Source organism: Paramacrobiotus metropolitanus, unplaced genomic scaffold, assembly GCF_019649055.1.
Source record: "Paramacrobiotus metropolitanus isolate TYO unplaced genomic scaffold, Prichtersi_v1.0 Parri_scaffold0000007, whole genome shotgun sequence".
NCBI lineage: Eukaryota > Metazoa > Tardigrada > Eutardigrada > Parachela > Macrobiotidae > Paramacrobiotus > Paramacrobiotus metropolitanus.
In genome coordinates, this window is record NW_026570227.1 from 825467 (window position 1) to 893118 (window position 67652).

At 44.9% G+C, this 67652-nt stretch overlaps 11 protein-coding genes and 1 long non-coding RNA gene across 16 annotated transcripts in view; 9 read left to right on the top strand and 3 right to left on the bottom strand.

Moving 5' to 3' along the window:
* Positions 1–18073: 18073 nt before the first annotated feature.
* LOC129582402 (uncharacterized) lies at positions 18074–19464 on the top strand. Its single transcript, XM_055473913.1, has 3 exons — positions 18074–18511; positions 18720–18847; positions 19123–19464. Exons 1-3 carry the CDS (start codon positions 18196–18198, stop codon positions 19462–19464), a joined length of 786 nt encoding a protein of 261 aa, XP_055329888.1. The 5' UTR covers positions 18074–18195.
* A 1764-nt stretch (positions 19465–21228) lies between these two features.
* Positions 21229–22251, bottom strand: LOC129582353 (putative uncharacterized protein DDB_G0286901). Its single transcript, XM_055473867.1, has 2 exons — positions 22137–22251; positions 21229–22058 (listed from the first exon to the last, which is right to left on the bottom strand). The coding sequence occupies exons 1-2, from the start codon at positions 22192–22194 to the stop codon at positions 21364–21366; spliced, it is 753 nt and encodes a 250-aa protein (XP_055329842.1). The 5' UTR covers positions 22195–22251; the 3' UTR covers positions 21229–21363.
* Positions 22252–23224: 973 nt separating this feature from the next.
* Positions 23225–24096, top strand: LOC129582403 (homeobox protein 6-like). Its single transcript, XM_055473914.1, has 2 exons — positions 23225–23352; positions 23426–24096. Exons 1-2 carry the CDS (start codon positions 23298–23300, stop codon positions 24094–24096), a joined length of 726 nt encoding a protein of 241 aa, XP_055329889.1. The 5' UTR covers positions 23225–23297.
* A 1262-nt stretch (positions 24097–25358) lies between these two features.
* Positions 25359–26663, top strand: LOC129582404 (leukocyte elastase inhibitor-like). Its single transcript, XM_055473916.1, has 2 exons — positions 25359–26322; positions 26473–26663. Exons 1-2 carry the CDS (start codon positions 25359–25361, stop codon positions 26661–26663), a joined length of 1155 nt encoding a protein of 384 aa, XP_055329891.1.
* Positions 26664–32491: 5828 nt separating this feature from the next.
* Positions 32492–33802, top strand: LOC129582484 (uncharacterized). Of its 2 annotated transcripts, none has more exons than XR_008689626.1 (3): positions 32492–32542; positions 33307–33589; positions 33669–33802. It is a non-coding gene; the product is annotated as an uncharacterized LOC129582484 (long non-coding RNA). The 2 variants fall into 2 exon arrangements; XR_008689627.1 differs by lacking the exon at positions 32492–32542 and adding an exon at positions 33050–33150.
* A 1676-nt stretch (positions 33803–35478) lies between these two features.
* LOC129582357 (homeobox protein 6-like) lies at positions 35479–36441 on the bottom strand. The gene is made up of 2 exons (XM_055473871.1): positions 36308–36441; positions 35479–36243 (listed from the first exon to the last, which is right to left on the bottom strand). The coding sequence occupies exons 1-2, from the start codon at positions 36375–36377 to the stop codon at positions 35558–35560; spliced, it is 756 nt and encodes a 251-aa protein (XP_055329846.1). The 5' UTR covers positions 36378–36441; the 3' UTR covers positions 35479–35557.
* An 850-nt stretch (positions 36442–37291) lies between these two features.
* Positions 37292–40270, top strand: LOC129582296 (prolyl 4-hydroxylase subunit alpha-3-like). The gene is made up of 5 exons (XM_055473792.1): positions 37292–38494; positions 38579–38743; positions 38858–39283; positions 39348–39589; positions 39715–40270. The coding sequence occupies exons 3-5, from the start codon at positions 38960–38962 to the stop codon at positions 40208–40210; spliced, it is 1062 nt and encodes a 353-aa protein (XP_055329767.1). The 5' UTR covers positions 37292–38494; positions 38579–38743; positions 38858–38959; the 3' UTR covers positions 40211–40270.
* Positions 40271–40841: 571 nt separating this feature from the next.
* LOC129582405 (uncharacterized) lies at positions 40842–42564 on the top strand. The gene is made up of 3 exons (XM_055473917.1): positions 40842–41852; positions 42098–42256; positions 42388–42564. The coding sequence occupies exons 1-3, from the start codon at positions 40842–40844 to the stop codon at positions 42562–42564; spliced, it is 1347 nt and encodes a 448-aa protein (XP_055329892.1).
* A 610-nt stretch (positions 42565–43174) lies between these two features.
* On the top strand, positions 43175–43860 carry LOC129582317 (uncharacterized). Its single transcript, XM_055473824.1, has one exon. It carries the CDS (start codon positions 43283–43285, stop codon positions 43823–43825), a length of 543 nt encoding a protein of 180 aa, XP_055329799.1. The 5' UTR covers positions 43175–43282; the 3' UTR covers positions 43826–43860.
* A 1275-nt stretch (positions 43861–45135) lies between these two features.
* On the top strand, positions 45136–47393 carry LOC129582314 (uncharacterized). The gene is made up of 3 exons (XM_055473820.1): positions 45136–45519; positions 46258–46563; positions 46973–47393. Exons 1-3 carry the CDS (start codon positions 45257–45259, stop codon positions 47100–47102), a joined length of 699 nt encoding a protein of 232 aa, XP_055329795.1. The 5' UTR covers positions 45136–45256; the 3' UTR covers positions 47103–47393.
* A 1240-nt stretch (positions 47394–48633) lies between these two features.
* On the bottom strand, positions 48634–55362 carry LOC129582313 (sterile alpha motif domain-containing protein 1-like). Of its 4 annotated transcripts, XM_055473817.1 has the most exons (11): positions 54885–55085; positions 53913–54179; positions 52581–52909; positions 51537–51793; positions 51237–51293; positions 50662–51004; positions 50396–50591; positions 49760–49861; positions 49592–49688; positions 49278–49520; positions 48634–48971 (listed from the first exon to the last, which is right to left on the bottom strand). In XM_055473817.1, the coding sequence occupies exons 3-11, from the start codon at positions 52855–52857 to the stop codon at positions 48945–48947; spliced, it is 1599 nt and encodes a 532-aa protein (XP_055329792.1). In that variant the 5' UTR covers positions 52858–52909; positions 53913–54179; positions 54885–55085; the 3' UTR covers positions 48634–48944. The 4 variants fall into 4 exon arrangements, with proteins under 4 accessions (XP_055329792.1, XP_055329793.1, XP_055329794.1 ...); XM_055473818.1 differs by lacking the exons at positions 53913–54179; positions 54885–55085 and adding an exon at positions 55304–55362; XM_055473819.1 differs by lacking the exons at positions 53913–54179; positions 54885–55085 and adding an exon at positions 55268–55334.
* Positions 55363–65422: 10060 nt separating this feature from the next.
* Positions 65423–67652, top strand: part of LOC129582253 (uncharacterized) — a 3545-nt gene continuing 1315 nt past the window's right edge. The window contains exons 1-4 of the mRNA XM_055473731.1: positions 65423–65560; positions 65869–66007; positions 66066–66532; positions 67543–67652. The exon at positions 67543–67652 is cut by the window's right edge and continues 496 nt beyond it. Of these exons, the coding sequence (XP_055329706.1) occupies positions 65510–65560; positions 65869–66007; positions 66066–66532; positions 67543–67652 (767 nt within the window). The 5' untranslated portion in view covers positions 65423–65509. The remainder of the gene's footprint in view (positions 65561–65868; positions 66008–66065; positions 66533–67542) is intronic.

A 67652-nucleotide genomic window follows, 5' to 3' on the forward strand; every position in this document is an offset into this window, starting at 1 on the left:
GCGGTTAGAAGAGAATGACGCACGCCATCAACTCGAGAGGGTTAAACGAAGTCGCCAAGGGAAAGGTCGTGGCCAGCGCGAAGTTGACCCGGCAAAGGTCATGGAAGTCGAACCCATGGAGCCAGTCGATCGAATATCTGACCGTAATCAACCCGAAAGCGCTAAGAAACGCCCGCCAAGAGACGGCGAGGGCGATTCAAATGAAATGGAATAGTGCTGATCGTTAGGATCACACTATTAAAAGGACGTCTACGGCACTTGTCGGTACGTCACAAAGATAAAGAATGGTGTTGTATAAAGGGCGTGAAATGTGACATGCTTAACATTAATTGTATTCGTGTATTGTTGTTTGCAGCGTTTATAGCACAGAATCAGAATGGTTAAAAAAAACCATGTGGAGTATTATTGGGGTTGAAATTGATTCGGTCTATAAAGCCGGCCCCAAGGGAGTTGATACGGCAGTTAGCCGGCTCTCCTCTTTAAGCGATTCAGTGTTATAAATGCACAAGAGAAACTACGGTAATCAAGCCGGATCTCTTGAAGACGAAGGTGGGCCACAAGCGGCGAAAAAGAGAAAGACAATAGGTGGAATATTGATGAGGTTAACTTAATGCGGCAACCAGCCGGCCTCATTAGAGTTACGGTAAACTATGCCGGCACTCTTTTTAAGCGATTCAGTGTTAAAATTAAACGAGAAAAACTACGGTAACCAAGCCGGATTTCTCGTAACAACGTAAGCCACAAGCGGCAAACAAGAGCAAAAGATTAAATGTGGAAATTTCATGGGGTAAACTCAATGCGGTAAATAGCCGGCCCCATCAGAGATGCTACGGTAAACTTGCCGGCACTCTGGCCGCTCGAGGCATGTTGAAGTTGGATGTGAGACGGAAAGGCCAAATCAAGTCTTTACCAGGGAGGCAAGCAAAGAAGTGCTTGAAAGCTGCAGAAAATTGGCTCAGTTCCTCCATGGCCTTTAATGGAAGTCTGAACAGAAACTGGATGACCTTTGGGATCATCAATTGCCCAACAGAGTCACCGTATCGGGATTCAAGTCGCATGACCTTTTGGGACCATTAACCCAAACGAGTCGCACATCTCAACGGATCATCTTAACAAAGGATGACCTTTACCAGGTAGGAAGCAAATCATGCTTGTCTTCATTGACGTCCCTCCATGACCTTTATGGATCTCATTTTGAAGTCGTACAATTGATACGCACCATATTCCAAAGATTGAAGCAGTATTCCTAAGTCGTACTTGATACGCACCTGATTCTCAAGCGGATTGTGATGAAAAGTCGCTTTATGGATGCGCAGGACTGCTCAAAAGAACGGAATGGGCCAATGTGCGGAAAACGGTGGATAGGACCTGTGACCCTTACGAGTCAGAAATGGAGGATCCTAGTCTACATTTGATTAATACTTTTGTTGATCTGTTCACTGTTGATCTGTTCCTAATGATTTGATAGTATTTTTATAATTGGATCTCTTTATTCACATTGTGTTAAATGGAATTGTGCCTTTATGGAATTGATGTGATAAAATGGAATAAGAGAATTTGATGTTTTTGAGCACGCACAGACACCGGCGACCGTCGTTTTCATGGATTCGGGAGTGTGTCCAGCCTCACAGGAGCTCGGCATCCCCCCAGAGGCATGTGAGCGGGGGTTCACTAGCGTTCACGTCCGCAACGCTACGCCACTGGATTACGTGTCTGTGTTGTGTCTCGCCTCTGATTGGCTTATGTTTTGTTAGTGGGCGCGGCATAGCACGTGCTGCACAGTGTTACACAGTGTGGAATTGGCTCTACGTTTTACGATCGAGCTGTGCCGATCAGTAGGTTGATTTCTGTTGTGCAGACTTTCAATATTATTAAAGTCAGCGATTACGGTGCGACGTTTTGTGTTTCCGCATAGCTCGCAATCCAGATCGTATTGCTCACTCCACGGGATAGATTCCGTTTCTGTCTCCGTCCCTGGACCCATTCTGGATCTAGCATTAGACATGTATTCTAACTGGCTTGCGCTAATAAGTCTATAAGTTCAGAAATGATTCTTACTATTTCCTAGTGATCATACATGCCCAAATCTCAAAACTTCGTTTTTCAAGTGACAACCGTAATTTCTAACTAGTGCGTGCTCAAGCAAAAATAAAGTCCTTTCATTTTGTGGAAATTTTGAACACATAAGTTACACATTTCGAAATCCGCATGTGACCAGTGATAATGCCACTCCTCTTTACGAAGAAAGAAGCTGCCGACCTGATATTTTCAACACGCCGCTTTTGTCACCATAAAAAGAGTACCCTACCCGTAGCTCTTTTACCAGAGTGACATAATCGGAGGGAATGCATGGAAAAGCGCATTTTTAGGTCAGTTTTTGATTTCTCTAAGGATTCTTTAAAAAAGATTGTACCGATTCGGACCTCTTTTGACTATTCAGCGAGCACGAGAGCGGAACATTCTTTCGAATACACTGCAGCGATCACGTGGGCAGCTGAGATCGCAGTCTGTTGTTGTGCCATCCCCTTTTACTGGAAATTTGAGGAAACGAGTGTAGCCAGATTTTGTGGCAAGCAGTTTTTCAAACATTATTTTGTACCAATGTCAGAGTGTTGTGCATAGTGCACAGGATATTGGCACGGACGCCTTACCATCATGGCTCGGCTTGCCATTTTTGCCATCCTGCACACACGCCAAAGCGTGTTTTGCCATTCGAGTGCCAGCAGCGGAATCGACAACATCGATTCCTCTTGAGCTCTCTGATTTCATGCCCTTTTTCCCTTTAGATTTGTTTTGGTTGTCATCTTTCTAGTCTTTATTTCAAGGAAATAAAGTGATCTTTCGAGGAGTTGCGGTTTTGTTGTGTTTTCTCTATGCAGCGTGAGCGCTTCTCCGAGATGGTGGAGATGCCTCAAGATCCCTGTCATTCCCTCTAGTTTTGCACTCGATAACAGCGTTCTCTTGTAAACGCTGTAGCACGGGAGTTTCCTCCTTCTCAGTGGAGACCTCGGTCCACCAGCGATAGCCCACATCAACCAGCAGCAGAAGAATTTCATCAACTGAAGCAAGGAGCGTCGCTGGTTCGGAAGGCACGCGGCCGCCAGCAAAAAGAAGAACCGAGGATCGTGTAAACCAGCGGTAGGTCAACAATCCTGAGCTTATAGGATTATTTCCTATCTCTTTTTTCTGAAATTATCAGACCAATTTCTATTTCATAAGTGAAGCGATCGCTTTTGAAAACGGGGAATAAGACGATCGATCGATCGTTTCGTTATCAATACAGATACTTTTTAACGAAAATGAAGAAGGTTTTAGTTGTTGTAGTGGACGGCAGAGTCGTCAGAGTTATCGTGACCGATATCCAGACAGTCTATCTAGACGATATCCTATTGTAGAAGAAGGAACGATCGTTCCACATTGAGATTGTTCTTCAATTATTCGTGTTATTCCACAGTGGAAGTGTGTTCGTAACGGAGCGATGGCTCAGTGGAGCGGATTTCCCCGATTCAGTCTGAAAAGTCATGTCAAAGAACTAGCTGATTCTTATCAGCGATAGCCGTTCTTTTGTGTAAGTGTAGCTGCAGAACAGCTCAATAGAATTGCGCAGAGCAGGCCATTCATAGCCGCCTAGGCCAATTTTCAAAAATCGCACCAAGTGTAAGCTGCAAAGCAGCAATGGAAAGCCTTTAAAATTAGCCTTGAGTTCGAATACGACTATTACCGTTTGGCATTCATAGGCCTCGATGAAAATAATACTGTAATTAACGGCATAATGCCTGTAAATCGTTCACCAGTAAGAAAACAACCAGCTATTGATCGGTTGAAACAGGGCGTAGAGGACGTGTTAAAATCGGCTAGCAAAGTTTTGAAAGGAATTACCGACGATCCAGCAAAGGCTGGTACGAGTGGCGCGACACAGCCGGACAAAGTCACTCGAAGTAAAACAAATCAGTTGAAGGAGGCAGGTGTGGAAATTACCCACAAAGTCCTCCAAGATAAAACCCGTAAACCGCGTAAAGCGACCGTAATGGATCAAGGAGATAATCTCCTTGATACACCTGTAATGGAACCGCCTGATCAGTTGTTTTTCAGGCCGCTAACTCCAGATAAAGTTCGACCGGTTAATCCCGATAATCGGGAAGAAGTGCAGGCAGCTGTACCGGAACGCTCTGATAGTACCACAGAGTCAACGGCCACGACGGGGTCGTTTTCTCAAGTAAGCGAGAGTGAACTTAACAAGTCCGCAACGACGGACGAAGAAGAGGAACCTGTGACAGTGATACCGACTACTTTGCGTAAAACGCAATCGTATACAGCCAACTTGAATGAATTGTTAAATTCTGCGGCTAAGCCGGCAACAGGTTCCACTATTGTGGAACTGAAACAAGCGACCGAAACAATTTCGGCGAATCAGGTAGTGATGAAAGACTTGCAAAGAAAGCTAGAAGTAGCTGAGGACGAAGTCCAGCACCACAAAAATCAGTACCAGCACGCCCATAGCTCCTTTAAAAATATGGAGAAAATTGTGTTGGGCTTGCGGGCCGTAATAGGCGAAAAGGATGCGGCGATTGCCGAGTTAAAAGCGAAAGTAGATGAAGTTCGTGTCAGAAATTCCGAAATGAATCAGCAATTAGCTGAGAAGGACACCATGCTTGATCAAGTGTGGCAAGAAAATCAGCGATTAAAGACCAACAATTTTAATTGCACGACCGATCTGAAGAACGTGCAATCTATGTTGCACGAAAGCCAAACGGCACACCAATCTCTTATTGGGAAATTTAATTCTTTAGCGAAAGATTACCGAGTATTGTATGACCGGCAAATGAACCCGGAAGCCGTGGAATACGGCGAGCGACCGCTCAGCAGGGCATATGCCGGTAATACTGGAGCAGAATCATCCCGTGTACAGCATACGCCCTCGGCAATGAACGAGAATAACTCTCGGGAAATGCCGAGCGCTGATAAGCAGCAATATCTCCGCAGTATTTTGCGGGAAGAGATCCAACGAGCAGGCATCGTACAAAGCAGGACAGTTAGTCCTGTTAGAAAATCGGACTTGGCCGAAGTGATGCGACAGCCCGTACCGCGTCCCAACTACAATGATAGTAAAGAGGACATAGATAGTTTTATTATCAAATTCGAGCATGCGGCAACCGCAAATCGTTGGGTAACCGATGAAAGAAAGATTACCGAATTGGCGTATTGCCTCAAAGACGATGCCATTATTTGGTATAACGGATTGATAACGTCGACAACACCGCCGACGACCTATAAGGAATGAAAAAAACAGTTAATTGCCCGTTTTGGCGATTCGAAAAGAGCAGTAAATGCCCTCGCTGAATTGGCAAATCGTACCTACAAACCAGGTCAAGAGACTCTGGAAACCTATTATCAGTCAATGATAACACTGCGCGATCGCGCAGGATTTAATGGATCACCGGAACAAGTCGTAAACTTCCTTGTAAAAGGGTTGAAAACCCACGAGAAGTTGCACGATAAAATAGAGATAATGAGACCGCTAACACCAGAACAATTTCTGGAAATAATTCGTTATTTATCGTCAAATAACCCTGAGAAATATGTAATCCCAGTCGGCAACGTCCGGCGTAAACAGGACCGCGATAGCGAGGCAGTGACCGTACGAACTGTACAAGTACAACCGAAGACTTACGCGGCGGCAGCCAAGCAGTAAAAACAGTGGAAAACCGAGTTACGGTAGTCGTAACAATAATAATAATAATATTCGCAGTAATATCAGCAAAGCTGAGAGTAATGACAGTCGAATCAATCAGGATGATAACCGCGCGCCGTCTCGTAAGGAGCAATGGGCAAATAACATTAATAGAATACAGGAAGTGACCGATCGGTCACCGGCCCTGCAGAAAACTCTGCGTGGCAACCGAGTGGTGAAGTATTGCCAGCACTGTGATTTGTGCGGGCATTACTTCCGTGAATGTCAGTTTCGCGATAAACCGCGATGTGAAAACCCAACTTACCTGGCCTACCATGATCCAGAGACTGGAAATCGGCGATATGCCGCCGATTTCTATCAGCGCCGTAGCGGCAGTCAATCAGGAAGTGAGCCTAGTTCGCCGGCAAGGCCGAGGAGTAATTCCCGCCAGAGTGCTGGCCCCGTGGAAGATCGGGTACGCCCGACGCCAGGATCACCGTTACCGGATAATAACCCGTTCTTCGGTGTGGCCGATCAGGAAAACGAGGAAGGGCGGTAAATTCCGGCTTTACCGACCCGATTCCACCCAAACCGCCGGACAAAACCGAAATAGTTACAATCAACGGATTGCGTATCGTTGAACCCGATGAATCATCGGATAGTAGCAATGCTACTATTAACTTCTGCACTGCTGTAATTAATTACAAAGAACCTAGACGCGCACACCCGCTAATGATAAATGCAATTATAAACGGGCGCGAAGCGCCGATAATGATTGACACCGGAGCCGAGACATCCTTGATTTCAAGCGAATTTGCTAATGAAATCCATTCAGCTAAAATACCCTTAGTAAAAGCCTTGCATATCCGCGGAATCGGCGGAGTACGGGGGTTTTTAGTTACTCACTATTGCCGTATAATCGTCAAAATTCGAGATTTCGAAGCTGTACACTCGGTGTATATTAAACCGACTACAGATGAAGTCCAGGTATTACTGGGCCAGGATTTTTTGCAGGACGTGCAGTATAACGTGAAAAATAACAAATTAACCTATCTGGACTACCGTCCAGCGGGAAAACCGCAAGTGCGGATATTTGATGAAATGGCACCTCCTGTAATACAGGCATTACATACCACAGAAATAGTAAATAGCTTCCCGATACCCGTGGCAACGGGAGAATTACAGGTTAATGAACCGATTGAATTAAAGCTAGCGAAAAATGAAATCGTACCAGCTGGGAGCAAAGTCTTCCCGATACCCGTGGCAAAAGCCACAATAAATAATGTAACACAGTTTAAAGAAATTCCCAACCGTAAATCGGTTCTAAAAAAATCGGGAAAAATCCGATTGGCCGCAAAGGCTACGTTTCGCCGCCTTTGGGGCGAATATCGAGTGCTGGTTAAAGAAATCCAGGATTTAATCAAAGCAAAAGAAGAAGGTACAAATGTAATGTACCTGTTCATGGATGAAGAAGTACCTGTACCGGGGATTGATTCTGCAAAGGCAGAAGAAATTGTCCGCAATCTAGCGAGACAATACAAAGCGGAATACTCCGCTCTAGAGGAAAAACAACGTCAGTTAAACGAAATATTTAGGCATTTAAAAATACCGCTGCCGTATGTACTACGGACACCTTTGCGCGTATTAACGCAATTAGAACGGCGTAAATTGCCAGTATTGCCGTACCAGTTGAACGAGTGTAAACCGCTCAACAATTACGTTAATGAAACGGATATAAAAACCGTAGCGAACCATAATCGGTCAGTCAGTTTTGCGCCGATGGCGCGGGTAGTTGAATTTTTAAAAGACGATCCGCCTATCGTAGTGAGTAATACCCTTAATACTGCCGCTACTAATGAAACTAATAATAATTTAATTAATCAAGCTAGCATCGAAGTAGTACCGGATTCTAATAATTTAATTATCGTAAATGCAGAATTGGTAGGGCCCACTGATTCTGCCGAGATCACTAATGAATCTCCGACTTGGGAATTTTCCCAGTCTCCGAACATTAACCCCACTTACCGCGGTACACGCGCTAAGCCTATCAAAGTATTCGCCGGCGAAAAACTACTAATTAATCCGGGTACTAATTGGGCGACAGTAAATGTCCAATTCGATGCGGATGAGCAGTTCGATACCGACAAATTTATATTTCTTCCGAGTCCGCACCTGTATATGGAACGGCAGATAAAACCGATGGAAGGTGTGGTTAAACCACTGAACAATAAGTTTGATATGGTATTTGTTAACTTTTACATCAGCGGCAGTCAATCAAAAAGGCCAATTTATTGGCTATTTAGAACCGTACGAGGAAATCCCTGATACAAATATTCAAGTTAATGCCACAATGTTGGCAGAAATGACACCAGAAGAGCAGGAAACCGTTAAAAAAGCTGTAGATGAGTTGAAAATCAACCCCAACTTAACGGAACAGGAAATTAGGGAAATCAAGGAAATTTTCCTTGAATATCCTGGCTTATTCGCCACAAAAAGTCGCCCATTTGGCGACGTACAAATCGTAAAGCATCAGATCGATACTGGCGATACTGCGCCAATAAAGTCAAAACCACATAGAACTTCATGGCGAGGCCGTGAAATAATTCAGGAACATGTGAACGACATGTTAGCAAAAGGAATAATTCGCAAGTCGAATTCACCGTGGTGTTTTCCTGTTGTGCTAGCGAGTAAAAAGAATCCCGATGGGACTATCGGCACGCGATTTTGCGTGAATTATATAAAATTAAACGACGTTACAAAAAAGAACAACTATCCGCTTCCTAACCCTGATGAACTGTTACAAGCAGTAGCAGATAATAAGTACTACTGTGGGTTTGATTGTAACGCCGGATTTTGGCAAGTGCAAATGCACGAAGATTCGATAGAAAAAACTGCGTTTATTACGCAGGACGGACTCTATGAATTTTTAAGAATGCCGTTCGGCGTCTGTAATGGCCCTGCAACGTTTCAGGAAGCCATGAATAGGACACTATCGGACGTTCATAGCGAAAATATTTTCGCCTACTTAGACGATATTATCGCTGCCGCTAAAGACTTCGAAGACCTTAAACGTAAAATACGTTTAATGTGCGAGTGCCTTTTAAAGGCAGGTTTCACATTGAAACCGAGTAAGTGCCATATTGGCGAGACAGAGCTGCATTTCCTTGGACATATTGTGTCCAAGGACGGGATAAAAACGGATCCCGATAAAATAGCGGCCATTGAGAAATTCCCGAAGCCAGAGACAGAGAAAGATCTGAGGTCATTCCTCGGACTCTGTAATTACTATCGTAAATTCGTTAAGGATTTTGCCGGTAGAACGCGCCGTTTATACGGCCTACTAAAAGGAGAAATCGATGTAAAATCGAATTGGACCGTAGATCACGATAGTGAATTTGCTGATTTGAAATCAGCATTAATTAACGCACCAGTACTGGCGAAATTTGATCCAAGTAAACCAACCGTAATCGAATGCGATGCATCGACGGTAGGAATCGGTGCTATATTGCACCAAGACGGTCACCCAATCATTTATGCGAGCAAATTGCTCACAGACGCTGAAAAGAAATATCCAATTACAGAATTGGAATGTATGCCAGTAGTCTTCGCGTGTCGGAAATTTCGACACTTCATTGAGTACTCACACTTTTCAGTACAGACTGATCATCAAGCTTTAACTAATTTATTGAGATCGGTTTCCCTTAAAGAGGGACTGAATGGCCGTTTAACGCGCTGGGCACTCCAGCTAAGCAGTCATAAAATGACTATATTATACAGACCGGGAAAACAGTGTGATAACGCTGACGCGTTAAGTAGGCACCCGGTAGGACAAGCCACTGAATGCCCAGACGATGACTGGGATGAGTTTAAAGATTCTAAATTCAGTACTCCGACTATTCGTGTAGTAACGATAAGGGATGGAGCAGAACATGAGGAAGAGGAGGACAACTTTAAGTTTTATCGCACCGAACAGGAGAAAGATCCTAATATTGAACGCATAATTCACGCGTTAGAGGAACGCGTAGAAAGCGTCCATTTGCTTAAACGTCCCGGTTATTCCGGTTATGAATTGTGGAATGGTGTACTGTATAAAATATCGGAAAAAGATGGTCGTATTAACCGTCGATTTGTTGTGCCAAAGCACATGCGTGTGGATATTATGCATGCAATGCATGATGCACTGGCTAGCGGTCATCTAGGCCGTGCTAAAACTTATCAGGCGATCGCCTTACGTTATTTCTGGGAGAATATGGTCTCTCAAATTATCAAGTACGTAGATCACTGTTTTGCATGCCAGCACCGCAAGACACTGCGCAAAGCGCCACCCGGCAAACTACAGCAGATCGCTATCGGCGAGCCGTGGTTTAGAATGCAAGTGGATTTGAAAGGGCCATTGCCCAAAACAACACGGGGAAATACCTATATCGCTGTGGCGATAGATGAACTTACGAAATTCGTAATTGCAAAACCAATACCCGACGCAAAGGCGGAAACTGTCGCTAATTTGTTGATTTATGACGTGTTCCTGCCGTATGGAACACCACAAATTCTGAACACCGATAGAGGAACACATTTCCATAATTACTTATTGGAAGCAATAAATAAAAGGCTAAGAATACAGCACCATTTTGGTGCTGCGTATCACCCGATCGGGCGTGGACTTGTCGAAAGACAAATGCAAACAATTGCTGATTCACTCGCGATGTACGCCAGTGACGGCCAGGAACGTAATTGGGACAAAGTCCTACCATTTGTAATTGCCGGAAAAAACCGTGTAGCGAATAAAACGACAAATCTGTCGCCGTATTTTATGCTATACGGTAGAGAGCAGGTTATTCCTGCAGATACGGAAACAAAAACGAACCTCCCGGTAGATCACGCGACAATTCGCGACTATATGGAGGAATTACGCTATAATTTGAGTCGCGCTCAGGATATCGCAGAATTGCATATTCGTAATGAATTTGATAAAAACGCCGAGCGATTCGACAAAGGTCGGTCGGAAGACACCTATAATATAGGTGACATGGTTATGCTGAAAATTGAGAAGAAAAAAGGCGAAACGGAGTCATTCCGTCGGAAATATGAGCTCGAACCGTGGGAAATCATTGGGTTTCCCTACACTAATGCCGTCGAAATTAAACGAATAAATTTCGATAAAACAGAGGAGATACGAGTCGTAAATTGTGAACGGCTAAAGCCGTACAAAACCACCGAAGAAGATCGCAAGAGAGAAACCTTATTGGTTCAGGACTTGTTGGAGAATCATAAATTAAGGGAAACCCCTGCGAACGATGTGGTCCGTACCTCTGCAGATAATTCTGCGAGTAATTCCCCTGTAGCTGATACAGAAGAGTGGGAAACAGTAGATAACGACGACAACGATAATAAGCGCAATACCGCTAATAAACCGGTACCAAGAAAGCGCTTTATGCTAAAGTTGCGCAAAAGCGCTAATGGATATGTTAAAATTCATCGTATAACAGTAGGATCGAAGTACACAAAGTGAAAAACCGTCAAACAGTATTAACTGTTTAAATAAAAATAACGAGCGTTATTTCAACACCGTAATACCGTATCAAAAAATTTCACAATTAAATTGTGTAATTTTTCCATTGCAGATATTTTCGCAATGGACCGCGATCAGCGACCGAACCGACCGGTTGGCAGAGGTAATCCTCGATTCTTCGCCCCACCCGTAGCGGGAAATCAAGCTTATCGCCCGACGCAGCGATTTGCTGCCCCGAATGTCCAGAACGTTCAAAATGCCGGTAATTTGCCCAATGTGGCACCAGAAGTAATTCCAGTGACTATGTCACGTAGCACGCAAACTGATCCAGTAATAGTGGCATCATATGCCGAATATGAGCTACTGTTGCGCAGTAATCGGGAACGCGACTTGGCATCTTACAGACACTCGTTAGCAGCGACAGCTGCCCAACCAGAGGAAATAGCCGCAGTTGATCAACTGCATATTACTCCGCCAGCAGAAAGAGTGGCAAAGGCCATGATAGCGCGTGCAAAGGCACAGAGTGATGCTGCAGAAGCCTCAAAAGAAGTTGAAGAAGTGCCGTACGAATCAATTGTAAAGAAACCTATTAAATCGCCTGCAAAAGCAGGAGTATAAACAGCGTTGAAGGCAAAGCCTAAGCGAAACAGATCACCGAAACCGCCGGCAGACGCCGACGAACGATTAGCAAAGCTGATCGCCGACCACGAGCAGCAAGAGGCCAGAGATAGGCAGCGTTGGGGACAATCCTTCATAATGGAAGGTCCCTTTGCCCCGACGAAAACAGACGCCCCTAATGGGAAAGAACTCCGAGTAGTTACGATACCGCAGCATGTGTATAATACACCACAAGTTTTAACGCAAATACGGCCACAGTTGCAAGTGCAACCGCCCCCGGCGTTTTGGAAGGAGACTGGCTTAAAGCCAGCTGTAATCAGATTCCCTACTCCAATGGGAATGGTACAAGCACCGGTCGAACACCAGCAAATAGCTGGAACTCTTAAACGGGGTCCGAACCCGGTACGAATTAAGGAAGAACTGAGCTACATCATCCCGAAATTAACGGGATCGCGAACGCCGTCGCCAGCCGTTAGTGTTAGTGCGATATCCAGTAAGACGCGCCCTTATCGCGTGCAAAGCACGCCCTCACCAGTAGAGGAGGACAAAAAGCGTAAACTGGAAGAAGACAGAGAGGAGATCACTCGAAGGGTAGTCCAAGTCAGGGAAAAGCTGAGACATCAGCCATCGTCGTCTGATGACGATGAACAACCGCAGCTTGTCATAGACGAGCAATGTAGCGATATTGCCCAAAAAGGTAGCGAAGGAGACCCGATAAGAGTTTCTAGTGAATCCAATGGACGGAATAATTCTCCGGAAATTCCGGAACCAAAGCCTGGCGGACCACCGCCCACACCAAGTCCCCCGCCGCCAGTAAAGACTGGAAAACCGCTTCCATCGGTGTCTAGCGATAAAATCGCTGAAGTCACGAATGTGACTCTGGACATTATTAATAACGTCCGGAAAAAGGACAAGGTGGCGGCGCCAGCTTACCTTTTACAAAAGTACAGGCAGATTATAGCTCCTCGGTACATCGATACCGAGGAATATGCACTTATTGTGCAGGTAGCCTCAGAACGTGGGACGTTGGTAGAAGTTTACGAAAACTGGTCACCAACAATGAAGTACGCGATAACTGCAAGTCGTAAAGGTCGATATGTCGACTTGAGAGTTAATAACATGCAGGAAATGGTAGAAGCAGTGGCAATCGCCATTAGAGACATCCACAACGTTCGTGGATCGACTATTGATGAGATTGTTAGGTATATGTACTTAACAATGCCGTTAGACTCAGTCAATCCTGAGCAGCGTTATTCGGATGTTACTACTGCCGTCAATGAGGCAGTTGCCACAGGAATAATCGTAGACGCGGCCCTGGCCGGGAATAGTGGGCGATATGCCTTAGCGGAAACCAACCGTAAACGGATCACCGAGTTAACCGGCCAACATGTAGAAGAAGTACCGTATTCACCCGCGAAGCGTGTTCCATTCGGGCAAAGGCCCATAGCTTTGGATGAACAAAAAACCTTGTTGGCACAACCCTCGCGTAATGATTTGGCAATCGCCATATATAAAATTGAACAGAGAGGGGAAAACCCCACAGCACAGCGGATAAGTGAGTATTTTGGCACTTATCAACCGTACGCCGTGCAATCTATGATTCGTGCGATGTACGAAGCCTCACAAATAACCCGTCGCTATAATGGCGAAACTTCGCCGTCCTATTATTTTGGTCGTAAAGGACTGTCCTTTCTGCAACGAGTGCAGTTCGAGAAAGTCCCCCAGTGGGATGAAATCGTTATAAAAACGATTGCGGAAATTGGTGATCCATCAGGATCGTCGCCTGACGAAATCATACAGTATATTTCAACTGTATGCCCGGCAATAGCCGACCAAGTAGACGATGCCGTAACTTTAGCGATAAGTCGCTTAATTACTGATCTGAGAATTATCGGATTGAATGACCCACACCGCGGGATGGTTTTATCCGTAGTGTTAGATCACGTTAGCGAGGAAGATAATTAAAAGCAATATCTCCGAGGTGGTGAATGCATATAATATGCAATAAGATAAATGCCGTAGTTGCAGAATAATTTAATTAATTTAAATTATTTGCAGAAGGAATGGAGGAATTACCGTACGCCTATGCGCCAATGCGCTCCTGCAGGCGATGCCAACATAACACTAATAATCGGAAATGTGTGGAATGCACACTGGGGCCGAATTTCCGATCGGAAAATCCGCAGGTTACCGTATCTCGTCTGTATGACGAAGTGCTGCTACGCAGCTTGGATGCCTACCGCACTATCACATTGCCAGAATACTGGACAATAGTCTGCGCCACGCCGTATTATTATCGTGGCGTTTTTGACAGCGCGGTGCAGTTTATCGGCGAGGGCACCGATGAGTGGTCCTATGCGATTCACCCGGAAAATTTCGGGCGATGCACAGTGGATTTGATGAAGCGCGTAACTGCGCCACCGAATCAGGTGAATTTACCTGTAATCAGCAATTGTGGAAATTTTGAGATATTTCCCTTGAATCAAGATATTCAGTACTTGCCGGGCAGGGATAATTCCCATAATTTGCAGAATTATCCGACGAATGTCGGCGGACAGCAAATGCCGTCCCAGCAGCCAGCATATGGCCAATGGCAGCCGCCAGTTATGTTTTCATCACAGCAGCCATACCAGCAGCAAAGTCTGCCATCAATGGGATATCAGCAGCAACAGCCAGTTCGGTATACGAATATGGCATTACAAGTACCGCCGGGTGCTTTGCCACCGGAGCATATTGCTCATTTGCAGCAGAGTCTTCCCAGCGGAAGCTATCAATACGATCCGGAGACCAAAACCATAACACCGTGTCCATGGCCGGCTGGAACAGCACCGAAAGAGCCACAACAACGGCAAGCTAATCCGTTGTTAGCGAATCTTCCGCCACTGACCAGAAAACCGCCAGTGAATCAACAACCGCCTTTAGAGTTGCTGCGAGTGCAGCCTGCGTCTGTAAGTGAACCAGTTTTCGAATCTGAGCCGAACTCAGGCGCTAGTTATTCTAGCAACACTAGCAATGCTAGTGGTAAAACTCGACAGAAAATTACTTATAACTTACCGAATGTGGGGAAAACCCCAGATAACTCGTTTGTGGAAGGCGATATTATGCCCGGTAAGCTGAATGCAGCTGTTAAATTTCAGAGAAAGAAAACGCCGAACTGGAATGTCCGCGCAACGCGCGGTGAACCGGTTAAATATCAACCAGATGCGTCTGTATTATTGATGCCTGAACGACAGACGCATCCACAGTACATCCGCCGTGATATCGACGTTATTCGTCGAGACCTCGATCAATATGTTGATCGTGTCGTGTCAGTAGTTGGCACAGTTAATGCCGATCAGAGAACCGAAATTGGCAAAGCCATAACTGACACGTTGGACTTGTTACATACCATTGGGTATGATCTACGCATTAAGAATTCGATCAATATGTACAAGATCGATTTATTTCGACAAATGGAAGTACGGCGATATGAAACGCCGCGCCGATACGGACTTCGAAGCGCGCTGGATATTTCCCAGCTTAAAGAGAAACTTATCGAAATCACCGTTGTGGACTGGGAATTAATTTCCCAATTTAAAATTTTATTTACTGAAGAGCCGGAGGAATGCCTCCTTCAATTTATACTACCGGACACGGATCCAGCAAAGTTCTGGTTTTTCTGCCGTGCCGCTTGCGCTATGCAGCGTAAGATAGCTCCCATGAAAATTACATGGGATACGATTGCAATCGGATGGGGACTTAAGAAGTATATTCTGGTCATCCTATCCGCGCTTATGGGCAATTGCCATGCTCATCATTATGCCCGGACATACCGGCAAGCTGAGCAGAATCGTCGATTAAAAGGTTACGTTAATCGTATGGGAGAGCCTCTTAATGAGGAACAACAAGCGAAAGTCCTAAATGATATTTTGAGTGTTATGCAAGTCGATGGACTGAAGACCGAATCAATCCGTAATGGACATTACGACGGGATCTATGATCTCGTTAAAAGATTCGCCGAACGTCAGAGTCAGGGAAAGCGCAAAGTCGCTCCAAATTCCCCCGACATTCCGTTAACCAGCAAAACAGTCCAACCTGGACTGAAGAAACCGATAGTGTCGATGGACACGGACGAAACGCCGCAGACAGCAAATGCTACACCAATCGCACCGATTAATGCAGTAATCACTGCACCAGCAGTTGTTCCTGTGAACACAATTACTGCTACTGTACCGACAAGCGGAACGCCGCAAAATGAAGTGACCGCGTCAGTAGAATTACTGACAATTCAGGAAACTCCTGAGACATCGGAGCAAAAAGCTGTGATGGAGACGGACGAGAAGCCGTCGCTGGAGAATAATTTTCTCTTCCCTTCCCGACAAGCTTTGCGGGAAAAACAACGAGAATTGTTGGACGTCAACGATAGGGAAAGGTCCCTTCTCGAATTGGACATCTGTGTAGTTCAAATACCGGAAAATGACAACGAACCGTTGTTTTTCCTCCCTGAGAGCGAAATTGACGCCGATATGTGTGAGGATAGTGGCGAAGTTAAAGCTACGTCCACCGTACTGAGCGATGCTCTTAATGCGCTGAATGCAGAACCACAGGTACAAATGCCGTAAAAGCATTAAATGCTAAAATTAAAATCGCCGTAGTATACAACGTATATATCGATATTTAATCGCCGTAAAAAGCCCGACGAGTGCACCAGATTGAATTTATTTCAATCATCAAAAAAGGAACCGCCGTAGACGCACAAATCAGTGCACAAATCAGTTTCAGAATTGCCGTAGTGCACTAATTGCATTATAACAGATGAATAAAATTGCCGTAGATGCACTAAGTTGCAAAAGATGTCGTGGATCGACGCAGCAATGCGTATAATTGGAGGATAAATCTCCGGAAGGGAAACCTACAAAATTAACAAGGATTAACATGCGGGATTGGATATAACCGGAATGGAAATTTACCGGAATAATTTTACCGGTTTTTGTTACGAGTATAAACTCGTTTTGATTAACCTACGCCGCATTTTGCCGCGTTCTGTTCTCACTAACTGTGATGGAATAAAATGGCACATTTTTTTAATAAGAGTTGCTCATTATGTTGCATTTAAAATGCATCCTTTCATTTTTTCTCATTCCTGCTTTTGAGCCTCAAGGGGCCTCGGCATCCCGTCCCGTGGCATGTCAGAGTGTTGTGCATAGTGCACAGGATATTGGCACGGACGCCTTACCATCATGGCTCGGCTTGCCATTTTTGCCATCCTGCACACACGCCAAAGCGTGTTTTGCCATTCGAGTGCCAGCAGCGGAATCGACAACATCGATTCCTCTTGAGCTCTCTGATTTCATGCCCTTTTTCCCTTTAGATTTGTTTTGGTTGTCATCTTTCTAGTCTTTATTTCAAGGAAATAAAGTGATCTTTCGAGGAGTTGCGGTTTTGTTGTGTTTTCTCTATGCAGCGTGAGCGCTTCTCCGAGATGGTGGAGATGCCTCAAGATCCCTGTCATTCCCTCTAGTTTTGCACTCGATAACAGCGTTCTCTTGTAAACGCTGTAGCACGGGAGTTTCCTCCTTCTCAGTGGAGACCTCGGTCCACCAGCGATAGCCCACATCAACCAGCAGCAGAAGAATTTCATCAACTGAAGCAAGGAGCGTCGCTGGTTCGGAAGGCACGCGGCCGCCAGCAAGGAGAAGAACCGAGGATCGTGTAAACCAGCGGCAACTCGACTCACATAAAGATGAATCGATCTGGCTTAAACAAAATTTATTGATGGCATGTTTCCCGCGCCGATTAGATTTTTATTCAATTCTAATACACTAAATTGTACATTCAATAAAAGAACTTTGCGTAAATACAGCAAAACAATTTTGATTAGCATTACATCCTCCAAGGAAACCAGCATTACAAGGAGGTAGCAGAGCATCTTTTGAGCGACTTATTTTTTTTAGAACTTTATAAGCTTTTGGAGTGCTCTTTTTTCTTAAACTGAGAACAATCGAAGAAATAGAAATTCAGGATCCAAAGAAATTAAGGACTGTAATTTCTTTTCTGATGATTTTGTGCCCATGCGTCAATGCGTCCATGCACCCTCATACCACTTTTTCAAAACATAACTTCGCAGATTAAGTAAGGAAGTATGGATTGCATTGGCACATGGCAGTCCGGTTTATGATTAGAGCACTTCCCATAAAGGGTGCTTAACCAGACACTTACTGCTGCGATGATTGTTTTTTTCTTGTTATACTGGTGCACCAAACACTTCCGCTTCACCGCATGTAACGCATGCAGTATAAAGCTAATGCCGTAAGATGGATAAAACAGATGTACAGTTTATTTTGTTACGTGTCCAGCTGCTGATCGCAGGGCTTTTACGGTACCAGACTTCCACGTGTGCGCACACAAAGAACTGAAGATGCAACGGAGTGTTTATCTCATTTTGCTAATCAGTATCTCCATCACCGGCCAAGCCAACAGCGGCGTTACCGTGGATCCGCAGCAGCAGAACACCAGCCACCAAATGGTCAGCGGCAACACCGGCATCCCTTTTGAATCCATGTACAATTGCTTCCCGGACTTATTCAGGAAAGCCTACGCCGGTCTGGTGCAAAATATTAAGAGGTGTGATAAAAACTGTGATGCCAATGCAACGGAACGGTGCAATAGTATAGCGGACCGATGTGATTGTCTGCCGGGATCAGCTCGCACGTCTGTTACAGGAAAATGTCAAGGTGGACTTACACTATTACTGTAGCCGCCCGCACAAGTTGCTCCATTGGCAGATCCGGCCGCTGCCTTCTCCCTGCACACACTGCGCTGAACAGCGAGCAATGTGAGGCCAAACATCCGTATACCTCACTCTGTGGGGCAACTTGTGCGGGCGGCTACAGTACACAATTAAGTCAAAATCAACATTTAATTTGCAGTGTATATGTTTAGCATCCGTCCAGTATAGCGTTGGACTAGCTGTGGCTGAACTGTGCGGAAAACCGTTGTTATTCCAGTCTCACATGTCAAATTTCTCACATCCAATAATTCAAGAGTTAGCGGTCGTCGTGTGCTATCAAGTAAGTACAGTACGAAGTACAGAGTATTATGGCTGCATATGCACAGTATATAATTTCACATTCTGCTGTTTTGTACAATAACATGCATACTAAGCAATAAGCCAGACCTTGCAATCGCCTTGCAGAATTACTGGTACCAGAAATTAAAAGTGAAGCCGAGAAAAGGGAAATGCCGAAAACAAACTGTAAATTAATAGGCTGCCGCTGCACGAATACTATAACGTACATGGTACTGGAATGATAAGGTGCCATGGGATCATGATGTAACATTACAGATCGAGCAATTACTGAACAAATCCGGCGGCTTATCAGCTGGCCAGTATAGTCCCGGGTCGTGTTACCCCAGCAGCTTTTCCCCTGGAAAGGTGGTGACGAACGTCGGTCTGGCTTTCGTACCTGCTGCACGCGACGATAACGTTTCACCAGCGGAACTGGCCACGGCGCTGGGTACGGCGCTAAATAGCGATCCAGGCGCCGTTAGAGGGGATGCCGGTGGACTCAGAGTGCGTCTGGCTCCGACGGACGGATTGGGGAGAGCTCCGGCCATTTCTCAGCCACCCTCCGTTGGTGGCAAAATACATGCTGATTCTAACAGCGTAGAAAAACGCACTACATAATATATACAAAAATTATCTGCATGGTTTTTGCTAGTATAAAAACTATTTTTTAATTCACAAATAGCCGTTGCTTTCTGCATGGTTGGCCTGTATGAAAATAATTTTGTCGTTTCAAGACAATTTTTTAGAACTGCTATTCGTGGCAGCATTCATATTCAAATCTTGCGTTACGTGTTACTAACCGCAATCGCAATAATCACCAAACCATGTTACTTTGTCCTAGTTAAAATGGAGTGCGTATTGCTGCACTTCTGGACTGCTCAACGCTAAACAAGGGAGCGAATACTGTCAGCGGTTCCACAAAAAGCAATATTATACTGTAGAGTAACCCTGCACTTGACAGCTTTTTTTACAGCTCAGAGAGACGTACGCTGTACGAGCACATTCACCATTTACATCTGCTGCCTGAGACTAGGCAGACAGCACATGTGAGTGCAGTGCAGTCGGCTCTGAGCCAGCTGAACGTTTGCCAGTACTACAGTGCAGTATAGCTCCTGTCGTACAAAAAGGCTGTCAAGTGCAGGGTTACTCTACAGTACTTGTAAAGTGGTGAGCGTTGTACCGAAAACGGTTTCGTTATGGCCATTGTACTGTCCGTTTATACTGTATATAAGCCCCAGTCGCAGTTTTTACTTGAGCAGGTGTGCAACAACAAATTCGATGTCGGGACCGGACGGGATTATAATTTTTTATCTCAGGTCACGAGCTCTGGAGGCCCTCCATGTCGATGTCCTTAACCCCGTGCGTCCTGAAACGTGGTTTTTCACATGAACAATGGACTCTTCTTACAAGGTCGGGAATTTTGTCCGCAAAACGTCGACGATTATCGATATAAAGTTACAGTACGAGCAAGTACGAGTACGATCACTTTTAATCACACACAGAATATTATTGCTGTCGGCTGGTTTTCGGTCAGCATTCAGCGATTAGCAGTACATACATATTAATGCGACCGAATGGTGTTTCCGACAGTACAGTGAAACCTCTCCTTAAATACACTTCTGTTTTACTTTCTATCCTCTATAACATTCAAATTTCAGACTGCAAGAAGCCGGATTGTCTCGTAGACTACAGCGATTCTCTTTATAGCATTCACTTCTTTATAAGAGTTTGTGCATACTCTTTCGGCGGAACCGAATGTTACTCGGTTCCGCCGAAAGAGTATGCACAAATATAATCTGTGTACTAGTGTAAGGAATCTCTGCTTAATATAATCTATATTCTCTTCCTGTTGCATTCAGTTACGTACAATTAACTGGATGCGATTTGATGCATTCAAATCACAAAGTTCACAATTTCGAATAGTAACGAGCAACGTTGACGTTTAAAAGAATTTATCTACAATCGTAACTAGAAGTCAGGAAAGGCTCTGGTTACTTTTGACTATTTATTCAAAAAAACCCGTTAAAAAACGCAATGCACGTAAAAGTTCTCCTTATGAAGTTACACTAATTTTTTACTGTCATGTTAATTTTCATGGTAATAAGAAAATAGTGCGCCGCTCCGACCCCCATATAGGCATATACATCACTGCAACGCGGCAGTTTTTCTTTATACAATACGCCCCGGTATAATATACGGAATCGATGGAACCGTGCCTGTATTTTGTTGAGAAGTTTTTATATTCAGATAGCAAAATAATCCGTCACATCAAATTAGTTCTATGGGATATGTAATCTCACAGCGCGCAAGCAACAAGCTACAGAAATACAGAATATCAGAACTGAATATCAGAACAAAACTGCTGAATATCAGAACAAAACTGCTGAATATCAGAACAAAACTGCTATCTTTTCAGTAACTGCTACTTAAAAAAATGCTGCAGAAATTCATAAATCAAGACTAAGATATCGGGGCTGTCACAAATCACAGTTTAGAAGATACGAGTACCGTATACCACTAAACTCGTCTTCTTAGATTCGCCGGCAAAGCGGATGGCAACACAACAGACTGCAATTTTTGCTGTCCCCGTGATCGCACAAGCGAACTTATCGATGTCTTCCGCTCTCGTGCAGGCTGTACAGAAGGCGTTCTGCTCTTCACCGAAGCCAGCTTTGGTCCACTGCTGACACTCGGTGTATTGCTGGATGCCACAGCGTCAATCGGGCAGGCGCAATAGCAGTTCGAATAGAAACACCCAGGCGGACAAGGCGGAATTACGTCACACGTCATGGGCGTGGTCGTTGTTATCGGATACCTGTTGACATTAGAATTAACGTTGTTGCTAATGCTAACGCCGGTGCCGTTGCCAGTAATTTGAGAGTTGCCGTTGACGGTTAATCCGTTGGAGTTGTCAGAGTTGCTGTGGTCGAGATTGTTGAGTGAGCCGGTGGCGGCGTTGCCGTTGGAATTGGCGTTGCTGTTGCCGCTGACCACCTGGTTGCTGGTGTCCTGCTGCTGCGGATCCACGTTGACGCCGCTGTTGGCTTGGCCGCTTATGGAGATGCCGCTTCCACCGGCGTTGTTCATCGATTGACTGTAAGTCGATGGCAGACCGTTGGTCCACGTCGACTGGCTCTGACTGTTCACTTGCGTGTGCCCCACGCCGGATGCGGCTCCACTCCCGTACACGTAACCGTTGCTTCCGGGTTGACCTATACGAAAAATTAAGGTTTATCGTTAGATGTTACAGTAAAACAGACGTAAAAGGATCCACCTTTTGTTTAGCTTACCGTGGACGAGAGGAGAGTATGCGAGAAGGGCGGCAATCAAGCTAGCGACGAGCGTCATGCTAAACCGTGCAGTAGTCTGGTTAACGGAATAAAAATGGAGCGGTGAAGATGTCTGTTCGCGGCCGGTATGAAGAGTGAACACCCGCATTTGCGCTTGTTCTTATTGTGGGCAGGGTGCGCTTGATGGCGCTGTTAGGCAATCTGGGCTCATTTGTATGCAGACGGAAATGTGTTCGACTTCACGCATAAATCACATACTTGTCAAACTGTCTAATATGTGTAAATGTTCTAGTTCAAATCCATTGCAATTTGCGTCCACTTCCTTGTTTTTCGCTGTAAACAACAATATTTTGTCACAAGAGAAACATGCAGATCGAATTTCTTTATTGTACCGGCTACCGCCAACAACTTTCAGGCTAGAGCGCATCTGCCGGGATCGCAAAATCAAATATTTGGCGTTAACCTTTTTTTCCTGCATCTATATGTGTACTCGATTCATCCAGATATCTGAAAACGTCTGTAATTATACCTGTATCTGTATATTCTTTATCCTACCTGTATATCCCTGTATGTATACCTGTATGTCCCGCTAGATTCACTTTTGTCAACATTCCTATCGGGTACCACTTTCCATTTCCACTTTCTTTGGACGCTCCACGCTTTTTAAATTTCAACCATTAATTTATCTTTGAGAAGCTAGAAATGAATAAACCTTTTGAGTGTACCATTTTTTTTGGGCTGAGAATGATCGAAGAAACGCAGATTCAGAATCCAAAGAAAGCAAAGAACTCTACTTTTTTTCTAATGATCTTGTACCTTTGCGTTCACCATCAAACAGGTTTTTACAAAACCATAACCGCACAGCGAACAGAGGAAGTATGGATTGCATTGGCAGTTCGGTTGCATTTCTAATTAGAGCACTTCTCATTAATGGGTGCTTAATTAGACATTAATTTAACATTGCGATTGTTGTTTTTTAGTTATACGAGTGCACTAAAACTTCCGCTTCGGTGCATGTAATGAATACAGCATTAAGCCAATGTCGTACAATGGATAAAAACCAATGTAAAAGGGGTTATTTTTTTAAACGCCGAGTTACTGGTCGCCGTAATATTAGACGTACAGTAACAGACTTGGAAGTGTCCGCATACCTTCGAAGAAATGCAACGGATTGCCCATCTCCTTTTCCTAATCAGCACAAGCGCCGTTGTTCGAGGTCCGTAGTACGTTTTTCTGTTGACCGCTGTTCCGTTTAAACAGGCATGTTAAAATTTTGCTCACTACCGTAGGTCAACCAGGAAGTAATGGCTACGTGTACGGAAGTGGAGCGGCGTCCGGAGTGGGAAACGCGCAGGTGAACAGTCAGAGCCAGTCGACGTGGAGCAACGGCCTCCCTTCAACGTACAGCCAGTCGATGAACAACGCCGGTGGAAGCGGCATCTCCATCAGTGGCCAGGCCAACAGCGCCGTCAACGTGGATCCACAGCAGCAGGACACCAGCAGCCAGGTGGTCAGCGGCAACAGCAACGCCAACTCCAACGGCAACGCCGCCACCGGCTCACTCAACAACCTCGACCACAGCAACTCTGACAACTCCAACGGGTTGACCGTCATCGGTAATTCGCAGATCACCGGCAACGGCACCGGCGTCAGCGTCAGCAACAACGTTAACTCCAACGTCAACAAATATCCAATAACAACGACCACGCCGTATAGTTGTGACGGTGTTCCTATTGCATGCCCGGCATTTTGCAGTTTTTCTGGATGTGGCTGCATATGCCCGATCTACGCTGAGGGAGCTGCAGCAGCGCCCAACACTAGTTCCAAAGGGTCATCGTTAGTCAAGGTGAAACGCCGCTGCAGCGAATCAGAGAACGCGGAAATACAGTTCCGCGTTCGCGTACAATGCAGCGATCGCAGAGCGTTAATCGTGCAGCTGCGTCTGGGATTGGGAATTTAAGAAAACGCTCATAAATTTTTTAGTCCTTGTCAGTCAGTGGTTCTTTGTGATTGCCAGTGTTGCCACGCTTTCCAGTTAAATTTTGCACTGATTATGCAGTTCTTTGGGATGCGTGAGATTCTTATTTTAATAAATCCTACCTTATTAGGTTTTTTAAGTTCGTACATTCAACTGGATTTTAGGCTTTCGAGAGGTACCAGTTCTCGTGCACAATGTAGGTTCACGTATTATAGTGTTCAATAGATTATGTATTCCGCATGCCATTCTGCGGTCTGTGCTTTTGAAGTTGAGATATCCACTGAAAACAGCGACACAGTAAACATAGCTATTACAGTAGAAGTACAGAGAGCAGATATGTTTTATTAATGCGTTGGAATAGGAGAAAATCATACAAAAATACAAATTTGAGCGGAATTTTACTGGAACACGGAGCAGCACTGTACTGTACCCGCGCGAGTTTAAGGGACAGTAAATTCCCCTGGACCGCCCGCACTAGACGTCGGTTTCTTTGATATCTGTACCCGCGCGAGTTTAAGGGACAGTAAATTCCCCTGGACCGCCCGCACTAGACGTCGGTTTCTTTGACATGGTACAGTAATATCTATCGCCTCTATAAATAGTCCTGCAATGCCTCGATCATATTCTACGTATATTTTGGACCAGATTCTACAATATCTGCATGCGTCTATCTGCATCATTAACACTTCTTTTCGACAAACCACACAATTATTTCGTCACGTTCTATGCCAGGAAATTCCTGACAGGAATGCAGATGACAATGCAAAGAAACGTGCCAGTGGCAGGCTTTGGTTGCGTTGGCTTCTACATAGCATTACCTCGTTTATGCGTCAGTTGGTTCTACTCTTCCACGTTCACGGATACCACATCTATCATTTATAACAGCTAGTTTGTTACGCAGTCACCACCCTGTCCAATTTCAGCTCATAAAATCCGGCTCAAACAAATGCCTATATGTTTCGTAATAAACGGATTTGTATCAGCCGCTCAAAGGAAATCAGACTCATACGATTGAAAATCGGCGTCGTAACCGGCTTTTCTCTCCTTTAGTCTCCAACCAAATTTCCACTAAAAAAAACCTCTCCACAGATGCATTCTGATTGCACATGTAAACGTGTGCGATACGGAGGTCACATGTCGTTTGGCAGTTTTTTGGAGGCTGTCTGACAGATTTCTTCATCATTTATGTAATAATTCTCCTTATGATCTCGTACATTTTTGGCATCATGCGCAGCCCTCCTAGCATGCATACGGAGTACACCAACATGCTAACCCAAAACAGTCTTGAGCTTTATCACGCCGCCACCTCCGTCCACCCAACCGGGAACCTCTTAATTTCTCCGACCTCCATCATGTACGCTGCCATGCTGCTTTACCTCGGCGCCGGCAACACCACGAAATCCAACCTCGACACGGCTCTCCACTTTGACACGGCCTTCCAAGGCAACAAGTCACGGGCGCTAGCGGCCCTCGTCCACACTCTCCATGACCTTTCCCCTGCCCATCCCGGCCGTGAGGTTCTCCGCATGAACAACGGGCTCTTCCTACAAAAAGGCCGTGAATTTCGTCTACAGTACATCGACGACTGCCTGGAACTGCTGGCAAAGGTGGAGACGAAAGATTTCCGTAAACCGAAACAAGCTCTGAACGAGATTAACTCCTGGGTCGCCAATGCCACAGCCGGAAAGATCCCGGAAGCGTTATCCCCGGCAAATATCAAACAAGAAACGATCGCGGTGTTGGTGAATACTCTATACTTTAATTCCCACTGGCTGAAACGCTTCAACCCCAAAGCAACGGTTACCAGAAATTTTACACTGTTGAACGGTGAAGAAGTGGAAATTCCCATGATGAAGATTAGTGGGAATTTCCCGTATGCGGAAGACGACAAAGTGCAGTATCTGGCGCTGGATTATGTTGGCAAAAGTGTGCGAATGATTATTATGCTGCCGAAGAAGAAAGACGGATTGCGGGAACTGGAAAAGAGTATTACGATTGGCGGACTGCAAAAAGCGTTCGGTGTGACCTTGAGGAAGCGGCTGATCCATGTGGCCCTGCCGAGATTCAAATTAGCCAGTGATGTGGACTTGAAAGCGGTGATGCGCCGGATGGGTGTTGCGGAGGCATTTAACGACAAGGCCAATTTCACGGAGATGGTGGAAGGCGACGATGTGCATGTGGGCACTGCCATTCATAAAACGTTCATCGGTGAGTCGAAAAGTTTGCAGTTGTGGTAAAGATTATGCGGCAATTAGATAGTTCTGGTATGGAATACGGTGCTCATACTTGTAATCACAGTTTATTGATAGTTCTAATAATTTATTTTGAATAATCCACGAATCTTATGTTATTGGATAGATGTAGATGAAAAGGGCACGGAAGCGGCAGCGGTGACGGTTTTATCGATGACACGTTCGGCGCGGCCTTTCTTTGTTCCCCGAGTGCGGCAGGTGTTCTTTACGGCCGATCATCCTTTCATGTTCGCCATTCAACATACGGCAAGCCAAGCCATTCTGTTCCTTGGACGCGTAGAACATCTCAAGGGGTGACCTTTCGCCATTATAAGTTTGAAAGCATCTAGATGCTACTCATCATGCTAGTGTCTGTCCTTGGCTGACAGTTAGTGCTTTGCTCGTTTACAAAATGAGCGAAGGTTATTTTTGATAAATAAAGACAATCAAATTTGTTGAATATCCCTCGATTCGTTGACGAAATGCCAATTATGATGCTCGTCATTTGTGCATTATTACCAAATTATTTTCAAGGCTGCTGTGGGTTGCCAGATGAAAATTAAAAAATATCGCGGGCATAAACATGGATGAATTTTGTTTATTTAACAGTCAACACACCAGGCGGGTGCCAAATAGGCAAAGGCTCTTTCTTATATCCCTAAGAAAGTTCTCATTATTTGTACGTCCTTCGAACCAGGACGTTTGATCCTAACTTTTTTCGCTTTATTTTTTAAACTTAATGTCGAAAACGATCAAAAGGATGGTCTTCGAGAAAATGGCTGGGCAAAATTTAGTCGCTTTTCTACCGGCTTCCTTCGAGTGCGGATAACTCGACAACGACAGCAGTAAAAAAAAATCCCAAAATTCGTTCTGTACTAAAAATTATGGGCTACAAACCAAGATTGTGTACAGGAAAACTGAGCTACTGGTCTGTGTTTAGTGATCATTAAATCAATGGGAAGTAGCATGCAACTTCTCCCACGAAAACCAACACTTTTACAATCACTACAACGAACATCACCTGCTGCGCACTGTTACAGCTTCTAGATCGATTTGCGTCACATTTCAATTATTGACGGACCACGTCGATTGGGTTCAATCTTCAAACTGATAATTTCTCCTCGACCTTTTTTTAAAATGCCGTAAGGTCGACCTTTTTTTAAAATGCCTAACGTTATTCGTACGAAACGTGCAGTAGATGAAATTGAGTCTGGTAGCGAAGCCTATTCAAGTGACAGTGAATGTGTCGACACAGACAGTGACATATCTGATGCTGAACCCGAGGAGGCCGACTATCATTCAGATACGGTGTCGGAGGACGAAGACTTTGTTTATTCGTACACCTTCAGAGCGAAAAACAATGTGGAGTGGTCGACCGCGAGTGGTGATACCGGAAAGACAAGAACTGCGGACAAAATGACTGGAGTACCAGGCGTGCGGCCGCATGTGCGAGGAACGGTAGCCAAGCTGGTGGATGCTTTCAATGTTTTTTTCACCAAAGACATGAAAGCCGTAATACTTATCCATACCAATGTGAAGGGGAAACTTATGTTTCCGAAGTCGTGGACGGAACTGGATGCAGTCGAACTAGATGCATTTCTGGGCTTGCTGATTCTGCACGGCGTGAATCATGACAGCAAAAAGCCATTGTGCCAGCTGTGGAACGAAGCGAAGGGTCGACCCATTTACAACGCCACCATGTCTCGAAATCGTTTTAGCGAAATATCTAGTGCACTCCGTTTTGACAACAAGAAGTCGCGATATCTGCGCGAACTTACTGATAAACTGGCACATATTCGGGAGTTGTTTGAATTGTGGGTACCAACGTTGCGAAATTCCTATCTCCCTGGTCCTTATCTAACTATAGACGAGCAGCTTTACTCGTTCCACGGCCACTGTAAATTCAAGCAGTATATTCCGAAGAAACCCTCCAAGTACGGGCTGAAGAATTTTATCCTAGCTGATTCTGCCTCGAAGTACTGCTGCAACATACAAGTGTACACGGGAAAATCTCCGGGCGCACCTCCAGAAAGAAATCAAGGGCGCCGTGTTGTTTTGGATCTTGTGCAGTACCTAGGAGTCGACTCCGGAAGAAATGTGACGATAGACAACTTCTTCACTGATCTCGAATTAGGTAAATTGCTTTTACCTTTGTATAACTGCTTTTAGAAATGCTTGAAATTTTTTATGAATTATCGCATTTGAATTGGGTCGACCCTTGTATCAACATTTACAGGTCTTGAGTTGCTGAAACGAAATATCACTCTAGTCGGAACGATGCGCAAGAATAAGCCAGAGATACCAGCAGCCTTTTTGCCATCCAGAGAACGTGCCGAATTTTCCAGTCTTTTTGGTTTCACAAAGGAAGCCGCACTGGTTTCGTATGTTCCAAAAATTGGCAAAGCAGTTATACTTCTCAGCACCCACCACCGAGATGCTGTGGTTGAAACGACCACTGAGAAGAAACCTGTCATCATCACCACATACAACGAAACGAAAGCTGGAGTCGACTCGCTGGACCAAATGGTTACCATGTACAGCGTGAAGCGTCGCACGCGTCGTTGGCCCGTAATTCTGTTCTATGATATGGTTGACATATCTGCGTTAAATGGATTTGTGGTGTGGATCGAATTAAACCCAGCTTGGAGCCGAGCAAAACACCGTAGACGACTGTTTTTAGAATCGCTAGCCGAAGAGTTGCTAGAAACCCATCTGCGTCGACGCCTGGACTTGAAGCACATCAGCGCCACAGTGCGCGGCACTATCAAAGCATTACTCAAGATTCCAGAGGAAACGGGTCGACCCATGCAGAAAATTCCTGCACCTCCATTTACTGGTCAGAAGCGCTGTAAAGTGTGCGCGAAGGGTACGGATCGAAAGACGACTAAATACTGTGTTTTGTGCAGAGTTCCTGCTTGTGGTGAGCATACTTATAATATTTGTGTTAACTGTGTGAATAAAACAATCGGTGAATAAAATGTCAGTTTATTTCACATTGCGTTCCGGCTAGTTACGGACAATCTTCACAACACAGAAATTTGGTGAAGGGTAATGGAAGGCGGTCCAAACTGCAAACAATCAAGTAAAACGGAGTCGACTCCAGAATCAAGCACGTGTACATACGTCTTTGTGATGTTCTTCTCCAGGAAAAATCGCATTCATACACTGAACGAGTTCCTTTGGATAGACAACCGATTTTGGCAGCGCCACACGTTTGGAATTCTGCAACATAGAAAGAATGAAATTTTTATCGCACTACCTTAGATACGATGGGTCGACCCGCGACAATAAGATGACTCAATGTTGTTTACAGAAAAATGCCGTTTAGTTTGGAAAACATTCTAGTTGGTTTTTTACCTTGATTTTCGTCCATATCTGCCGATAGACTGAGTGCCTGGCACTCTTGCCAGTCAGACGCTCCCGCTGTACACTGTCCACGATATTTCCTAACCACGTTGGCGAATTTAATCTACAATTTAGTAGACACGATGGAGACGACTCCTTAGTTTTCCGCTCAAGTGCTTCACAGTTCTTACCCAACGGAGGAAAAGAGGTTCTCTAATTCTTCATGCATGTCAAAGACAGGTCGGAGTTACGAAAGAACAAGGAGTCAAGCAGCAAGCAGTCCACGCTTTCAGCAACGATAAATGGGTCGACCCAGTCCAAGCAAAAAAAGTCAAATTGAATCTAAGATATCGATCTAAGAAATATTTTGAAAATTGAAAATCATCACACTTTGTTCTAATGACTTAAATTTTAACACACTCCAGCATCGTTCTGTTCGAATGAGTTTTGCTCGATTTGTACCTAGGTGATGTTACACAGTGATTTATGCTAGCTAACTAGATTATCCGTATTTTTGAACCCGGGTAGAAAAGCCGACTCCGCCTCTTGCCTATTCTGTGCCCGCTTGGTGTTGGGACAAACAATTTTTCTTGGTGATTTAACTGTTAATGAAGTAATTAACAATCTGGAAGTCACAATACCACAGCAATAACTCCCATTGAACTAGCTTGAAAGAAGAAAATATCTTCGTCGTCCGTCAAATTGTCGAACACCCGAAGGCAGACATATCATTACCTCTCTGATTCTCCCTACTCATGCAGATGGGTTCCAGCATTGGCCACTTGATTGTAGGTGGTGGGTATTTGTGACTTTTGGTACACTGCTACACCGCGTCTCTCCCGGCAACTCTACTCAGTCTACTGTATACAAAATTTTAACTTACGGTATATATGTATTGATCTGTGGTCTGTTTTCTTGTGCAGTTTGAGTTCAAATATATACGAATACATTTATCAGTTTGGACCATTATAAGTTTAGGCAATCAGTAAACCGCGGCAGATTGAGTGGGAGTGCTTGTTTGATTGCCTTATGGCTTTAGTCAGTCTGTAGTTTGTGCAAGCATTCGTTGAGCAAGCTGTCATACCGCGAATATCTTTTCGGTATTTTTATAATTTTCCCTTGAAGTATTAAAAAGCCACCATGCATCTTTTAAGTTTAACTGCGCTTTTGGCGGCCGGGGCCACCATCGCTGTGTGCAGCCCCTCCCCACCATCGGCAACGGTTTGTCCGTCAGACCTTTCCGGCCTATCGCATTGTGTTAACCCGCTGCTAGCGTACTTGGAGTCCAGTCCAGAAGGTCGCGAAGTGAGTAAACCCGTGTCCGAATTAAACGTCACCGAATCACAGCTGAACAGTCTCTGCAGGTATCAACATGTTGTCGATTATTTTGTCCGAACTAACAGCCGAAATATTATGGCTTACCCAGTGTTTCGGCAACCTTGGTTACAGCCACACCCGTAGCGTGTTCCAGTGCGCCCAGACGGCCGCGACGCCCTGTACCGGCACCAATCCCGAACTGATAGAATTTCTGGCTGGTGTAACACACCTCCTGAATGCCTGTGATCGGCCGGATGCGTACAGCAAGACCCAGGTGGCCCTGCAGTGCTTCCGCACCCTCTTTCCATCCGCCACACGGTTGAACGCGTGTGCGGCACGGGCTCGTCGGCAGTTTTGGGTGTTGCAGGGTCAACCGGTGGATCCGTTGGAACTATCACGTACCGGCATCGTCTTGCGCCGATTGTGCTGGTAAGCGGCATAATCATGATGCTCTCTGAAATGAGAAGTATCAAAACTTTAATTCTACGGCTTTTGCAGTTATACGAAGGCCTATCACGCGTGCATTGGCACGGAAATTACGGATCGGTGTGGATCCGCAGCGCAACAGATGGCCGACAACGTCCGCGATGCAGTCCTAAACACGTTCCGGTGCGGTGGAGAACGTGGGAGGTCATGCGAAGCCTCACTCGCCGATGTTGACCCGACGAAAGACCGCATGCAAATATAACCCAGTGGAATGACTGAATGATGTTGATATTTCGGCGTTGTCGATATACCGATAACGGCATAGCGATATATGGGGTGTTGTCTCTGTGTTGTGTCTGTCGAATGTACAAGCAATGTGGAGCTCCAAATGTATCAGCGTTCTAGAATGTGATACGCAGCGAATTAAAAATGGTAGGAGGCCGCGAAAACCAAATTTTGAATTTCAGCGTATTAAAGCTGCCGCTTTTGCTGATAGGTTTTAAATGTAACCTTTCGATGGGCGACATAATAACCTCCCGTTTCTCACTGCATAATATGTAAACTTTGTTATTCGTTTTGTTGCGTTGCAATCGCCCGGAAATTTCTTTCAATCATGTACGGTAGTTGAATGATCGGCAGTTCCTGCGATCCAAACAACGTAAGCCAATCACCTATAAAAGTCGCTAGTCATGACAGCTAATAATCAATCCAAAAATCAGCAAAAAGTATTTTGATCTGATCAATGGATTACAGAGCTCAAGATACGCTGCCCAGGGTACTGTGGGAATACTGTGGAAAATGCGTCGATTTCTTTGTAATCTGTAAATGGTGCGGCAGTAGCAGTAGTCTCCTTTCCCTAAATACCGGAGTTCAGTGCCCGAATTTTGTTACCCGTTATTCAAGTTCTTTGTACACCATGCTTCCTGTGGGCACCGTTATCGTGTTCCTGACAGTAGTTGTAATTGGTTCAGCCACACCGGTCTGCCACCATACGAGGGTCACTGATTTGACTAACTGTGCCATGCATCTCATCACATACGTAACACTGAACCCGGAAGAATCAAAAGCAGTTCGGACCTCACTGCGTCGCAGCTTAGGAATTTATGCAGGTAATTGACAACTAAGTACCTGGTATACGTATACGTGTTCTGTACTAGAAGATACACAAAAAACAATAATTAAGCAGTTAATACCTGCATTGGCAAACCGAGCCTAGCTACAAACTTTTTGCTGCATCAAGTCGTTTGACGGAGTCATAAAAAATCTCTGCTCTTATGGTTAGGGAATAGAAAATCTTCGAACCTAAACGCCTGGCTGATTAAACAGCATCAGTGTGTATTTGAATGCTTTGCAACCGTTATGCCCATGAGCCAGGATTGGAACTACGGTGAAAAAGACACACTCTGACTGGTTAAACATGGACGATAACATAAAGCCTTCTGCAACGAGATCCAAATATATTTACCATTTCTATAAAAATTGTGCACCTGCAGATTTGCTGCTTTTTAAACTGTTAACGTTCATAGCAGTGCAAACTGTGTAGATAATAAAATAGTGCTGCATAAAATCTGTCACTACGGGGAGCGTCGTGCTATTTAATGAATTGCAGCTGAATTACAAACGCACGAACCGAAAACAGATCCACTTGGGTACTGGTCAGGTTGCTAAGCATACCTACCTGACAAAGTCCCTAATGCCGCAGCGTCTAAGAAAAAAGGTCATGGCTGCTATCTTCGTAAGGGATACTAGTACTAGTACAGTAACAGCAAACTATTCCGTTAGCTATTGGTACAGACGACCACCGTTACACTCAGTCACTTGAATTGACCCTTCCCCATAATGTTTTCAAATTGGTATTCACTTCTTTTCTTAGACTTACTCGTAGCGTGGTCAGCTGCGTGCAGAACGTCACGGCATCCTGCACCGGCATGGACGATTTGCGGGAGGCGATGACCGGCGCGTTAAGCCTGCTCGAGGTATGCGATCGACCCGACTTGGACAGTAACCACCGTGTGCTGATGCAGTGCGAAAAGACGTTAAACCAGACCATCGGTAGCAAATCACGCGCCTGTACTCATCGTGCCGAACGAGAATTTAAGCAGATTCAAGAACCTTTCAGTCCACTGGGACTTCTGGAAGTGTTCGAAGCCGAAAACGTACTCCATAAATTTTGCTGGTAAGCGAATCGGAGTATGCCTTTAACCAAATACGGAAGTATTCGCATCTTTTTTGTAGCATCACAAAATACTATTATGCCTGCAGTGGAACGGAGGTGGCCGATCACTGCGGACCGGAAGCACAGAGGACAGCTGGAGCATTCCGTAGTGCGATTTTGGATGCCTTTAATGTAATGGACCACGTGGTGCGAACTGCCCGGCGTCGTTCCCGTTGACCGCGGAAGACGAACAGTCGACGGCTGACATAGGTAGCGCTCTAACTCAGCGCCTGAAGGACAGTTCCGAAGAAGTTAACTAAATCAAAGGGGAATGCGCCGGAGACACCTTCGTGAAAGAATTGCAATGGGACTACCCATATGGCCAAATACGGTCGATAAGGAACCAAAAAAATAAAAAACTTCAGTCGTACAAATAACAATATGCACAGGCAATTTAACAAAAAATATCGATACATATTCTCACTAATTAAAATGGCGGTTAAGATATTACAGTACTGACCTATCTGTAAGTCAAAGGATAAAAGAATAACTAACAAGTACAACTACAACACATACCTACACTCCCGATATGCTATCCGAGTCCGGCAAGGTGCCCATATTACGCATAACTCGTTCCCGTTTTGAGTGCGAATGGTGACAGCCACTCCCGGATGTATTCATTGGCAATTCATCTGTTCTTAAGTCGTTTTTTTTACCAGTTTATCTATCTGCATCTGATGCAGAAGCTAACCACATAACGATTTGCCGCTGCCGAATTATAAATTTTTTACATAATTTATTCAGTCGAAAAGCTTTAAGTGCCCATATCTGTACATCCAAAAGAGGCAGTGAAGCATTTTAAAATGCACACCACGGAGAAATTTGCAACCATGCTAAAAAGACGGAAAGAACCACGTCGGAAAATAGTAGAGCAATGTTATGAAACTCTGGATAATCTGATTAGACTGGAGCAAATCAGCATCCTGGATCTGTTACGTTTAACTTAAGGATTCCCGATAAAGTAACTGGGTAAACATCAAAACGCTCGGATACGGAGTGTCGCTATAAAAGTTAGGCTAATGATGACGAATGTTTCGGTTGTCTGCTCCGCGAGATCGCTGCACCGCATTCCGCTCCCGGCTTCTTTCCATGGGTTTGCTCTGCCGGCGCAGTGATGCCCTAGATTTGCTGTTCTCAAGGATTACCGGCCCAGGCGCGCAGACAAATTTACAGTTCACCAGAAAACATCCGTTAATGCACAAAGGTAGAAAGGTACAGAACGTACTCGTCGAAGGAGTCGTCGTGGTTATCTGGTACTGGTTCACGTTGGAATTAACATTGTTGCTGATGCTGACTGTCCCTTAAACTCAAGCGGGTACAGTTATCAAAGAAACCGACGTCTAGTGCGGGCGGTCCAGGGGAATTTACTGTCCCTTAAACTCGCGCGGGTACAGATATCAAAGAAACCGACGTCTAGTGCGGGCGGTCCAGGGGAATTTACTGTCCCTTAAACTCGCGCGGGTATACTGTCCCTGTAAACTGTACAGTAAGTTCCGTGTTCAGTAAAATTCCGCTCAAATTTGTATTTTTGTATGATTTTCTCCTATTCCAACGCATTAATAAAACATATCTGCTCTCTGTACTTCTACTGTAATAGCTATGTTTACTGTGTCGCTGTTTTCAGTGGATATCTCAACTTCAAAAGCACAGACCGCAGAATGGCATGCGGAATACATAATCTATTGAACACTATAATACGTGAACCTACATTGTGCACGAGAACTGGTACCTCTCGAAAGCCTAAAATCCAGTTGAATGTACGAACTTAAAAAAACCTAATAAGGTAGGATTTATTAAAATAAGAATCTCACGCATCCCAAAGAACTGCATAATCAGTGCAAAATTTAACTGGAAAGCGTGGCAACACTGGCAATCACAAAGAACCACTGACTGACAAGGACTAAAAAATTTATGAGCGTTTTCTTAAATTCCCAATCCCAGACGCAGCTGCACGATTAACGCTCTGCGATCGCTGCATTGTACGCGAACGCGGAACTGTATTTCCGCGTTCTCTGATTCGCTGCAGCGGCGTTTCACCTTTGACTAACGATGACCCTTTGGAACCAGTGTTGGGCGCTGCTGCAGCTCCCTCAGCGTAGATCGGGCATATGCAGCCACATCCAGAAAAACTGCAAAATGCCGGGCATGCAATAGGAACACCGTCACAACTATACGGCGTGGTCGTTGTTATTGGATATTTGTTGACGTTGGAGTTAACGTTGTTGCTGACGCTGACGCCGGTGCCGTTGCCGGTGATCTGCGAATTACCGATGACGGTCAACCCGTTGGAGTTGTCAGAGTTGCTGTGGTCGAGGTTGTTGAGTGAGCCGGTGGCGGCGTTGCCGTTGGAGTTGGCGTTGCTGTTGCCGCTGACCACCTGGCTGCTGGTGTCCTGCTGCTGTGGATCCACGTTGACGGCGCTGTTGGCCTGGCCACTGATGGAGATGCCGCTTCCACCGGCGTTGTTCATCGACTGGCTGTACGTTGAAGGGAGGCCGTTGCTCCACGTCGACTGGCTCTGACTGTTCACCTGCGCGTTTCCCACTCCGGACGCCGCTCCACTCCCGTACACGTAGCCATTGCTACCGGGATCCCCTGTTAAAAATATGGACGTTTAGCCTTGCTCTGTTTCTGCGGTCGCGTTTTCTAGCGTACAAACCTTGGGAAACACGACATAGCAAGAATACTGCAATCGTGATCGTCAAAATATAACGGTTCCGTGGGGTCATGGTTATGTTTTAGTCTTCGAAGCGCTACGTTTGCAAAGAAAAGTGGAAATCGTTTCGATTATCCGCACGGCATCTGTCTTATAGAATGCCTTCTTTTATTACTATTATGCTGTCATTGGCGGAAGTTGCGAAGTATCAAATTTTGCAGCTATGCAAAACAACATGTCGCCGGTTATGATTTATTTTTCCTTCCTTATTATTCAGTAACGCGCTGAGCTTAAGCCAAAACCACAACAATGACTTCCTTGCTCGTAAAACACAGGGGGGGGGGGCTAGTTTTAATTACCGGCTATAGCAGTATAGCTATACACAACATATTCCCATCGTCTCAGCATTGGCCACACAAATTTCAGCAAATCGCTCATAAATCAAGATATCCATATTAAAGAATACACAGGAGCTGTCCCAAATAATTTCTTCATCGAAATAATCCAGTGTGTTTATAGCTATCCACTAATCGTATCGAATAAGAACTGACCGACACACGAGGAAGTTTATTAACGCTGTACAAACGTAATGCAAAAATGCCGACAAATTTATTCACAGTAAAATATACCGTTCACTGCATTTCCGCCTGCATTCAAAATGAGCTTGTTAAAGCACAGCAGCGCATTAAACATTCAAAAGTATGCATTAACTGTTGATATTCTTTTTTTCGAAAACGGTGTCTCAGTTTCTATTCCTACTGCAATCATGGCATTCTTGCCCTTTGCTATAGTGTTACTCTGCTTGTCTAATTGCATAAAAGGTCAGTATAAAAGGAACAATTTTAAGGGATTCCTTAATTTAAAGTGCCATATTTCGCGATTTTGTTATAATAACTAGCCATACTACTGTTGTGGCAAAACTGGTGGGATTAACGCCTGTACAGGAGTACTTTTCTGACAATGTTCTTTCTCACACAGGTGATCCTGGCGGCACGGGTGGAACGAACGGTGGCGGCTCCGTCACCCACGGCACCGTCGGCCTGAACGTCCAATTGCAATCAGGCTTCACCAACGCTCTACCATGATCAAACAGCCAATCCATGAACACCGGTCGAGGCAGTGGGATCTCCATTAGCGGCGAAGCCGACAGCTATGTTAAAGTGGATCCCTTGCAGGACATCAACGCCCCCAATCAGGTGTACATGGGGTTCAGTAGCGGCGGCTCCAACGGCAACGCCGCCACGGGAGCCCTCAGTAACCACGACCAGACCAATATTAATTCCGGTAATACGGTGCTGTACAGCGGAAGCTCCCAGATTAACGGCAACGGTACCCAGGTCAGTCTAAGCAACAACGCCAATTCGGGGGTCTCGCGCAGTCCCATTACCACGACGACGCCGTGGACCACGTCCATTGTGTACTGTACGTCGACGCCGTACTGCGGGCCGCCGTGTGTGATGAACGAGGTGTGCTATTGTGCGTGTCCACCGGTGGCGTCGGTCCCGTTGACGGGCAGTGCGTTGTCCAAGATGCTGCTGGATAATCATGCAACGGCGGCGCGAGAACGACCGGCGGTGGTTAAAGTACAGAAGCTAGTGTCGGGGCGATGGCGAGATGATCCGGTCAAATCCGTGTCGAAAGATGTTGCGCTTAAGAATTCTCGTATGCGAAGTTGAAGTGCAGTCGATTCAGTATTACAGAAGTATATCATTTACATGGACATACAACAGTATTAATAATAAGTTTGTGAATGTGCGTACGCTGTAAATGAGCATGCCGGGGAAATGTCGAAAGCGCTGAGTATGTTTATTTGTCAAGTGCTTTTCGTGCTCGCTCTGCGTAATGCGTCCAGTATGGTGGAAAGGAAGTTAATGGACAATTTATATACACACTCATGATGGGCTTATTGCATACCACAATTATGCATAAAAATCGAATTACATAGATCTGGGGTATGTTATGGTTTTTGCCTATGATATCCTGAATAAAGATGTAATATCATCACAATATAATAATGAGAACCAACATTTCTGCCTTCCGTAGTACTGTTTTTGGTTTCTTCCTTACTTTGTCAAACGCGCAATTCTTGACGACGGATACGAATATTACCCATGTTTTATTGGTTCATAAGCAAATTAACGAGAAAGTCATATCAATATCGAAGGAAAGCCTATCGCCGTTTGCGCAACGGTAAGTGCAGTATTTACATACAAGCGGTGCGCTGCATCTCCTTTTCCCAACATTTACTAATGCATATTTTTAACGAAAATGTAGATATTTTGGTTGTTTCCATTCGTCATGGAATCTGAACGCACGGGATATAACACAAACACTGCAACATCCGCTAAAAGTGTTTCGGCTTTTAAAGCATCTGACATATGACTGGGATACGGTGGCTGCACGATATGGTCAAAGAGCTGCACGATAATTCGCTATCGGGTACATGCTGATTTACCAGTCCTATTTTGTTTGAATTTTTATAATTGTTGCTATAAAAACCACGACAAATAAATGTAGGCATCGGAAATTTGCGTAACTTCCATTTGTTTGCAGACTATACCCTGGCAGAAATAGAATCTACTCGAACGAGCTGCACGATTCCCCGGTTTAGATGACCTTGAGGCGATCAGCGAGGCCACTGGCCAGCTGCAGTCCATGTACAAGCTAAACATCCTGGATGTTTCCAGTGGCATTATTGCAAACTCCACTGAACAAATTTCACGATTAAACGCCGAAGAGTGCCTGCTCATCGGATCGGCGCTGTTCAAAAACCATCGGTATGGTTTGGCGGCGGAATGGATGCAGGTATCCCAACAGCGTTTTGCTGAGGAAGGTCTGACTGATTCATCAGTTGTGACAACAACGCAAGCAGTGATCGAGATCGCCGTGCAGCATGCACGGAAGAACGCCACTGTAAATGCTGTGCGGCAACTGACAACGGCCTATCACGAAGAGCTGTGCCGGAACGCGGATGCAAAGGTCACAATGTCTTGAAGACTCTGCACAAGCTTAATACATGTCGCCTTATTGCAGTGCTGTTTAGGGGGTCCTTAGCAGCTACTTGCGTTGTTACCACGAAACGTACGGCAATCCGTTTCTCCTCCTGCAACCACTGGAAATGGAGATCATTAGCACGAAGCCGTCGGTGATTTTTATCCATAGATTCTTGCGGGACGATCAAGCCGATCAACTAGTTGAAATCGGCCGGGAAAATGTAAGAAGGCCAAAGAGCACATACGGCGCCACAAATCGCACAAACACCGCAAAACGCCGGTTAGCCAAAAGGTACAGATACGGTAAAAACCGTTAAACATTTACAATAATTATAGCCTGTATTACATTTACAACATCAGGTACAGCATAGTTTTTTGCAATGAATTTGGGAAAGTTACCTCTGTCAAACTTCGTAGTGCAGCGCTTCGAGCAAATACGAGCTCGTTCATTCAGCAAATCGACCGCTGGTCAGCCATGGCGACCGACCTAAATTCCCAGTATGCTGAATCATTACAAATCAAAAACTATCCTGTTGGCGGTGCGCTACAACTTCACTTCGACGTACTGCAGCAGGGCCCACTGAATTTCACCGCACCCGACAGAATGGCCACGCTACTGGTGTACCTGAACGATGTGGAACACGGTGGAGCCACTATCTTTCCCCTGTTGGATCTAACCGTCCCGGCGGTGAAGAACGGCGCGGTGCTGTGGTATAATCAGTATAAGGATGGGATTCCAGATGGACGGACATTACATGCCGGTTGTCCAGTGCTGTTGGGAACGAAATGGGTGACCATTAAATGGTTGCACAATATCGGCCACTGGAGGCAGCGTCCGTGTGGACTGCAGGAAGATAGCAAGAATGGGTTAACTGTTAGTCAAGTGCACGATTTATTTAAACCGTCCGGCTAAATATACATTAGATGGTCTCTGATCAGGTGCATTTGTGCGAGCAAGCAAAGTGCTGTAAAAATGCAGAATTCTATAATAATAAAAGTATGTTGAATTTTATAATAATAAAAGTATGTTGAAATAAAATAACCTGCTTATGAGGCTGAAAGGGCCCCAAAACAATAATTTGTAATAAAAATCCGGTGAAAAATTTGTAATAAAAAATGACGAAAAATTTGTAATAAAAATCCGGCAAGCCAGACATAATCGATCCAGATGGAAAGCAATCCTATGCAGCGGTACAATGTAAGCAGCACCGAACCGATTACATTGCAGTTTGCCGTTCCGCAGTCCCACTGGAATATTAATTTACAGAACATACCAAGGGCTCTAGGGAACGGATGTGTGCGCTCTGAACGATAGATGTATATGTCAAAACATTATCCTTCTTCTCCACTTCCAGGCAGAACGTTGTTTGTACCAGTAGAAGTATCGACCACACCGATTCAAACTTTTCAATTAAAGATCAAGCTACCGGCGTAGAAAATCGGCGCCATTTCCGAAGACACCGCCCATACCAAGAACACAAATAAGTCGGAAATTTTCAGTTAACATTATGCATGAGTCAGGAAGCAGTATACAACTGGCCCAAATGGACAGCAGCGCATCGTCCAGCCAATCACCAAAGGACGACGTCCCCGAGTCTCTCCCACCGGGTCCTTCCTTCTTAGCTTCCTTATTACGACCCTGGTTTCTTATACTGAAAATAACCGGGTTTCATCCATTGTCATCCACCGGCAAATTTTCTTTTGTTAGTCCACCATACCAGCGTCTGCTACGCATCATTTTGGACATCCTCGGTCTGCTGTGGTCCTCCGTCTTCGTCATCGGGGTCGTGCTGCTCTTCTCGGTCACTGTCATTCCCGCGGTCATCAAATCCCAATCCAACAGCACCAGCGACATGGTCCGGCAAGCCTGCCGTATCACGATACATATCGTCCTTTTAATCGGCATCCCGTACTACATCCATCTCTTTCGGGGACTCCACCTCTTCCTCCTGCAATCCCATCACTTCACATCGACCTACTTAAACCCCCCCGAACGCCGCCGCTTCCAACGCGTCCTCCTGGCGTTGAGCATCGTCCAAACCGCTATCACCATTACCCGCGTGGTGGACGCCATCTATATCCCGGTGAAACAGATGGAGAATGATTTTGTCACCAACCTCCTGTCGGTATGCGGGGACTCCTCCTACACCGGACTGCGGGCGTTGGCCCGCGGCATCTTCATCATCGACCAGATCAACCAGTGTTCGTTATTCATCAGTCATTCGTGCTTTATCGTCATCTGGTTGGTGCTGGGGGTGTGTTATACCCACTTGAGTGACCGGATGCGGGCGGGTGGCGGGGAGGAGGTGGACCGGTTGCTGGAGGAGCATGCAAATTTGAATGCGCTGGTATTGTCGCTGGAGCATAAGATCACGTATCTGACGCTGGCGTTGTATGTCAATGATCTGGTGTGTCTGCTGTATTTTATTGGTTGTCATAAAGAGGATCGAATGAATCCGGAGTATATCGCTTATGTACCGAACATTACCGCGTCGCTGGTTATCTTTGCGTTTATGGTCATGCGGACGTTTGCGCTGATTTATACTAGCGAGCAGGTAATTACGGCTGGATTAATTAAAACAGCCAATGACAGTATGATTTATTTTCGTTTACGAAAATAGTTCAATGCTTGTCACACTTGGCGTACGTATTAGTCGATGTACATGCATAACAGTGTAACTAAAACGTTTGGTTAACGGCAACATTCAGAAAATGCCCATAAATATAACGCTGATGTCGTCAGTAATAATTTTCATATTTGGTTGCATTTTTATATTTGGTTGGTTGCATAAATTTTTAGGCGAATTCCGCTGTCCCTGTAATGCATACGGTGGCTCGAACGGAAATGTCAGCAACGCGCCGGATGGATTTATTCATGCAGCTATATCAGATGGAAACCACGCCGATGACCTTTAGCCTTGGCGGCATTATTGCCACTAATCGCACCTTCATTTTATCTGTACATAAAATTATTAAGTATTTCCACTAATATTTAAGGATACGACGTTTATTCACTTAATTTTCTTTGAAGTACAGTATACGCACTAAGTTGAAGCCTAGTATCATAGCATTAATACGTTGTATGGGCAGGTTGTTGGGTTAATTCTGACCTACGCTGTCGTCATCCTTCAGCTGGACCAGAAAGATTCACCGGATCTAAATACTACTGAGTGGAAGAATTTGTTTAAAGATGCCTTGAGTGCCAGTAGACGCAATATTACTGAGTTGATTATTCAGCAGAATATCAGCATGTATGTGTATCTATGATTCTATATCATTTTACCAGTTCATAGTTCCAGTACCTCTGAGAATATAATATTAATCAACTTTAATGCACGGCTCAAGTTTGATACTTTCAAATTCCATAACCGCTCTACATTAGCCATGGGCTGACGCTAAACATAATCTAGAATATCAAGGAACCGCAAAAGAATTTGGCGTGGATTATTAAAAGAGAATTAATACTTTTTTTTTACCGCTGCTTCGCATGTAAAAGCTGTGTACATGATTACGTGGACTGTGTGAGCGCTGTAAAAGTACAGTACATAATAACTATTACCATAAAAGCATTAATTGAACTGATGGTCTTGTCCCGCTTAAAATGACATTAAGTTTTGGCAGCCGGCTGCATATGAAGCGTTTTAATTTTTCTGCAAGTTGCAGTTGGCCTCTACTGATGCGATTGAACAGCGATTCCATGAAAATGATCTGCAGTCAACTTGTACTGTATAATTAAGGTTTCACGTGAATAGCAAGTGATAATCCAGCACCTATATTTTCTAGATAATTTTTCAGAATTTTGCAACGGAGAAATCGCTGTGGTAATATCACCTGAAGGCATTTTCAGTTAAAACAGTCAAGCTTAAATTTACTGTTAACGCATCACGGCATTAGTGTCTGCTTCCGACAACACATAAATTTCGGCATCTCCATAAATTACAGACACGCCAATCGGCTGCCAACCAGCAACCGGAACAAAGTCACCATGTTGGAGCACAGCCACCTCACTTTCCGTCTGGGCTTAGCCCTTCTGGCCGCCACCATCGGGACGTGGTTCCCGCACGGTCTCAGCATGTCGGCCCTGAACGTTCCGCAGTTTATTGTCCAAAATTGGATCCGCTCCGTGAAATGTCAGCGTTTCGGCGGCACCTTCCGCGGCAACTACACCGTTGGCAATATCACCAACACCACCAACGGCCCCGCCCTGGCGTTGTGGTGCAACGCTATCCCGGCGGAGGAGAAAGCGCGGGTGCTGAGCGAGAACACGGAACTGAACACCCTGTGGGCGCTGTTCTCCTCCTTGCTGTGCGTCGGCGCATTGATCGGGACGCTGCTAACCAATACACTGATCCGGTGGGTCGGGGTCAAACGCTCGCTGATGTGCGGAGCAGGGGTGCTGGCTGCCGGGTGTATCATGTGCTCCTTCGCGCCGCTAGCAGCGGCATGGGGTACAATACGTGCGCTTCTGCTGCATCATAACCGCGCATTTCAGATAGCATACCGATATTTTCACTATAATATGTGTTGAAAGTGTGAACTCCAATAAATTATTTTAAAGCGTAATGGTTGGTATTTGAAAGTCGTTGTTTTGCAAAAGTAATAGCAATCACAGCATTTTAAAGAATTATGTCCAAGCACGACGCTGTGATTAGTTCAAATGGCCAAAATTTTGTGGAACGTTTATCTTTAACAAACCTACCCTACCCGGAGAAAATACAATTACCCCACAACAGAAATTACTTTTATTTGTTCTAAACGAGATGCGCAAACATTTGCCACAAAAGGCGCTTCACAGTTCTTTTTGAAAATAATTTTTCTTAAGTTTGATCAAAGTTTAGAATTTCTAAAATAGTTGCAAATTGTTATTGATTTTGGAAACTGTTTTCTAAAAAATTGTTCAGGAAAGGGCGAAGAGCTTTTCTTGTACTGCTCTTCCCTTTCGTCTAACCGATTCTGCGTTGCAATGCCACCAAACTGATTGTGTGCACACAATAGCAAAAAATGCGTTGTAATTTAATCGGAAGTACTTATAAAAATGCGTTGGCAGAACAAAAGTATTCATCAGGCGCTTTTGCCGTGTACCCTTACCGCCAATCCGAGATTAAAATTCTATGTAATCGATGATCTGTCAAAGCTGCCACAAGCGTCAGTAAAGCGTTATCCTACCTAAATTTATTTCAGAATTGCTGAAGGAGCGTAAGAAAGTAGTCTAAGGCATTATCGGATGAGTGAAGAACTAGTACGAATTTTCAAATTCCATCTGAAGGTATCTGCTTGCTATTGATTGAAACGGTTTGCGAGGTCACCCTTAAGAAAAGCGACGGACTTCACCAACGTCATACCGCCAAAGCGAACAGATTTACGGCGACACCAGTGTTCAAAGTGAACATGTCAGATTTACGGCGACACCAGTGTTCAAAGTGTCTTGACTATTCGAACGCCCTACCGAAGATGCTTGTTCCCTCCTCGTAGGTACGAAATCATTTCTCTAACTGTCCGTTGGAAACTGCGATAAAAGTTCGGCAGGAAACAGTCCGTAACAAATGGTACCAAGTTTTGTGCCGCTGCCCACAAACGTCACATCAGCGGTAAAATTTCTGTTGTCGCGACGACGGCTTGTTGTTGCTAAGTTAAATCTACTCTAGTAAAAACAGTCAAAGGAACGTTGCATGGTAGTGTAAGCACAGATACACCGTACATCGCCAATGTAGTTATTCTGAAACTAATGTACGATCTCTTGGCTGTGATAAAGAAATCACGCGACACGCATAATCGAGGAAGCCGCAATCATGATCAATCGACAACCGTGCCTACCTTCGGCTACGAGTAGTCGTGCATAAGACGCAGTAGCTGCATGTTCACTCGCTTTGTACACCGACAGCATAAAACGCTTGCTAATCCAGTCCGTTGCTGCAAACCAGTTTTATGGCCATAGAATTCCTGATGACACTGGAAAGCTATGGCTCTGCGTATTTGCTTGACAGCATGCCTGGTCATCGTCGTAGCCAGCAGCCAGCGGGCGGCATCGCCGTCCCTCGCGAAGCTGCCAAACAACTGTACAACGGACGAGCAGACATCGGCTCAACAGTGCTTACAATCCATCGACACTCTGCTAATGAAGAATAGAAAAAGGTGCAAAAGCTGCGAACAGTCTTCGGAGGAACAGCCACCGGGGAACCCCAGCGCGACCACCATGTCCGTTGTCGCTGAATTTTTGTGCGGGTAATTCTACACTGCCGTTAGGAACTTTACCGATGCCGCTTGTTACGTATTGCTTACTGTATAAGACAATATCTGGTTTAGCCTAAATTAGTGCTGTGCTACACTGCTACTAAATAAAATTAAATAACGGCCATTTACTTAGTAAAAGTCCGCCTAATATTAAAAGTCTAGTAAATAGTAAGGTTTTGGAAACAAAGTAAATGGGCTGACGGAATAGTAAAAAGTAAGTAAATATTAAGGTTCAGCGTTGAATAAATAAAAATTATTTACTAAATTATTTATTAATTCGTTTGTCAGCGTTACGGAAAATTGGCGTGTCAGCCGCCGCCACTCGCAGGTGAAGTGAGTGTGCTCTGTAGTAGGCTTGCCCGCCTGCCGCCCTCAAAAGCAGCAGTATTGACTTTTCAATATGCACCTCAGCACCTGTATAGCTCGATTAATGAATAAGAAACTTATCTGCACAATTTTCAGTAGTCTGTTTGGCTTTGAAACTAACGCAATTCGAAACTTTCAATGCTGAATTACATTTATTTAGTAAATTTACTTTAATTTAGTAAGTAAATGTCCTTGGGAAAATTGAAATAAAAAGTAAAAGCAAGTAAATGTCCCGAAAAATTTTGAATATTAAGTAAAAATAAGTTAAACTTTCAAAAGCAGATAGTAAAAATGAGTATATTGGCAAGGACTTTTACTACCCAATACTACCATAAATGCAAAATGGATTTGTTTATTGTTTAGTCCGTTGGCTGTCGCGTTTACCTGTATTGAACAGCTGCCGCGTCCATGCTTTTCCCATCTGGATTTGCCAGAGAAAGTGCGATGGGTTCTACTGAACCCCCGGATCACAAGCAGTGTCAGCGACATTTTCCGTCGAATGTGCAGTGTTCCGCATCTCGACCAACATTTAATTCGGATTGGTGAATGCGCAACAGCACTGGACAACCTCCCTCTGGTGCAAAACGGTAGCCTGTGGGAGGAAATGTCTCGTGCAGTCGGACCACCCCAACCAATTGCCTCGTACGACGATTTTGATTGGGAATGCCGGTAAATGCATGTCCAAATTGTGCCTGGTTTTATTTTAATTTCCGGGTTCTCCATGTAGCGTAAACTAATTGCTTCGAGAACTGGCTGTTGCCAAATTACTCGTCACCCGCATTCCCGAGAAAATTCACCCCGCACTCAGAACAGCATGTTTATAGCAAATTTTGTGAACAGTTTTCCTTCGTATACCCTAACTTTTTACTATATACATCAAAAAGTTCCATAATCACTACGGAACCGGAATAACCAGTTCTCGTGATAACCAATTGTCTGCGCCCAATGAATAAGCCTGGTTTAATTGACATTAATCAGAACACTTCAAATTAATTTTAAAAATTATAAAAATAAACACAGAAAGATCCAGTGTACGTAGCAGAATAATGGTCCCGACTGAGGAGTGAACATGTTGCAGAGCGCATCGCCGTCAACTGGAAATCATGAACCTGGATCTGGTTACGACGACGTGTGGCGTGGACGCCGGTACTACGTATTTCACGGCAATCAATTCGCTGGTGCGAGACGTACTTCTGTGTTCAGAGTAATAAAAGATTAGCGGACGGAAGGTGTCGTCGGAGTGCATTGTTAACCATTTACATTGCTTGTAACCGAGCGGTTGACAGTAGCTGTGGCGGTAGCATTTTGTATCACCCAGTTATACTCTGTACATAATCCACAATACATAATCGTGTTATAAATAGCTGAAAGTTTTGCCGGTCTTAACTGTCTCTCTATGGAAATTCTAAAGTTCAGTCTAGTACTTCATTTTAATGCCTAAGCCTTGCTGACAACCGTGCATGGAATGCTGTATGCCATGTCAATAAATATGCCTTGAGCTTGCTTCCGTCCGCTGGGGATGCATCGCTGTTGCCCTAATGGGAGACACCTGAATAATTGCAAATACGAGCAGCATTCTGTATTTAGGCGCAAGTAAGAAATCTTGTTCGATGACGTAGACGCCCTTTGCATACTTAAAGCACGTCGTCGTCGCCGGCAATCTACATATTGTACCCTGCTTAGGCCTGCTATGTAGTCATGATTATCATTTTGATGTGCAGAGCGATAATACACCACAGTGACCACACAAATGGCATTGTAGGCAGTTTTCACTTTTCACATACTGTATCAGATTTCAGGTCGTTATGTTTGCGTTATCACCAGAAACATAATCCAATACATCACGAGGTATAGAGGAAATGTGATTCTTTCCATGGGTTCACAGGGTACATAGGTAATGCGACAGCGTGTCTGCAAAAGGGCGTATGTGGTTCTCATAGTTACGAATCTGCGTGTCTGTACGCATATACGACATTTTGCTGAACGACTTTTTTTGAACACCGACAACTCGCTGACGACATTTTGCTGACATGAGAAACCTAAGAAACCTAAGAAAAAGCAACAAGAAATTAGAAAAACTCAAAAATCAGCGCATCGAACCGAAAAGCAAATTGCCGGTCAGCTAAAATATTTCCACAAAACGTCGGTCAACAATTTAGCATGAAAGCAAATTGTCGGTCAACAATTTGTCGATCAGCGAGTTGTGTAAGTCAACAGCATGTCGGTCAGCACATTGTTGGGCAGCGAGTTGTAGGTCGGCAAATTGACGGCATGTATCTATGTAAACGTGCGTATATGGTGGGTACATAGGGCCATCTGGTTCACGTGTGGTTCCATGGTGGTTCCAGTGGTTCACATGAGCCATTTGGCATTAGAGATTGTTTTACTCGGTAACAATGAAACAGAACCTGATTAATCATCCGTGTCGTGGTCTATTGGTCCATTCCTATGGAACCAAATGTCCTAACTTGGATATTCTATGAAGCAATGCTATATTTTTGTCAGCATCATGCCAGGATCTATCGTTTGTCAGTTGCCAGTTGTCAGGCTCAAGTTTTTATCGCTTGCCAAGCCATCGTCGACTGGAAGTATAGTCGAACAACTGAACGGCAAGCCTACCGGTTGCCCCCGCCTGTATTACCATAGCCCGAAAATGCAGTTCTTCACTTATTCACCTACACTGGGGCTCTCAATGGGCGTGCGGAAGGGGCAGCGTGCTTTAATAAATAACGGCAATTTTGTTTGCAACTAGTGCTCGCCCGCCATTCGGCTCCGCATATCAACAACGAATTAGAAAACAAAGTGGAGTACTGTTCATTGATCCGGGATTCTGACATTGTACTATATAGTCAAGAAAGAACGCGTAACAAGCTCAACTGAGGAAACAATTTTGCACAACAAATGATCACTAGCATTGCTAAGAGGATGAAAACAAGGAGAACGGTATCAGCGTCATATAAAGAAGCAAACTTAGCGAGCTATCGGCCGAAGCACCCTCCGGTTACAATCAACAAGCAGGCAGCCCATGGGGTACTTCGTCGCTACCCTGATCAGTAGTATCGGTATCGCACATGAACCTGCAAAGCGCGACTCGTTTGTATGTACAGATATGCGGTACGCTCATACTTAGATAATAATAACCACACATTCAATAACTTTTGTAACCGTTTGGTGTACGCTTGTGAGATTGTGTGTCCTGTGTCTGATTTCTCGATCTAGTAACTTTTATCCCATAAAATCGAACGACAAAAAATACAAAATTTCTATATTAACCAAAAACAATTTCCAGTAGCCTGCTAAAATATCTCCATTAAACCGAACTGCCTAACGTCGTGGGATAGAAATAATGAAAACTTGTCGAGTTGCTGTTAAAACAGGCTTACTGAAATCTCGCTGACACGCGGCCCGTATGCGGTGTACTGTGGTGGTGGCGGTAGGAACGGTCGTGGTGGAGGCGGATGAGGAAGCGGTTGACAATATGGCGGCATATGGTACGGCTCCTGCATGGCAACGGGTGGACCATGTGCCGGTGGTCGAAAAGGAAACGCACTCGGCGTCTTGAATTGTTGCTGCATGGGAGCTGGTGGGCTACACACCGGTGGTGGAGGAGGGAGTACGGGCGGCATCTGTTAGGGGGCAAACCAACCACAGTCTAGCAAGAGTCGACGAGATGGCTGCAGCGCAAGGAAAGACTTACAGGCGGCGGACGGTGTTCAGCGACAACCGGTGGGTATGCAGTCGCCCTTCGTTGAAATTTCGCAGCCAGGTACTTGATACCCCTTTGGCGGCGCTTACTGTCAAAACACCATCATTCTGTAGAAACACACCGTCTGTCCGTTCTACCTAATAACGCGACGCCACCTACGAAAGTATAAACGGCTGCTGTGCTCCGCTGGGCCTGTTCCGCTCTCGGTCGGAATGGGGATCGTGGGCACGTTTCCAATCTACCCTTTCTCCCTTAGTGGCTCTGTAATGGCAACAAAATGCCAATTCGGTGAACTCCGTTCTGCTTCCGAAAGTTTGCTGATCGACAGATTACTGACCTACAATTTCTATAATTTTACTGCCTGACATTTGGCAGCAACAATTTGGTTAACCGACAGGTGGCTTATTAGTCAGGTTTATGATGTTTATCCATTTTTTGTTTTCTTGGCAATTTTTCTTTCGCTTCTTGATTTTCTTAGTGTCTCGTTTGGACTTCTTAGAATGCTTAGAATCGCTTTATGTTAATTTCTCAGTATTTTCCTTAAATTTCTTATGTTGATCTTATGTTATTCTTATGTTTGCTCGCACTTTGTAATTTTTTCTTATGTCATGAAAATGTCGTAAGGGAAATGTCATGTTCAGCACATTAATTTGCGTTCAGCAACCTGATCAATCTTCGAGTACTCGCTTCAGCAAGAATTGTCGGGTAAACATTTAGCCAGTCAGCAAGATTGTCGGTGCGCCAACAAAATGATGGCCGCTTATCATTGAACCGGTGAACCCCACAGCGACTTACTTGAACTCATCCCCGGCCGCCTTATAGTCGAACGGCTCCCGCATGACAACAAATACCCGCTGGTTGTACAGAGTTTTGTACTTTCCACTACGCCGTTGATCTTCCCGGCACCTCAGCGAAATAGGACGAAAACGTACGACAGTGCCGCGTGCGCTGAAGAATGCCAGCACGCGCTTCGCCAATCCATCGTCCGAATCTACAAAACCGGCGTGGATCGCGGAGTCAGTGTACCAGTATTCCATATGCATACAGGCAGCGAAACCTACACAATCCGTGAATGACAATCCCGAACGGAAACGCATCTGTCGCCGGCTGTACTGGCTCTGCCGGTAACCGACCACTGCCGACGGCACCTCCTGCCACTCCCAATCCAGCCAGGGATGACCCTTGAGTCGCCGCGACTATATCCACTCCCCTGGGGCTGGTGGGAGCCACGGGCTCTGCGTTCGCGGTGATGTACTCGTTGACGATGGATGATGCTGCGGGAGGAGGCGTTCCCGAGCCGCTTACCGGCGTGTTCCCATGGTCGTTCCCATGGTCGCACACGTTTTCCGGCGCCCTGTCAGTGTGCACCACCTGCCGGTTCGTGTCTTCCGGTGATGTGGCCATCTACAAAGATACCTTTCTCGCATCTGCATCTCAGAAGCCTTGTAGCAAACGCAGTGGAGCACCAGAGTGTTTTCGTTACTTTTCAATCAATAAACTAGTAGTACAGTCTGTACACAATTAATCATTAAATTGGTTCTGCATGGTACTATATGTAATTTCATCGAAGGTAAGGTAACAGATATTATTAAGAATGATATTTCTGAGTTATTGCGCAGTAATACCGTGAACTTACCTTCATACTGGCCGACGCGCTTTCAACTCCGGCTCCTCGTTCGAGATCCTGTGTCGACTGTAAAATAATACATGTACATCGCTGATTGGCAAAATATCATAAAATGCAAAATTAATCGTGAAGAAGAGGTTAGCGCCGGCAGGAATCAAGAGATCCGCTTCTAAAATAAGTATGGATAATCCACATGTAAAAGGAAGTATATGTATTTCAAAAAACACAGAAAAGTGAGAAAACGGTCAACGTTTAAACCAAAATTATCGTTAAACTTTATACAAAGCATTTTTTAAAAAAATAAGTCACCTCATTATTACCGTCCTCCTCTTCGGACACCGGTTTTTCCGAATCCTCCGGCGAAAGTGACGCATTGGCCGCCCGAGATTCGGCGTTGCTCGTTGACTTTGCGGGAAGTGTCATGGCCATGATGGCGACAGCTTTTGGGACCGGTGGGCGGGTGCGGGGTCGTTTCGCCGCGGAAGATGAATCCTTCATGGGTTGCGAGCGTTTACGCTTCTTTTTCGCCGGCGGTTTACGGGAGTTTCCCACCGAAACCGGAATTTCTGCAGCGGGAATGAACATTTGAATTGTACAACTGTTAATCAGTTTCTGAATTAAAATTTCAAGAAAAAAACTAATTATGTATTCAGTTGTACATTTATTGCCAACTTCCTCGTATACACAGTTTGATAATTCCTTTTCCAAGAATTTATAGTGGCAGTCGAAAAATAACACTGGTATTAGTCAGTTTGATCTGCATGATTAAAAACTTTAAAATGGCATAAATTCCTGACATTTGATTTTGGAGAGGTTTAGCAAAGCCGTAGAACAGTGGATTGAACTTTAAAGGGAAGAAATTTGTTCACGTTCGCATACGTGTGCCCTTCTGGTTTTTGTGGACATATAGATAAAACAATTTCCATGCTTTTTCTTTAAGTGATTATTTATTAGCCTTGAGTTTGGTGGACAGCACCATAAAAAGCAACAAATCCAATAAAGGCATTTTTCTCAATATAATCTTCTATTGGGGGAAGTTTTATGTAACACTAGTTAGAATGGAACTGACCTTTTTTGAAGCACTCGGGTACGTCTAGAGATTTCTGAATTAGAGCTTTTGAGTGCGGGAGTTTATTAACCCTCAGTGGTTCACTGGCTCAGGTTTCTCGTAACAAAAGGTGCGTTAAAAAGAGTGAAATACTTAGTCGATGGCTAGTCTGCCGTGACTACGCTCTCTGTACAGCTACTTTGGCGCAGTACGAGGCGAATTAGCAGACGATCTATTCTGACGGGCTGGGGAATACTGCGGCAAAAATCTATCCATAAGAGAGCCCACCGGCCCCAAACACGCACCTTGAGCAGCTCCATCCAGACGGGGGAACGGCGGATCATGGCCGCCGGGCAGAGTCGGTGGCCTTGGCTGTTTAGCACGTCCATTGCGGAGAATACGCGCCATTGCGGGCCCTTTGCAAGGGCCCTTCGGGATCATCCCGATCAGCCGGATGCGCGGCGGTGGCGTGGCCATTACGGGCGCGGGTGATGGCGGCACGGCAGCCCATATGGCTGACCGTTGGGACAGGGCGGCTGCCGGCAGGCAGCCAGAATCTGAGGGTTTTTTAGGCTTCGCCATGAAGCCTTCGCCATGAAACCATGAAGCCTTTAGCCTTCGCTTTTAGCTGCAACTGAAAATTAACGACCGGCGTCAGTTTCGCAGGCAGTTATACTCGTAAAGGACTATCAACTACAACAAAATAGTTATCCGAAACGCGCAATATGTTGTACTGTACACATCAAACAGATTCAGCTGAGTTTCAACTGCAGGTTGATCGCATACGAAGTTATCGTTGAGTTGGACGTGGGAAGTAAAGCCGGCACTCTGCCATGAAGAGTCTGCATTTCGAAATTTTAGAAACCATGTTCGGTCAAGAAACGAAAGAACTGAAGCTACACGCATTAAATTCTCGTGAAATCTACACGGAGAAATGTTAATAATTATAAATTGTTGTTCGTGCGTAAGGATTTAATTTGAAAAAAAAACGTTTCTGTATTTTAGACACTTCTTAAACTTGCTAGTTGAACAAGCATTTCATATAGCAGCTTGTCAAAAAAAAATTTATAGCTGTAGCTGTGAAATAAATAGGGTAATAAATAAGGTCCCTTCTATGCGTCCCAAAATTTTAAGGCGCTTAGCCGATTTGTTGTGCGCCCCAAAATTTTATGTCTAAACGAAAATTTCAGTATTTTTTAGTATTATAGTACGTCAACACAGGTAGGAACGAATCCGTAATGGTGCCTTAAACGTGATGCAGACCATTACCAAGCAAGTACTGCAACAAGACTAAGGTCTTGTACTCGCACAATGCACTGCGGCACTATGATGCAAAAAATGTAAATAATTGTTATGGCTTTTTTAATTCACAGTTATGAAATTATTGCTTTATCTCTTAGTTAATCAGATATAAAGCGAGAAAATTGCAATGTTCTGCGATTATTTAACAAATTGCCGGGTTTATTTGTACACGGGGTAATTATAATCCCCTATTTTTTTGTTGAACAAAACCGACAAATCCGTTCCTTTTTCCGCGATTACCAGCATTGACACAATCTCTACGTTAAAGTTTTGTATTATGCATGCGCAAATCACAAAATAAATCAAAATTTATGTTGAAAGAGTGCATGACTTACCGCTGCGTCATTTATTGCGTACCCTTAGTTGGTCAAATCTAGTTTAATTGAAGGGCTAGTCTAGTTTAAGATTCCTGTGTCTTCCAGGTCAGTTTAGGTTTGGCGAGAACCAATAAAGTGGACAGTAGGACAACTGCGCTTTTAGATAGAATGGTTGGCGAACCAAAAATCGGTGCGGAGATCGCTTCAATAATTTCCGAAAGCCTGCAGACGCTTGGCTGAAACACCCTCTGTTGATGAGGCAGTAGCTCAACGAGATCACTGACGCTGAATAATTACAGAAGCACGCGTCGGAGTCAGAAGCGCGTCCAAAATAACCACGAAAAAGCTAATCGCAGAAAACCATAAATCATGATAACCGCAAAATAAATTGGTGCTAATTCGCGTAAAACGAAAGTTATCGGCTAAAGTTCGGTTAATATTGGCATGAATGCGAAATGAACTACAGATATCAACTACGATTTAAAAACATTAAAACAAAAAATGCAGCAGATTTCGCGGAAAACTCGAAAACAGTGCAACAAATTCCAAAAGCAAAGTGCGACGTCAAAATTAAGTTTTTTACTAATAGAGAATAAAAATTACACGTATAGAGAAGTAACAAAAAAGGTTAACACTGAAACGAAAAAATTGTAACTGCAATTTTTGGGGCGCATAGCGAATTAACTATAGGCCCTAAAATTTTGGGGCGCATAGCACTTTCGAATAAATAAATAAGGTAGCAATTTTTTTAGAAATGTTTTAATTTTTTTAGAAAACTCACAAAATGCGCGATCCTATAACTCACCCGGGCCTGCAACACCAAATTTTTCAATAAACACAAAGTCATATTCTGCATAAAACAGTTGGAAATTTGGAATTACTGGAATACAATAAAAAAAGGAAAAGAAAAGTCACGATTTTGCGTAATTTCATTTAAAACCATAGTTAACAAGCATGGCTCATTTTTTCGTAGTCCGTAAAATTGCCTACGTAGCGAACGCCAAATCTTTAACGGTACAATAAGACAGTGGTGCAAGAGAATCAAAGCATAAAAACAAGCGGCGATGTGTGTTCCGCCACGCGCGTTAGTATTCTTTAGTATTGTGTATTCATTTTTATCGGGCACAGGACACGCGCTTTTGACCTTTACAGATAAAGATATTTTTGGCACACCACGGCAGTATGCTTTTACTGAAGAAATCACTGTATTTTGAAGAAATTGAGATTTTTTAGAACCTGGAGGCAAAAAAATTGCCTTAGTTACTAAAGCACCTTTTCGTCTCCAAATTCTAAAATGCTTAGTAACTATAATTCTGATAACCTGGAAATTAAATCCATAGGCCAGTACATACCGTATAATTATACGTACATACCGCACGTCAGTACATAATAATGTAGGCAGTACATACCGTACGAGAAAGGTAGAAACTCGTATTAGTAGAAACTGTAAGGTAATCGTACTTAAAATCTGATGCGATAAAAAGCGCGATCTCGTTTTTCGCTTCATCGGAAACTGAGTATTTTGAATGGTTGCCATGACAATGAGTATATTGTACATGTACAAAGTATTGAAAGCGGCACTTTGCGTAGCCGTTGCGTACATTAGGGTTTTATCAATGTTATTACAGGGGTGCCGCGCCAAGTTTGGGCAGTTAAAAAAATTTCTCTTCTTTTACCAGTGAAGCCTACAATTTTTTTGAACTTTTGCGTGATAGTGCTTGGTCTGTCGCACCTTCGGTAATTTCGTTGCCATGCAGAATGATCAAGCTCAGGGCACGAGAGCCGAATTTCTTATTTGATTTTTTGTTCAAAAATCGCACTGCTTACTATGAAATAATCAAGTTAATTCGACAAGTGTTTAAAAATCAGAGAAGGCTGAAAAGCTTTAAACGATGGCATGGTCAACTAACGGAACCTCTTGCTTCTCTTTTAAGCAATGACATCTTGTTTGATGGCATCAGTACTCTTGGCAACCGCATTTCTCTGAAGGTGCTTCTTAACATATGTACAGGTCTATGGGAGATGCGTCTTGTTTCGAGGCTACCCGAGCAGTGATGGCGCAAGTTCCGTCTGCTAACCCCTGACGGACACCTTCTGGGTCACCGAACAGTTCTCAAAAACTTCCAACCAGAAATGTCAGTTAGTACATTTTTCAGAGGTGCAGTTATAAGCGTCAGCAGAATGACCACTACCCTTTCCCCTAAACTCTCGCCTCGCCCCTTATTGTCGTATTAAACGATTTTATCTTGGACACTCCTCGATTCGCAATTAAATGTTGTACCAGAAAAAACAAAAAAGGAAACAGAATTGCATTCGGTAATTTTTTAACAATAATTTTACGCAACTGCCCAAACTTGGCGCGGCACCCCTGTATATACAGTATTACTTTATTTTGCACTCACCCGTTCGTCTCTCAGCAAAATTTCGATTATTTGCATGCAGGTAGAATAACATCGCAATAAATTAGGAAAACTTGGGTGTACCCAAACACGAATTCATTGTTTGCGAAAAATATTATATTACGCACATAAGGCCAGCTGGATCTTGGTCTTTCATTGTTACAGTAAAGTCCCGAAAGTGACTTCCCGATGTTATGCCTGTTACACGATTTTAAGGCGAAAAAACTAACGCTGACTTTTGGAAACACGTAATCTGATAAAGAACTTTACGGACTCTAAAGTGATATGTTTTTTGCTTACTGTGTAGTGTGTGCAGAGTTCAACAACCGGCACTATATTAGGTTGCAGTTGCGATATGCGACACCATAATTTCCTAGCGTGACCAGTACTACTACATCACATACAGATACTACCAGTACCACTACCAATGACATTATTGCATGTACATCTAGTGGACTTTGGTGGCAGCATCCTGCACAGTCGATACTCAACAGCGTCATGTAAACGGTTAATAAGTTAAGGACCACCATTTTGCAGTCCACCGTATTTGATATCGCTCCGTTGTAGGGTTTGTTTTTTTTATTAGTGTTTGGCCTTCCGATAGATCGTGTCCATTCATTTATTTCGGCCACCATTCATTTCGGCCACCATTCATTTCGGCTGCCATTCATTTCGGCCATTATAGATCCGGTTACCGCGTTCGATTTGCTTACGTTTTCTCAGGTTTCTTAGGTTATTCAGCTTATTCTTAGGTTTCTTAGGTTATTCTTGTTTCTTGGTTATTCTTAGGTTATTCTTAGGTTTTCTTAGGTATTCTTAGGTTTCTTAAATTTTTCCTAATGCTCATTGCTTGAGTACCTTGGCTAGCCTTACAAAAGAGTCATAGACTATGTACTGTACATGTAAGCTAAAAATCGAACGCGGTAACCAGATCTATGATAGCCGAAATGAAAGGCAGCCGAAATGAATGGTAGCCGAAATGAATGGTGGCCGAAATGATAGAGTGCCATGAAAACAATCGGCTTGGTGTCATGGACGAATCTTTTCCCTTTTTGCTGTTTGTTTGTTCCTTTATACAGCTTAACGTCTACAACGATGGGGATGACATAACTCTTGCATTAGGCGCTCTTGCATTAGGCACTCTTGCATGATGTGCTACTTCACGGATACATACATTCACATTATTCACATTCCGGACAGTCTTGTAAGTAAAATTCTGTTACTGTTCGGCGTTGTGCCTATACCTCGACTATGCGGCTGTTGTTATAAAAGGTGTCTCGGCCGGCAACGATGCGCTGAGGACGCTCGCAATAAAGTCGTTCAGGTGTCCTCCCATTGGGATAGCGCTGGTGCATCCCCAGCGCTCGAACGCAACAGCGGAAGGTCACGGCATGTGTAATGTCACAGCATACAGGATACTAAGCACCGTTGTCAGCAAGGATGTCAGCGCAATCTGTCAAAATGTTGTACGAGAGTGAATTCCAGATTTCAGAGAGAGACAGCTAGCCGGTAAAAACGCCAGAATATTCATACCGCTATGAAATGATGAACTGTAGTAAGGGCGCTCTTATGGGTGGTACAAAATGCTACCGGCACAATATTAGCCTGCTTGTATAAATAGAGTAATTCTCGGTTACTGTCAAAATCCTGTACCACTTGCGTACCATAGTCGTTAATTAGAGGGACAGATAAGGATGTCTCGTGCCAGCGGGTGCAACGCGGAATACGTCATACCGGCATCCTCGCCGCACGTCGTCTTAACCAGATCCAAAGTGATAAGTTCCAGTGCACGGTGATTCGCTCTGCAACATGGTTACTCGTCAGTCGGCGCCATTAGCTGGCTGCACTGTATGTTATTTTATTTAATTTTTCAATTTTTAAAATTAATTTGCAGTAATCTAGTAAGTGTCAATGAATGCAGGCTTCTTATCCATTGGCCATGCTTATTGGTACAGCAAAATTGGGACATGTATTTACAAGCACTGCCAATCGAAAACGTTGTACATGATCTTGTGTGGTCCGGCTGCTCGATGAATTTCTTGCAGAAGGGCACCGCTTTTAACAAAGGGGAAGTTTCTCAATGTTTTGCGCATTCACCGATCCGGATTAAATGTCGGTCGAGACCCGGAACACTGCACATTCGATGGAAAATGTCGCGGACTTTGATTGTGATCCGGGGATTATGTAGAAACCAGCGCAGGGGGAAATCCAGATGAAAAACATAAAGCCGGCAACAGCTCAGTACAGGTCAACGCGACAGCCACCGGTCTGAAAAAATTTATTCTGAATTTAGGATTAACAAACATTTTCTTTTACAGTACACGTGTACTGCGTAACATTAGGCATCAGTAAAGCTGCTGGTGGCGATGCCGAACAGAAATTCAACGTCAGTGGAGGGGATAGTCGCGTTGGGGTTCCCGATGGGTGGTCCCCCGAAGACTGTTACCAGTTTCTGCAGCTTTTCTGTGTTTGTCATTAGCAGAGTGTGGATGGATTGTAAGCACTGTTCAGCCGCTAACTGCTCTTCCGATGAACAGGATTTTAGCAACTCGGCAGGAGGAAGTGATGCCTCCCACTGGCTGCTCGCTGCAATGATGACCAGGCATGTTGTCAAACAAATACGCAGCCATGCTTTCCCAGTATTATCAGGAATTCTATGGCGAGAAATTCCGTTCCCAGCGACAAACTGGATAAGCCGGCGTTTCCTGCTGTCGGTGTGCAAGCGAAAATGCAACGACTGCGCCTTATGTACTCGGCCGACGAAAAGCACGGTGGTCGATTGATCATGATTGCAGCATGATGCTTTCCTAGATTATGCGTGCATTTTTTATCACCACCAACAAAAATCTAATAGTTTCAAATTAAATAAGGTGAGGATGTACAGTGTATCTGTACTTACGCTATCATGCAACGTTCCCTTGAGATTTTTTTACGAGATTAAACTTCGGCAACAACAGGCTCGTCTGCCACCTGCCCGTATCTGTACGACAGTAATTTCTCTGTTGATGTGAGGTTTGTGGGCAGCGGCGCAAACCTTTCTACATTTCTTATAGACTATTTCCTGTGCTCTGTTCGTACACAGCGCGTACAATCGAAAATCATGATGACTGTACCGAAGGCAGTCTAAACATTCCAAGAAATCGTCGTAGCGCAAGAAGTTTACATCTGTTTTCCAGCCCTGTTTTTACATCTATTCCCAACATGCGGGGACCCAGGGAGCAGATACTGACAGAAAATCCACAGTCTTACTTTCCATAACAGTTTTACGCTCCATAATTTCATTAGCGTTGATGAGAATTTAATTAAGTACTGCAACTGATTACTTACGAGAATCGGGATAAGAATTCTCGGTCAATTTTAACTACTCCACTTCTGATATTTAATTTCGCCTGAGAACGAACAGCAGGTTGCGCCCAAACCGGCAGGTGATACCGACCAAGTACAGTCTGCATATGCGATTACAGTGAGATAGGCACCGAAATTGCATCAAAATCAAGGATGGTAACTCTACTTTACAGGGGGAAAAAATTTTAATATCGACCGTTACTGGACTCGGAACAATTAATTTGGAATATTAATTTTCTGATCGTGTCTGCACTCTGCAGTAATGACAAGTGATAGATTTGTAGCGCCGATCGCAACAGCTCCATCGTACGTAGGATGATAATTATAATTAATTAAGTGCAATTAATTATTAATTAATTGCAATCAGTGCCTAAATAGGCACGGATTGCAGTTAATTAAGCAGGTGCGCTATTAGTAAGCAAAAATACAGTGCATGGCACTGCATTCGTACTGAATGTGGATATGTTGGGTATGCGACCATTTTGTCCTAAGCTGTATGTATGAAATAATATGTCTACTCGTATACATTGTAATATCTGGGATAACTCAATTATGCTGCCCGGTATTATTGTGCGGGGCGAGGCGAACAGGATGGTTTACTAGTTGTAATTTACTATGTCGTTAGATGTGGTGGACCGTGGTTAAACTGGGGAGCAGACAGACTGCAGCTGGACTGTGGTAATTCTGTAGGTGTTGGCAACTTGGCGACGTCCATTCAGGCACTCAGTCAGCAGCGGGGTGTGGTGCGGCGTCTGCCTGCACCGACACGCGCTGATTAATATCATTGAGCACACTCGTTGTGGCAAGCACACTCGTTGTGGCTAGCACACTCGTTGTGGCTAGATGGATAAACCTTCGGGTTTTGAAAGATAGTCTACATCGAGCGCGGTTTGGACTTAGATGGGTGACCACTCTGAGTTCAGGCTGCGAGTGCACGGCCCGCAAGGCCTGTGTGCGAAGTGCTTGGCTGAGGCAGCAATACCACCACGGAGACGGGCACGGGAGATGGAGGATCACAATACCACCCTGGCTACTCAGTAACGGCTTGGACTGAAAGGCCTGTGATGTCCGCAGTACCAATCGTGCCAAATGGAAGGAGACAGGGAGATCAGTCGAAGCAGAGGATTGGCGCCTTCCCTAGAGATGTGCTTGCTGTCTACCTGTTTAGAATTCTCTTAGTCTGGTTCTGTTGAACGTCTTGCTCTGCCCGAGCCGGTTAGCGCCATTGCGCGTTAAAATAAAGCTGGCGCTCGCGTTTGCGAGCTGCTGCATACGATCTGTCTGTTGCAGTGTTATAGCCTCCATTGTAACTCTGCGTGAATGAATTACCGTACTTTGCACAAAATGTTCTGTCTGTCACCTGATTAATGCATTGCTGAACATGTAAACCGAGCCGTTTTCGAAACAACTAGCCGCATAAAGCAATCGCAAAGTACCGGCTGTGTTTTTAGCCACTACGTACAAAGAGTCGCCCTCGCCCGCTCAAAACCCCGGCGCCGGCTTTTCCAGTCAGACTCTTCCACGACGACTATTGCTTCGCAGTAGTATTATCTTCACTTAATTACACTTATAGTTCTCTTTCCAACTGCAGAAAGCAGAGTCAAGCACATTTCAATTAAAAGGAAATCCCCGAGCACGTCGTCAAAATCCTACACGATGGCTGCGTGAAGGTAAAACATACATATATAACAACATAAAACTGGTATAATCATAATTTTTTTCTATCTGAATTTCGGGCTTCTTAATCCAGTCGATGATAAATGTTGTTGTTGCCGGCGACAATAATTTTTCTGGTTGGAATTACGGGGGAATCGGGATGGATCCGGTCGTCGAAATTGCTGGGAAGCGAAAAGCCGATGACGCCGGCAACGCCGCCAAGAACGCCTGCATCAAGCCGGACCCAGGACGGGACGACAGCGTCAGCGGCGGAGGCGGGGAGCAATGCCTGCCACCCCCGCCGTTGGTGGCAGTGACGACGGGGGAGTTTGTCCTGTACAGCCCTTGGTCGAAGGTGGAGGCGTTGATGCTGCCATGCAGCCGACAGCACTACGAGTGCCGCGTTACCCTGCCAGCGCACATCGATTCCTGGGCGGCGCATCTCGTCCTGCAGGCCACCCTTAATCCACGTCTGCCGCTGGGCGCTAGCCTTCAGGGCCAGGGTATCGACTGCACGGCCAGCCATCTGCAGGCAGCTGCGGCGTTCTTCAAGATCCCCATGCCCCCCTCACTACAGGGACAGGATGCCATTAACAGTAAATTACCGCACTTTACCGAATAGCTATCCCGTGCTAAATAGTTTTTTTTCTCGTAAGGGTGTTGAATGAGGTCTTTAGTCTTTACTTCGGAAAATGGTTCTATTAGTTACCTATTTTGGATGCATAAGCTTATGGGGCAGGCTCTGCGCAGTGGTCTTATTGTTTGACCTTTAATAATTTATTCTAATACCCGGGAAAGTTTTAAACTGCACTATATGAGCGTTAGCCAAATGACCCGGTACATGTTAGTTGCGCATACATCGAACCACGGTTCTTGCATTGAACTCCCGTTTTAAAAAGAATTTGAAAATTTAAAAAATTCAATTTAAATTTGCAAAATGGTGCCACTCTGGCCCGGTATAAAAGTTATCTTCATATTTACAGATACATTTAGGTAAAAAAACATTTCTGTATATTTCTGCGCATGCGTTTCTGTACATACCGTAATTATCGAATTTGAAGCCCCCCCGTAATTAGAGCCCACCCCTAAGGTCGTTTGAAAGTTATAAGCCCCCCCCCCCCCGAAATAGAGGCCCATGGGCTTAATTAAATACCGTAAAGCCCATATTAAAAAATGCCAAAAAGCTGGTTTGAAAAATTGAAGCCCCCCCTAAATACAAGCCCATGCCCGTAATTGGAGCCCACCCCGTGGGTCATTTGTAATATTTGTAACCCTGTGGATTCTAATTCGATAAATACGGTATGTTGCACATGCTTATATGTGTACAGGCATGCATGATTAACAAAACAAAAGATTGGTTTTGTACCGGGTCTCTTCCCGTACATGTAATAGTAATGGTCAAATAGCTACGCAGTGGGATATTTTTCAATCAGTGTGATAATTATGTTATCAGTTCCTTTCAAAAATGTCGTTATTCTGCGGTTTAAAATGAAACTTCAAGTGTGAAGAGTGAAAGGTACATTGCTAGTAGAAATAATTATTACGTTTATAGAAGCACCGAAGCAAACCGCCTCCAAGGCGTGCCAGGCCGTCAAGGCAATCAAGACCATACAAACACCGGCGCCATCGCATGGTAAGAAATTACTGACGCATCTTAAAATTTCTTTGCGTGATTCTTATCACCAGGTGTTTAGTCTCCAGTCGTTTTTCGTGGGATACATAGGAGTCTTCTCCATAAAATTATCTTACGAAATATTACGTAGCAGCATGTTTTGCAGGAGTGGCACAGCCGACATCCAGCACGGCTAGCAAAACGCCCGGAAACGCCGGTCAGAGTAAACCACCAGTGCCTGCCGATCCCGCTGTGGCTTACGCACATCTGTCCTTGGACGAAGTGCTGGCTTGCATCCGGCAAGATTTCCTGCCGGTCTCTTCGGAAATGGAAGTGTACCAGGTTAGCACGCGAGCCAAAGAAAGCCTAAGAATCTAAATGCTTAAGAAAGCATATAGGAATCTAAGAAGCGTGTTTGCCGGGCAAACTTATAGTACCACTGACTGTTAGCACTGTCTACGCCCAGCATCTCTCTATGCCTATTGCGCTGCAGAGAGTGATGAACTGGTGCCACGTGGATTATCCGGCACGCTGGACGGCGGAGAACTTTGAGGCCGTCCTGCCGGAGATCCGCTGGGATCTACTCCCCAACATACTCCCTCTGGCCATCCTCATAGCTGCCGGTCCGCTGCGCGACGGCCTCCTGGAACTGCAGACGCGGCTCTTCCCGCCTGGCGTCCGTCTGAGCGCCACGCCGCGGGAACGCCACTTTACCGAGGTGGCCTTCCTGTTCTACGCCGACCGGCATCAGACCAGTCTGCACCTGTACGACGCGCTTGAGAACAAGATTCACGCCGTCCCGCTTCCGGCGGAATTGCAGACGTGGAACACCGTCAAGGAGATGGGCCCCGTGGTCAACAACCGCGTGTGGTTCCGCGTCGAACACGGCGCGCAGCTCCGAACGTATGCGTTACTGATTGATGATGACTCAGTGCAGGCGGAGATGGTTTATATTTGCGAGGAGCAGTTTGTGGGCGCTGCCTCTCCCGTGATCACTCTTAATGGGTTGGTGTTCGGTTGGAACACAAGCACTACGAAAAAACTGGCTTCCTATACCTTCGACCCGGCTTCAATGCGATTCAGCGATTGCATCCGAAGCCCGAAAAATATCAGGTGGGTACGGTGGGTTGAAACTTTGTAATACACGAATCAACTGACTACAGAATATGTATGGGCAAATTATCTGCAGACTGTTTTAACTTTTACAGGATACCAATATACAAAACTGTGCATTTGTCGCCGTGAAAAAAATGTGATGAGTAAAACTAAAAATATTTTTAGTCAACGTTCTACAGATGCTGTGTTTAGTGTTTTGTCAGTGTACACAAATTTGGTGCCATGTACCGGCGCATTTCCTTAAGAAACGCAATCGGGAAAGTTTTTTTAGCGAATGCATTATACCGAGCAGGTTTAACAAGAAAAAAAATATTTTCTGCAGACGGGAAGCGGCCTTCGATGTGTGGCACCACTACTTCATCATCTGCGGCGGATATTCGGCTCAGGGTCGCAACCGCGGCATCCTGGCCTCCGGCGACATATACAGCGCGGCAACGAACCAGTGGAGCGAGATGCCGGCGATGCTGCATCCGCGCTGCAGTTTCGCGGCTAAAGTACTCAACGGTTACCTGTACGTGACGGGCGGTGTGGGCCCGGGATCCACCGTTCTCAGCAGCTGCGAGCGACTGCAGCTGGGCGTGGCCGGCGCCCAGTGGCAGCGCATACCCGACCTGACCGTGCCGTGCTACGGACACTGCATGTTCTCTTTAAACGACAAGCTGTACGTGTGCGGTGGGTGCAGCAACGGCGGGGCGCCGCTGGCGTCCATGGAGGTCTACGATGCCGCGTCGAATCGCTGGAGTGGTGTGCGGCCCGTAAAGAGTCCTGGGACTCGCGTCGCGCTGGTGTCAGCTTGTGTGACGCTCTCGGTCAACTACAAATTCCTGCAATATTAAGCTGCCCTTTTTGTTTATTTTGTGATACATTGTATTTTAATCTTGTGTTCTTTGCTTTCGTTCGATAAGGTCAATTATTATTAGTTTGTTTGGCTTTTTATAATTTTTTACAGAACCAGTATCTGTGTCTTGTCGAGCCGCCCGACCCATAGAAAAGGTCGCTGTCGACTTTGGTTAAAAAATACGTCCGCTTCTTTGGCAATACATACTCAGAAAAACCAGCTTTTGCTGACATGAGGTGATGTGAGTCTTAATGCGTATTGTATAGGAAATAAACTGTAAAAGCGACATTTATTTACGCTGCTGTCGAGTCCTCGGTCTCGTGACTACATGTGAAAATTCAGCCACAGATTTACCCAACTTGGTACTACCGGCATTTTGCAGCTGAATGCTGTTGTCGACGGGTTTAAACTGATGCATGCGGATGACAGGATCAGATAGATGGGTAACCGGCTTGATAAAGGAGCAATGGGCAATGCCAAAATGTGCCACAGCAAAAAGCGATAAAATCATAGCTGACAACTGCCATGTAGTGCAACTAATACCTAAACAGACCAGGCCGTTTAAACTGTGTAATGCAGTTAACACATGCACCTTTCGCTGTAAATTCAGGCTAAAAATTCGTATCAGTTTTTCGGAAAAAGAAATATTATGGTTGTCGCAAATTTTTACGCAAAACTTGTTATGCAGTTGGGCGTGAGGGTAAGTCATCCACGGTTGGAATTGAAAACGGGCTGATAAACCGCTCTAATCGTATCGTACTCTGCGTAATGTATTTGTAGTACTCGTAGCGAAAGAAGCGAAACTATTTTTTTTGTAACATTGCCAGCTTGGTATAATTAATTTTGTTCCTTGTCCGAAGGCTGGTGGAAAACGTGGTTACGTATAGCATGTTTCGCATAAATCTAGAATTTTTTTGAATGGTAGATGCTACACTGTTGTATTAAGAATACAGATGTTTCGTTTTAACGAACAAGCGAGAACGCTTTTGGTTTAATATCTTTCTTTAGCTGCTTCTACTGTGGACACCAGTACAAGCATCAGTTCAGTGTCGCTGCTTTCCCGGGGATGCATGTTGGCCTAGCGCTGACGAGTGGAGTGCGCTAAACGTCACTTTGGGCGGGAAACTTATTGTGACTGTGCCAACAGGTACGTATCCACCGAAATTTACTGCCTGTAAAAATTTCAAAAACTAGTTGTTCTACAGCGCATCCATGCTACGTCGGACACGCCTCCGAATGTCTCAGCATCAAAGCCAGTTATAAAAAAGAGGACTACTTAAGTAGTAAACCGGGCAGTATGCACTACTTCAACTGGGAAGAACTGAACGATCAGCAATGCCCACTGGAACACGAAGCACTATCTAACGCCACGTGTCAACAGGGGCGTGTCCCGGCCTTCGCCGTGGACGCCCACACTGTCGACCACATCCGCGCCGCCCTCCATTTTGCCACGCAACACAACCTGCGTGTGGTCGTTAAGAGTACCGGCCATGATTATCTGGGACGGAGTACGGCTGCCGGCGCGCTGATGATCTGGATGAGAAACTTCCAGGGAGACATCCAGACGAAAGCGTCCTTTATGCCGTACGGCTGTAACGATACGGTTTCTCGCAGTCCTGGTGCGGTTATTACGGTTCCCGCTGGCAAAGTGTGGAAAGATGTCTATGAAACGGTCAGCCGTAACTCTAAGCCTATAATATCATGTACAGATCAGGACGAATTCCCTGTCTGGCACATATCATCACGCATAGTGTTGGGTCGGCCCGGCCCGGCGCGGCCCGGCCCGTGTAAGAGGGCCGGGCCGTCGTTTGCACGGCCCGGGCCGCGGGCCGATCCGGGCTGCGGCCCGACATGTCCCCGGGCCGTCTTGCAGCACAGTAATATTTCATTCCCGGATGTCATTATGCAAGCGGCTACAGCGGGTATGTCAACGGAAAAATAGACGGATTTTCGCCTAGAAACGATGCTGTGAAAATTAAGAAAAACTCATCGAAAACTACTAAATTTAAGTAAATCCCAATGAAATTTTCTGTTTTTCTACGTCTTCTTCCATATTTAACGTTTACAGCGGGCCACGGCCCGGGCCGAGGGCCGAGGGCCGCGGCCCGGCGCGGCCCTCCCAAAAGGGCCGGGCCGGCCCAACACTAATCACGCAGTTGATTTTATGGTCTGACGGTCTGCCCAAAATGAATAATTTCAAATATCTTATTTTCTCAAACTGTTCATAATTCAATTATTTTTTAAAATATTTTTTAATTACTGTAACTTGATTCTTTAATTAATCAGTTAATCCTGTTTGTTTACTTATCAATTTATTTATGGTGATAACTCCGTGCATACCTTTCACTACCTTTCGCTCTCTTCGCTTTCTCTCACTCCACCCACAGCCTTTTCCGGCACTGTCTGTAAATCCGTTAACTGCGTGTGCGCAAGGGAATTACTTTGTGTCTGTTTGTTTTTAGCATACAGTATTTCGCTAAATATTTTGTAAATGGTGTAGATCCTTCACATCACCAATCTAGCCGTAGGGTTACGATTTTAGTGGTATTGGTAGGGAGCACGACAAAAATTAACATGGGAACATGTCTCCCCGGAAGTCCACATAATTTTCGGTCTTCCTAATGTAGTTTCGAAATCCCCAGATTTAGCAAAGGATTATTTTTTTAACCGTTATGTTCCCAGATTGAACGGGAATTCAACCATACCCAATGGATGGTGGGCGGGCACTGTCCATCCATCAGCGCCGTGGGCGGGTTCACTCTCGGCGGCGGGCACAGCATCCTGAGTCCGGC

Coding starts and splice junctions, on each gene's coding strand:
- LOC129582402 (XM_055473913.1), top strand. CDS start 18,196: ATGCAACGGAGTGTTTATCTCATTTTGCTAATCAGTATCTCCATCACC. Junction 18,512..18,719: donor TGTTACAGGAAAATGTCAAG/GTGGACTTACAC, acceptor GTATATGTTTAG/CATCCGTCCAGTATAGCGTT. Junction 18,848..19,122: donor CGGTCGTCGTGTGCTATCAA/GTAAGTACAGTA, acceptor GTAACATTACAG/ATCGAGCAATTACTGAACAA.
- LOC129582353 (XM_055473867.1), bottom strand. CDS start 22,194: ATGACGCTCGTCGCTAGCTTGATTGCCGCCCTTCTCGCATACTCTCCT. Junction 22,059..22,136: donor ATACTCTCCTCTCGTCCACG/GTAAGCTAAACA, acceptor TTTTTCGTATAG/GTCAACCCGGAAGCAACGGT.
- LOC129582403 (XM_055473914.1), top strand. CDS start 23,298: ATGCAACGGATTGCCCATCTCCTTTTCCTAATCAGCACAAGCGCCGTT. Junction 23,353..23,425: donor CACAAGCGCCGTTGTTCGAG/GTCCGTAGTACG, acceptor TCACTACCGTAG/GTCAACCAGGAAGTAATGGC.
- LOC129582404 (XM_055473916.1), top strand. CDS start 25,359: ATGCATACGGAGTACACCAACATGCTAACCCAAAACAGTCTTGAGCTT. Junction 26,323..26,472: donor CATTCATAAAACGTTCATCG/GTGAGTCGAAAA, acceptor GTTATTGGATAG/ATGTAGATGAAAAGGGCACG.
- LOC129582357 (XM_055473871.1), bottom strand. CDS start 36,377: ATGACCCCACGGAACCGTTATATTTTGACGATCACGATTGCAGTATTC. Junction 36,244..36,307: donor GCTATGTCGTGTTTCCCAAG/GTTTGTACGCTA, acceptor TATTTTTAACAG/GGGATCCCGGTAGCAATGGC.
- LOC129582296 (XM_055473792.1), top strand. CDS start 38,960: ATGTACAAGCTAAACATCCTGGATGTTTCCAGTGGCATTATTGCAAAC. Junction 39,284..39,347: donor GCCGGAACGCGGATGCAAAG/GTCACAATGTCT, acceptor AGTGCTGTTTAG/GGGGTCCTTAGCAGCTACTT. Junction 39,590..39,714: donor AAACGCCGGTTAGCCAAAAG/GTACAGATACGG, acceptor CAAACTTCGTAG/TGCAGCGCTTCGAGCAAATA.
- LOC129582405 (XM_055473917.1), top strand. CDS start 40,842: ATGGACAGCAGCGCATCGTCCAGCCAATCACCAAAGGACGACGTCCCC. Junction 41,853..42,097: donor TGATTTATACTAGCGAGCAG/GTAATTACGGCT, acceptor ATAAATTTTTAG/GCGAATTCCGCTGTCCCTGT. Junction 42,257..42,387: donor ATCGCACCTTCATTTTATCT/GTACATAAAATT, acceptor TTGTATGGGCAG/GTTGTTGGGTTAATTCTGAC.
- LOC129582317 (XM_055473824.1), top strand. CDS start 43,283: ATGTTGGAGCACAGCCACCTCACTTTCCGTCTGGGCTTAGCCCTTCTG.
- LOC129582314 (XM_055473820.1), top strand. CDS start 45,257: ATGGCTCTGCGTATTTGCTTGACAGCATGCCTGGTCATCGTCGTAGCC. Junction 45,520..46,257: donor GTCGCTGAATTTTTGTGCGG/GTAATTCTACAC, acceptor TTTATTGTTTAG/TCCGTTGGCTGTCGCGTTTA. Junction 46,564..46,972: donor GATTTTGATTGGGAATGCCG/GTAAATGCATGT, acceptor AACATGTTGCAG/AGCGCATCGCCGTCAACTGG.
- LOC129582313 (XM_055473818.1), bottom strand. CDS start 52,857: ATGGCGAAGCCTAAAAAACCCTCAGATTCTGGCTGCCTGCCGGCAGCC. Junction 49,521..49,591: donor CTGAACACCGTCCGCCGCCT/GTAAGTCTTTCC, acceptor GCCCCCTAACAG/ATGCCGCCCGTACTCCCTCC. Junction 48,972..49,277: donor CGCGTGTCAGCGAGATTTCA/GTAAGCCTGTTT, acceptor CGCGCTTTGCAG/GTTCATGTGCGATACCGATA.